Source organism: Lissotriton vulgaris, chromosome 1_1 (genome assembly GCF_964263255.1).
Source record: "Lissotriton vulgaris chromosome 1_1, aLisVul1.2, whole genome shotgun sequence".
NCBI classification, from domain to species: domain Eukaryota; kingdom Metazoa; phylum Chordata; class Amphibia; order Caudata; family Salamandridae; genus Lissotriton; species Lissotriton vulgaris.
The window spans coordinates 410,906,708-410,978,796 of record NC_141685.1 but is presented as its reverse complement, the minus strand read 5'-3'; positions in this window follow the sequence as shown (position 1 = coordinate 410,978,796).

Genomic DNA, 72,089 nt, shown 5'->3' with positions numbered 1-72,089 from the left:
TATTTTCACAATAGAGCAAAACGCACAGTCATGTCAGCCAACCCATATTTTAGATGTCCAGTTTGTGACAGATGACCCAGCCAGGCCCAGAACTCCCATCAGATATTGATGAAACCCCAATAAAACCGGGCACCTCCTAGTCGTAAAACTGGCCATAAAACAAGGAACATGGACAGGTGTATGTGTGTAGAAAACATGGTCTGTATGTAGTGAATGGTTTATGGCATGTTGTGCATTGATGCTATCTTATTCGGCCACTGGGCGAGGAGCTGCCCAAACAGGTTTGGCTGAAGACAGTGGAGTCAGTTTGGCCAGGTCACGGGGAAGTCAGCTAAGGTGGACGTGTCCTTTCAGATCAAGCTCGGCCTTAATCGATTGACTTATATGAGGGCAAGCCATAAGATGGACGCCGTCCACAAAATGGAGTCCGAGGGTTCGGAACGGAAACCATGATTTAAGGGTGTTAGCATTGCTCAATCATGACGCAAATGCATAGGGATATTGTCCTAACCATTACCGGTCTGCCGATACCAAATTCGTCATGGCACGACGAAATTTTGTGACACGAAGGTTGGGCCTCGGGACCATATTACAGCAGGTTCCAGAATTTCAGAACCACAACTAAACCCTGATGAACTTGCCAACTATCAGCCCATCAAGCAACTACAATTTGTAAGCAAGTACATTGAAAAAGTAGTCTCTGTCCAACTCCAAGATCCAATCAGTGGTAATCATCTCATGTACAACTGTCAGTCTGGCTTCAGACAATCATGGTGATCTCTAATTTACACATCATAGACAATGCCCTCTTGACCACAGATGAAGATAACCCTGCCTCCTAGTCTTTCTGGTCCTCTCAGTTGCCTTCCACACAGGCAACCATCCCACTTTCATACTCTCCCTTGTGTCTCAAATGGGATTTACTGGCAATGTCCTTCACTGATTCTCTTCCTACCATTCCAACCAACACCAGTTTGTTCACATTGGCACCTTCGGCTCAGAAAAGATCCCTCTCACCTGTGGAGTCCCCCCAGGGCTTTATACGTTCTCCTGTCATCTTTAGCTTTTACATAGAGCATTTGGTGCTCTACTTATAATTAACAGCATCTAATTCACCAATATGGAGATGGTACACAACTCTACATCTCAGAGCACCATGATTCCTCTTCAGATTCAAATTTTATTTTATTAATCTGTTCACAATCACAAAACTCCATGATTAGCTATAACATTTAGGTATGAACATTTCAAAAATTGCTGAATAGATTTGCTCCAAACCGAATAGAACTTCCTGTTCCACCAAGCGATGCCTTCATGTCTAATTTGGTGTCGTTTATTCAACTTGTGTTTGCTCGACAAAAAACTGACCCTCAGTCCTCCCCCATCCCAGCCAATCAACCACCACTTAAAATTTCTAGTAGCAGGAGAGCTCAAGGGCCTGAACATTTGCTGTTGGCAAATGTATATTTCTGGAGGCCTTGAGTCATCCAGACATCCAGGGCATCAAACACTGCTTGCATATCAACCAAACCTGGATGGCCAGTGGCTACCTGTAGCTGATCGCAACCGAGACAGACTTCCTGTTATTTTACCAATAAACAAGATACAATACAAACCTGGCCCAATTACATGAACCTTGAAGGCATTGAACCCCAACTTTCACTGAATGGCAACTCACTTAGATTCATTCTGGAGACCATCCTCGCCCTCACAGAACAAACTGCCAAAAAAACAAAGATGGCCTGGTACCAGCTCTCGTTTCTCAAAAAAGCTAAACCATTTCTTCCAGAAAGTGACTTCAGATCTGCTGTTCATGCCCTTGTGCTATCGCATGTGGATGGTGGTAATGCCCTAATTCATGGCCACTCACAATTCATCCTACATGATGCAGGGTTGAAGAAATATGATCACATCACCCTGATACTCATGGAACTCCATTGGCTCTCTTTGCATTCACCGAACATCTTAAAAACCAGCTGCGCTATTTACAAAGCCATCACTGCCAGCTCCCAGCTTAGCTTACAGAAAAATTCACGATCTCTGGTGGATCTTGGCACCATCTGACTGGAGACTCAGAGGTCGAAAAAAGAAAAAAACAAGGCAGCAGGCTTTTTCCAGTTATGCACTCATGATCTGGAACAACACCTCCATTTTCATCACGACTACCCCAAAGCTGCTACAGATTAGGAAATAGTTGATGACTCACCTCTTTACAGAATACTATATCACAATGCATTAACTGTCCACAACCCTGCTTCCACTCCTCTTAGCCATTAATTGTAAGCTTGTCTTTGAAGCTGTACTGCACTCCTCTGATTGTTGGCTAGGTTAATGCTATGGAGATACCTTATTTCCCTTCTGCCAGTTTCAAGGATGAGTTTGAATAGGGGGCTCTGTTCATGGGCAGCTACTGGGTTTAAAGTCCTTTTCATACTGTACAGGTGTTTTTAGTGTTTTAGAAAGTTTTATGGATAATTGTCCTAATAAACTTTGTTTACTACTACTTCTCCCAGTAATGGTAAAGGGTGGCCACTCCAGTTTATTATTAAAGGAGAAGCAAGGCCTGCATTATATTTCAGAGCAGACACTTTATGGATGCACAGCGTACATTGGCTACTGTAGATTGCATTTCAGGTAAAACCACATTTCAGTTCAATGAAAGTTTGAAAGGTTTCAAATGTAAATGTATTTTCTATTAAGAAAAAGAATATCTGCACCGCCTATTGGTGCTTTCTTTAATTGCCATTTGTCCTGGCATTCAAACATTATCTCAATTATATTGATCAGCTTGGGTCAAACCTGCACACCTTCATTAATAAATAAGGCCATTTCATTAGCTAAGGTACTGTCATGGGAAGCTGCATATAGTCATACATTTGTGAGTACTGTGAAAATGAACTGGATCACTTAAGCCCAATATGTGCTCAGTCATCGTGTGAATATGCAAGATTTGATGCTCCTATCTTGCCACCATTCACTTAGCCACACATACTTTTAGATATGTTTCAACTTGTGTCTTTCAAGCCCTTGGGCTACTTAGCAGTGTCCATAGAACCTATCAAATACTGTTCACTGATATAAGGGTGTCTGGGAGCCTTGTGCTGCCCTTCCAAGAGGCACACATAGGCCCCCATTACGATGTCAAGCGGACCGACACCGACAGGCCATTGGCGGCAGTCCGACCGACATCTAGGGCACCGGTTCAACCGCTGGATTACAATACCAACAGCCGGAGCGCAGAGGGCGGGCAAAGACCTCCACCTTCGACAGGCTCAAGGAGCCCATCAGGTGGCGGTCGGACAGTAATCCCTAACAATGAAGGCGGTGCCTGCTCAGGCACTGCCGTAGGGATTACAATGTCCATTTCCGACAGATTTTTCATGGCGGTCTCCCCACGATGGAAAAGCTGCTGGAAAGGAACTTTGGGGGACCCTAACAGGGCCCTGTTCCCCTTGGGCCACTGTTATGTGACCTGGAAGGCACATGTGGTGCCCCCCAAACATCCATGTACCGGAAGGTGTTTCCATGATTGGCATATTTTCTTTACTGGTAAGTTCAGGCACCACATGGTGCTTGGCACACGGTGCATGGATGTTTAAAAACATACAATTTTCTACTGCAGCTTGTGCTATGGCCCTATTCAGGGCTACAGCACAAGCCGCAATAGAAAAAGGCATGTTTCCGACCGCCTACATGACTAATGTATCATAATATGGCGGTTGGTGGTCCCAACTACTTGTCTGGCGGTCCCAATCCTGCTGCGAAAGCGGTTGAATGCTCGTCTGACCACCATCGTAATAAGGCCCATAGTGTCATAATACGTCTTTTTAAATAGGTCCCAATGGCCATGATTTTTTTTTTTTACTTTTAACTTACACTTCCAAGACTCTGGATGTCCACCTTGTGTAAATACTTTTTTATGAATAGAAGTGTATTTTTGGGCATTGCAGCTAACCGGCCCGCCAATATTAAAATTGAAAAAAGGGGCAAAAGGATGGGACAATGTTAGACTTAGCTTCCTTGGCGTGGTTTCCCCTGACTTTTTGCCTCTACCTCCTGCATTTTGTTTGTATGCTGTATTTCGTTGTTGCTGGCTTTTGTGCCTTGGGCACTTTTCCACTGCTGATCACTGTCAAAATGCAAGTGTTTCCTTTGTAAATTGTAAATATGGTTGATTATCCATAATTGGCATATTTGATTAACTGTTAAGTCATCATCATCAAATTCTTCGTTCAGCTCTACCAAGCCATAAATGTCAGAACAAAGAAAAATAAATACAGTATTAAACTTCAAAATGAATGAAACATTTGTTAAAAAACACTAAAAACAGATATTAAAAGGCATCAATGTGATGGGAAAAGCATTCAATTAGAAGATCTTACCTTTACAGAACTTAATATGTAATTTAGAACAGCATGAATATCGATTTCATTTCCTAGGTAGCGCAGATAAGCAAAGGCTGCGACATAAGATCTGGTTCCCAGTGCTCGTAATATAGAGCAAAGAAATCACATTTTTTGTGCTGTGTTAAATGCACAAAAAAGCAAAAAAGTGCATAGTGCTTTTTTCTGCTTGGACCTCACAATGAGAACAAGGGTGTGTTGAAAACCATGCATCTTTTACCGGGAAAGCTAACAGAAAATCCAATCCTGGTTCCACCTTAATCATCCTCTTCTCCCCCAAAAACACCTCTCACCCCATTCAAACTTGGATCTCTGACCTCAATGCCCTCAACTGCTCTCTCTCCTTGTCAAACTCAGTAACATCTCTTGTTATCTCTATCGATAACAGTCTAAACCTCAATGTCCACAACAAACATTTGGCTAAAGGAGCCCTCTTCACTCTCCGCCATATCAAGAAAATCAAACCCTTTCTCCCAACTGAAGATTTTAAATTAGTGGTTCAATCCCTGATCCTTTCCTGAATCAATGGCAAATCCATCCTCACCGGAATCCCCATGGTCCACCTAGCTCCACTCAAATCTGTACTCAACTTTGCAGCCAGGCTCATCACAGACTGCAAATGGTTCAACCACATTTGCCCAGCTCTCAAAACTCTAAAATGGCTCCCCATCGAAGGCTGATCCGCCTACAAAAACTCATGCATCACACACAAAGTCCTCCATCAAAATGCACCACCTTACCTTGTCAATAAACTCTGCAAAGTGGGCAGCACACAACCCCTAAGAAGCACTAACGCTCTCCTCCTTGTCCCACCCGTGCTAAAAAAAAATCCACTCAATCCCGCTCCTTCTCCGGATATGCCCCCTACATCTGGAATGCCCTCCCCAAAGACCTACGATACAACCCTTCCTACACCAGCTTGGTATTTCAACTCTTTTCTCCAAGTATCAGTTTACATGATATCTATAACCTCAAGCCTTTTGTTATTCTCTGTCTTACCTGCTGTTTGTCCTATAATGATGTAAATGTTGTAATTTTGTTTTTCCATATGTATCTCAGTCTTGTAAAGTGCTCTGATGTTTTTGTTATTCTTAGATGCTGTAACTTGTCTCTTACTGATACTAGCTCTAAAACGCTCTGATACCTCTGGGTCCAGTCAACGCTATATAAACCTTTTAAAATAAATTAATTAATATGGTTTAGAGATGAATCGTGTCAGAAGAAACTTGTGTCTCTCATTTACAATAACCTGTAAATAACGTGCAGAGCATGCAGGCAAAACCCTGAAGGTGTTTTCTAACCTTTCAACTCTAGTCTCTGCCCGTGATCTTTGTGCTTTTTGATTAAAAAGTACTGTAGTCTGAGTTAAGGAAATGATCAACAAGCTGTCCGGGTTAAGATAAAATGTTGGGGCCACAAGCCTTTCAAAGCTTGTTTTAATGTACTTAAGCCATGGATTTTTTTAATTGGAAAGCAGGGGACCCCTATATTGTAACTAGACTAGCTATACATAGGGAAAGAAAATGGTAGGGAAAGGTCTATAGCTTAGTCAAAGGCTGTGACAATCTAATAGAACCCAAACATATATATTTCACAAAGAAAGCTATGGCCTAAGAATTATCTTATTACAAGTCATGATTTCAATCATTTTTTTAGATTTCTTATTTTTAATTATATATATCAAAAAGAGAGAATTAATGATTTTTACAATATAAAATCAAACATGTATTAATATTTCGACATGAAAAGCCAATTTTCTGATTTTATAGTACAAAATGATGATGGCAAGGCGGTAGTGGAGAGTGGAGACTGTCTCCACTACCGCCTTGCCATCATCATTTGTGTCTAATGTTTTATTCTGTACTGTGCTTTTGTATTATAAAATGAGAAAATTGGCTTATCATGTTGAAATATTAATACATGTTTGATTTTATATTCTAAAAATCATTAATTCTCTCTTTTTTATATATATAATTAAAAATAATAAATCTAAAAAATGATTGAAATTATGACTTGTTGTAATAAGATAATTTTTAGGCCATAGCTTTCTTTGTGAAATATATATGTTTGGGTTCTATTAGATTGTCACAGCCTTTGACTAAGCTATAGACCTTTCCCTACCACTTAAGCCATGGAATGTCTTGACAATCCTACAAGATTGTTCTACATAGTTGGGCTTCAGGGTTTTTCCAGATTCTGTGCCATAACCAAAGTGGTTGTAGCTTGATGTGATCTTCTATATAGTAGAGCCCAACCTCTTCAAGGCAGAAGGCCACCGGAGTAGAGTGTGGAGATGCCAAGAGTCGTCTTATAAACGTATTCTCAGCAATTTGCAGAGATATGTCACTAATGTACCCCAATAAGCCTGTGCCAAATTTGGCAACATACACGCATTTACTTTTAAAAATACAAAGCATTTCTCTAGGTGGTTTGTGTCCCAGGCTTTTGGAAAATCTAAAAACTGCATCAATTGTTCTCTGTAATTGCATGGCTCATACATTCAGGAGAAATTTTCAGTTAAAACCTACATCGATCGGAATTCCCAAATTCGGAAAATGTGGGGTTTTCATTAAAAAAAATTCCCCACCAAGTAAAAACATTTTGGTCTTAGCTAATTTGGGACTACACTTCATCACAAAGAACTTGCTTTGATTTGTGTTTAGTCCTAACTTTTAAAAGCATCTACGAAAATCTGGAGACCATGAGCAGTTTTGAATGAGAATGGTATTGGCTACATAAAGCAGCAAGGGAATTTCTCACTCATTAATCTTGGCAGGTCTTTCCCAGCCATAATCAGGTGCACACCATGAGAGCTAATATAAATTAAAAAGAGAAAAGGTGCCAGGACAAAGCCCTGTCTAAAACCAGTGATTGATGGAAAGTCCTCAGATAAATCTCTGTTCCTACTATACTGTGCTCTGGTTGTAGTACGTTTATGTAGCCTGCTAAGCAGGGAGATATTGCACTGGCAATGCCTAATTGGAGCATTATGGACCATAACTTTTTACCATATCAAAAGTACGTGTTTAGTCCATAAATGCGGTGCGACATCCTCTTTTGGTCTTAGTATACTTTTGAACAATCAAGGAAAGATTTAAAGATTGTTTAACGGTACCCAGGCCTGGTCGAAAGCCAATGTGACTCTGTGGCCCAGCTTTCTAGTTTGGCCAAAAGTACCCTCCCTAGCATCTTAACTGTGCTGTCTAGGAGGGATATCGAGTGACAATAGCGAAGCTGACTCTTATCTCTTTTAAAAAAAATAAGGAGAATGATAGCCTCCTGCCAGGTCTTAACCAGAGGACCAATGATTGCTATTTTTATATCACTTGTTATTAAGGGTGTCCAGAACTGTGGGAGAGAATCAAAGAGTTCTGGGGAAATTCTGTCAGGGCCCTGGGCTTTCCCAGGTTGATTGCTATTGAGGGCTAAGGTTACATCAGGCACTTTTATTGAGCTGCTTAATTCCAGGGTGGCAAATGGATCATGGTTAACTATCGTATTAGGGCCTACATTGCGATTGTGCTCTTTCGGGGCCATAACCTTAGAACAGCAAGTCACCCAATCTTTGCTTGGGATAACACATTCCACTGTTGAAGGGTCCTCACCCAAGGGGTTCAAGGAGTTTACTGTCAGCCAAAAAGCACGGCAATCTTTCATCTTATTTGCAATCCTAAAATCCTCCAAAGCTTTTTCCTTTATCTCTTTCTTTCATTCTTGAGTTGCTTCTTTGTAAATTTTCCTAGCCTGATGTTACTCCTGGCTGATCTCGTGGGCATTTACTCAGCTCAAGCTTTAAACATCTATGGGCTTTGGAGCAGGTAGCACCAAACCACCTTAGGTTGTGACTGGATTTTGCTGCACCCTTGGTTAATCTGTCTGCCATATAATTAATCAATCTGGTACATATGCAGTTATTCTATTGGCTTTGCTTCTTTATGGAGGACCTTGCTATTTCTACGTGGTTGTCCCTAAGAAGATCTCTATGGAATGCTTGCTTATCAGTTTTCTCCCATTCAATAGACAATCCTTTATTCCTACTATATTCTATCTGGGGTGAGGGATTTTCCATGTGACCTTATTTAAGGGTATCTTAAGCTCCAGTATAAGTGGGTTGTGATCGCTTATACATGAGGCCACAAAGTTAAATGTCCTAAGCACTGATGTCAGCTCCTTGGAAATTAGTACATGACCAATTGTGGAATTTGATCTAGGACCCATATATGTCGGGAGCTCTGGCGCTCTTTGCATGCACTATTCTGATGCAAATAGTACATTGTTTGTGAGAATGACTCTGTTTAGTGAGTCACCATAGTGGTTATATTTAAAGTGTGTAAGGGGTTGATTGAATTCATCACTGACTTCGCATATTAGTAATACTCCAAAGGTACACATTTCGATGTTTATATCTCCTACATAAATAATTGATAACTTCTTTATGTGAGCACTTAAAATCTTATGCAGGGAATCCTCTATATTATCTGTAACTTTAGTTTCTGCATGATTAAATATATTATTATAAAAATGTACAAGTACCAAATCAAATGGCTTCGGCAAAATAATCAAAAAAGTTTGGTATAAGGGTGTGATAGCCTTCTCAAAAACTGTGCAGTCAACTAAAGAAATAGATAGGCCCCCTTTAGCTCAACCTGACTTTGAGGGGATGGCTGCGACATGGTAAGGGACAAACCCATTTATATATGGCAAGTCTGATAACCATGTTACTTGGCAACTAAATTATTTGGTGATAGTCCACTACATTCAGCCAATCTGGAGCCTCCTGTTTGGTGTCCAGCCACATTCCATTAAATTAAACTCAGAGACTCTGACCCCACAGGATAGTCATTAATGCCCTGTTGGTTAGATACTGCTGATCTTAGGCAGTCAGGCATGGCCACGATTGTCAGGTAGTCAGTCCAGTTGCTCTCGGGGGAACATAACATCAAACCTTTTGAATAAAACTAAAGGAGAGTTAAAGGGATGGGATGCCAATTTGCTCCTTGCAATATCTGGTCTAGGATTTGTATAGGTTTTGACTGGGAGCCTTTTAGCCTCGGGTGTGTGAAAGAAGCCCAGCTGAAGGGCTCTGTTACCCTCATGGGAGGAGGCAGTGTGGCAGAGAGAATGTAATAAAGCTCGGACTACACTTGGTTTTCTACAATTGATTATAACACAGTCGCCTGGTGATGATTTGGGTAATGACCCGACCCAGGAGACCCGTCTCGATGTGATAATGTCATTTAATACCTCGTAGGACCATCTGGAATGTTTCCGCATCCAGTATGTCACCTTATTTGTTAATGAAGCATGTGATTTGGGCTGTGAATGCTCAATTTCGGGAACATTTTCCAGCACAAAAATGTAAGGAGTGCACTCCGGTGGGATGTGCGGACGGATATTGTTTGGTTAATTTCTGCAATCCTCGGTTAGGGCCTTATCTACCTACCATGTGTGCCTCTTAGAAAAGTAGGGAGCCCTCTTTATTTTGGTGCCCCGGGCATCAAAAAAGTAGAGCTGTTATTACTATCAGGATTCATGCACACACTATTGGTATCGGGGTCTCCCACTGTTTGGTGTGATCTTACATGACTTCGCATGGTGGTATTGGTTCAAATGGGAGAAGGCTCATCTTGGGAGCAGGACATTGGTGCAGGTGAGGACCAATGATAGCCGGGGAGCAGTGTTATTATCCTGTCTCGCTAGCTTCCTGAGCACCAGCTCGATGGCAGTGAGACAGTCCAAGATATGTTTCAGCTTTATGTCCAAATCGGCTGTGACTGTTTCATGAAGATAGTCCGGTGTGAAGCCCGACTTTTCCATTCCCCTCCTGAGGGAGTCCTTTTTTTTGGGCAACCGGCTAACTGTGACCCTAGGGTATTTAGATTTGGACGCAGCTTTCCGTCTCTTTCTTTTTCCAGCTGCACCTTATGTGACAGGAGCGACTATTGTAATTTCAGGCTTCAGGGGGATGACCTGCAGGTGGCGCCAGGGGGTATCAGGGATTCCTAAGATTGGCTGCCTCGGTTCGCAGTTCTCCCAACCTTCGTCAATTGAAAGGAGGCTCCCGTTCTTTTAACCGATTTTTAGGGGCTAAGTAAGTGCCCTTCTGAAGATTTTATTTGTTGTGAATTCTAGGAAGAAAGGGGGAGGCACAGTTCTACCAACTCGACATCTTTACAAATTCTTTACTAATAATGTCCACTGTACGTGTCAGAAACATGTCCATAGTTGTAGTTGTAGAAATGGCTATGGCTGTGGGGGCATGTGTTTGTATTTTATATTTTTCCATTCTCACCCAAAATTTAGACACCTTTGCCTTTTCCTGATGCACAAGGAGCCCAGCGTACTGGCGTTTTCAGAATCCTGAAAAGTCTCACTCAGCAGCTATAGTTGGTAAACCGGTAGTGATAGGGTTGATGTAAAAACTGGTGTTGCAACCGATCCTGTGTGGTGCAGAAACAGTAGCAATATCAGTAGGAATACCAGTAACCAGTAACAGCAGCCATTACAGTAGGAACAACGATACGCAGTGGTCACAGGGTCATAGAGAATCCACTTACCTCCTCCCCGCTGGATTTCACACATCCAGAGCACAGGCTACCAAGGCAATACCCAATGTTGTGCGGTAGTATTGCTGGTAACACACTGCTGAGACCCCACATGGAGTTTTGGGGGTTCTTAGACTCTAAGGTTTTAAGGTTCAGAGTATGGACGTCTCAAATCTCAGGTCTCGGGTCTCAAGTTTGGGAGTTAGGGTTAAGGTTGAGGCTCAAATTAGGACTGTCCATTGTTAATCCAGGGCCAATGGCGATTTATGGCCTGGCAAACACACTGCCCCTACACCCGGCAGCCTTGAAGGAGGAAAGCCACAGCCGTACTCCACATTGCCACAGCAGCCACAGGTGCACCACCACTCACCTCCAGACCCGCCCTGCTGCGCACCCATGTCTAACCACCTCCGCGAGTCGGTTGGGCGCAATGATAGCAGCAGGAGCAGTAATGCTGCAAAAGTACAGGCTGCGTCAGTGTTGTATCCTCGTGCGTCACCTCGCGCTTGCCGCATGCACTGGAACTTGGAATCCTTCCTACTCGGATTCCATGTATGCCTGTGCAGCGGTTGGCATGGGCTCTTGTTCTCTCTATCTCAACGAAAGAAATAAACTAACCTAATTCACCCAACGCTGTGTTGCCTGCATCTTCCTTACCCCATTGCTTCACTGGCGACGAGGGAGAAGCGAACTCACGCGATTTGGGAGCCCACAGCCCCGGGACCTCCGGATCAAGATTACCGTTGCTGAAGTCGAGAGCTGAATCTTCACCTTCTACTTCGCCAAAGCTTCATTATCATCTTATTAATATGTTCCTGAAAATCCCGCTCTTTCCGGTTAAGCGGTGAGACTTTGATCCTTTTTTCTTCATTTTTGCCATATCGCTGTTACTTTCTCTTGTGCGTGTTAGCGCATGCGCACTGTCACGCGTTAAGAACACTATCTCTCGCGCGAATGAGTGCATGCGCATAAGCTCGTTCTCCACATTCCATTTTGCATCACAAAGGGAGCGTCAGCACAAGCAAACTCTATTCTACCAGAATAACAAACATCACTCGCTTTTGTGACATCACAAAGCTTTTCTCCTGGAAAACTTTTTACCCTACTCAATAAAGAACTGCAGTTACCTCACAATAATCTTCTTCTTATTAAAGGAATTGATTCCAAACTACACTTTTTTTTTCAGGATTGTTTATGACATCACTCTTATTTCTGAAAGCAATTCTTTGTTAATTGTAATGGAGAGTTTCAATGCTCCTCCTCCATTTCTGGCAAGTCCAGGTGAACCTCCATTGGAGTGGAAACAATGGCGTGAAGGTTTTGAGGCTTATCTAGAAGCCATTGGTGAGGAGAATTACACTGATAAACGCAAACTCGCTATTCTTAAACATTCACTGGGTGCTGAAGGAAGACAAGTTCTTTCTCATCTACCTCCTCTAACTTTGGACAATTCATCTGAAGAAGAAACTGATGTTTATGAAAATGCCATCATGCAACTCGATAAACAGTTTATCAAGAAAGTTAACGAAGTTGTGGCACGTCATAAATTTCTGAGTAGACAACAACTTCCCATTGAACCCATTGATTCTTTTGTGAAAGATTTAAGAATTCTGGCTGCCAAATGTAACTACCAACAGTTTCATGATCAAATGGTGAGAGACCAGCTTGTACATAACGTCTCTGATGTAAAACTTCAAGAAAAATTACTCGATGCAAACGATTTATCTCTTTCAAAAGCCCTTGATATTGCACACCGTTTTGAGGACATGAAGTTAGGTATTAAAGAGTTGTCCGATAAAAAGCCAAAAGAATCTTCTTTGGAAAAACCCAACATTTCCGTAGTTCAAACCATCAAGAAAAATCAAACTGAATCTGTTTCCAACAAACCGACGTTTCCTTCTTCATCGTATCAAGGCTTTAGAAAAGAAGTAGTTTGTTTCAAATGGGGTTTTCCCGGCCACGTTGCAACTGATAAAAGATGTCCTGCAATCGGACAATTCTGCAACTATTGTAGATCTAGAGGTCATTTTGCTAGGATGTGCAAAAGTCGCAACAAGTCAAAAAACTTTTCCTCAGATTCTAGACGCTCCAGATATTCCGATGTTCAAGCCGTGGACATTGATGATGATGTTTAGGATGATATATGCACCGTATATGAAGTAGGAGAGGAAAAAAGGATTCACCTTTCTGTATGCTACAGATTGGTTCCAAATCTATAAAAGTCATGGCAGGCTCTGGTGCGAAATACACTTTGATTGGTGACGATGTTTTATTGAAAGAATTTCCTGATGTTTTATCCTTGTTTCCTTCTGACATTAGACTACTGGGTTATGGTAAAAAACCTATTGAGGTGTTTGGGTATTTTTGCTCCACTTTATCGTTCAAGGGCAAATCTATTCCAGCTAAAGTGTATGTTGCCAAAGATGGGTCATGTTTGTTGGGTTGGCCACAACAAAGAGAGTTAATGATGAAACTTGATCCCAACCATCCTGATCAAGTTCTGGGGTATTCTGATTTTATCAATTCTATTGATGTGCCTTCTGACAACAAATGGAAAACACTTTTTCCTCAGGTTTTTTCCTCCAAGTTGGGTTTACTAAAAAAATGTAAACATAAAATCATTCTTAAACATAATGCTATTCCCAAGGTACATATGGTACGCAATATTCCCTTGGCTTTAAGAGAATCTGTTAAAAAAGAACTTCAGAGATTATGTAACCTGGATGTAATTGAGGAAATTGAATCCTCTGAGTGGCTTTCTCCTGTAGTTGTTGCCCACAAACCTAATGGGAAAATTCGTCTTTGTGTTGATATGCGCGATTTAAATTCCAATGTATGGGTTGATAGACATCCTCTACCTAATATTGGGGAGATGTTCTCCAAACTTAAGGATGCATCTATTTTAACCACGTTGGATTTATCTAACGCATATCATCAGATAGCCCTCCACGAGGATAGTAAACATCTTACATCTTTTATAACCAATGAAGGCGCTTACAGGTATAAGAGGATGCCTTTTGGCTTAGTATCCGCGTCCTCAGTGTTTCAGCGGGTCATACACAATATGTTCAAAAATGTTTCTAATGTATTGTATTTTCAGGACGATATATTGGTTTTCGGCAAAGATGAGTGTGAACATTCTGAAATTTTATTTAAGGTTTTGTCGATCTTACAAGACAATGGTCTTACTCTTACCAAGGAAAAGTGTAAATTTGGCAAAGATTCTGTAGATTAACTAGGCCATTCCATCAGCAAAGAGGGTATTTCTCCCAAGATGAGTTTAGTTAAGGCTATTGAAAATGCTCCCGAACCAGTCAACAAGGATCAGCTCAGATCCTTTCTTGGTTTAGCCGAATATTATGCAAAATTCATCCCTTCCTTTTCTGACAAAACATCTCACTTAAGGAAGTTGATGAAAAACCAACAACAATTCATTTGGGATGCCAATTGCAAAGATCAATTTAATTTTGGAAAGAAATGCATTATTTCTGCTCCTGCTTTATCCCCTTTTGACACAAATTGTAAATCGTTTATTGTCACTGATGCAAGTAATGTTGGCGTTGGTGCGGTGTTGATGCAGAAGCAAAGAAGTGGCTTTGTTACCATTGCTTTTGCATCAAGACCGTTACGTGGCGCTGAAACAAAATATTCTACTTTAGAAAAAGAAACTTTGGCTTGTTGGTGGGGAATTGAATATTTCCGCAGATATGTATATGGTACAGATTTTGTTGTGCGCTCTGATCATCGTCCCCTTGTGGATCTTTTCACGACTAAAGGTTGTGGTAAAGCCACTTCCAGAATTGCAAGATGGCAGTATAAATTACAAGATTTTCATTTCTCAGTTGAATACATTCCAGGAGCGAAAAATGTTCTAGCTGACTTCCTCTCCAGGTTACCTGTAGAAGATGATAACCATGTTGCTCCTGATGATGATCCTGATAAAGTTGTGTCAATTTGTGAGGTGTCCAATGGTTGCATCCGTGAAGATGATTGGGCACTTGCTTGTGGTGATGATCGTGATTACTTGGATGTTTTGTCTTTTGTTAAAAATGTTTGGCCTTCCAAAACCAATTTGTCACCCAGTATTTTGCCTTACTTCCATATAGCTCAAGAGTTATCCATCCAAGATGAAACTTTGTTGAGGGGTCTGCTTTTGGTTGTGCCACATGGCTTAAGAGACACCGTTTTAGACATGGCTCATGAGGGTCACCCGGGCATGTCCAGTATGAAAAGGAGAATAAGGAGCGAATTTTGGTGGCCAGGTGTCGACAGGTTTATTGAAAAAAAGGTAAGATCTTGTGTTGAGTGTTGTGTGAGTGATAAATCGCAGAAACCTATAAAATACCAACATGATTCTGTCTCTAGACCTTCTAGGCCCTGGGAATGCGTTTCTATAGACATTGCTGGTCCAATGAGTTTAGGTCGTAGTCCTGTCTATGCCATTGTCTTGATAGACCAGTTCTCCAGTTGGCCTGAGGTAAACATTGTTCCCCATGTGTCTTCTAGAATCATTATCGACTTTCTAAATTCAATTTTTGAGAAAGAAGGTTTCCCCACTTCCATCCTATCTGATAATGGCACACAGTTCACCTCTAAAGAAATGAAGTCCTTTTGTTGCAACCATGGTATTTTGCACAAACGTTCTTCAGTATATTATCCTCAAGGTAACGACATGGTAGAAAGGTGGATCAGGGTGCTTAAGGAAGGTTTACAACTTGCTGTGTGCAACGGTGAGAATTGCTACGATGCTGTTAGGAAACTTTTGTGGAGTTACAGGAACACTCCTAAGTCTGACGGTGATTTGTCCCCTTTTGAAAAAATGCGGGGGAGAAAGGGTGTGTGTAATATGAGCCAACTCTGGATGAGGGATCTTGTTGATGGTAAATACAGGAAACGTGATTCTTCTTTGGTTTGTCCTAATACCAACAATCCGTGCAAGGTTGGAGATTGGGTACGTGTGAGAAAGTCTGGTTTTCTTAGATCCGGTATGTCGCACTTTTCCGATCCTTTGCTAGTTGTTAGAGTGGGTAGACAGGTCGTGGAATTGTCGGACGGAAATGTTTGGAGCCTCTCCAAGGTGGTCAAAGTTCCGTCTCTGTGTATGAGGCCGTCACCCTCTAATGGTGCTGCTTCCCATAGGTAGACAGTCAAAATATCGAGTTGTTAATGTCGATGTGACATAATATCGAGTCCAAAATATCGATGGTAAGAAATTTCGAAAACAAAAATATCGTCGTTGAAAATATCGATTTATGTGTGTGTCAAAAATATCGAAGACATGAATTTCGAAATCAGTAATATCGATGCTGAAAATATCGATTGTCTAAAATATCGATATGTAAAAGTGATGTTTTAAAGTATGTTAAGTAATTATTTATTTAAATGTTGTTTATATATAAGATAATTTTTATATTAAATTTTATTATTTTTAGTTAGAAGTCTAGGAGCGGGATGTAGAGTTTATAGGGGATAAGGGTGGGTAGTGTATTAAAAAAGTATAGTGCAAATATGGAATAATAAATTTCGCATTTGAAGTAAATGTATAAATTAGCGAAATTATAATCCAAAAATTTATAAATGCGAAATTTTATATAAAATTATTGATTATTGTTAAATGATTAGTTCTTTGATTTTGGATAATTATTATTAAATTGTGTCAATATATCAAAATAATAATATTTTAAATAAATTATTGTATATTAATGTTAGGAGCGGGATGTAGAGTTTATAGGGGATAAGGGTGGGTAGTGTTTTAAAAAAGTATATTGAAATTCTAAAATTTTAAATTTCGCATTTCCTTCAGATTTCAAAATTTCGAAATTTAAAATTTTTTTTAGGGAGTAGTCGAAATTAGATTGAAATTTAGGGAGTACATTAAACATTAAGATTACATTTTTTGTATGTACAAAAAAATATTATAAATATTAAAATATTAAATTACATTTTTATAATATTTGTACTATAAATTTAGGAGCGGGATGTAGAGTTTATAGGGGATAAGGGTGGGTAGTGTTTCAAAATTTTATAGGGTAATTATAAAAATTAAATTTTCGCAATTTAATAAAAATTTGCGAATTTTATAAAATTAAAATTAATATTTCGATTTTAGCGAAATTATATCGATTTATTCGAATATAGTACTTATTTTTTAAGTTTGCAGTTGTTAATGTACTAAAATATATTTGTAATTATACTATTTTCATATCATTTCAAAACATCTTTGACTATTTATGATATGAGTGGGATGTATATTTTCAAGGGGATAAGGGTGGGTAGTGTATAAACAAAGTATACTCTAATCATACAAGTACAAATTTCGCCTTTTATTTCATTTTATTTTTTAACCCAAATATTTGATAAATATTATTAAAATACCAAATTATGAACAATATTAGGTTGTTGTTATACATTGAGGTATTTTGTGTATGTAGTAAAATGATTCACAAATATATAATGTAGTAGATATTAAATAAAATAATGTATCATATTTTTAGGAGTGGGATGTAGAGTTTATAGTAGATCAGGGTGGGTAGTTTTATCAAAGGTACATTTTGTGCGTTCAGGGTCAGTTTTTCGTTTGTGGGTAAAGGTGTTTTGTGATTTTTTAGAGTCAGTTTTCAGTTTGTGGGTAAAGGGGTATTTGTAGGTTTCTGGGTCAGTTTTTAGTTTGTGGGTAAAGGAGTTTTGTGAGGTTTCAGAGTCAGTTTTCAGTTTGAGAGTAAAGGGGTATTTTTAGGTTTCTGGGTCAGTTTTTAGTTTGTTGGTGAAGGGGTTTTGTCAGGTTTCAGGGTCAGTTTTTATTTTGTGGGTAAAGGGGTATTTTTAGGTTTCAGGGTCAGTTTTTAGTTTGTGGGTAAAGGTGTTTTGTTAGGTTTCAGGGTCAGTTTTTAGTTTGTCGGTAAAGGGGTATTTTTAGGTTTCAGGGTCAGTTTTTAGTTTGTGGGTAAAGGTGTTTTGTAAGGTTTCAGGGTCAGTTTTTAGTTTGGGGTAAAGGGGTATTTTTAGGTTTCTGGGTCAGTTTTTAGTTTGTTGGTGAAGGGGTTTTGTCAGGTTTCAGGGTCAGTTTTTAGTTTGTGGGTAAAGGAGTTTTGTGAGGTTTCAGAGTCAGTTTTCAGTTTGTGGGTAAAGGGGTATTTGTAGGTTCCTGGGTCAGTTTTTAGTTTGTGGGTAAAGGAGTTTTGTGAGGTTTCAGAGTCAGTTTTCAGTTTGTGAGTAAAGGGGTATTTTTAGGTTTCTGGGTCAGTTTTTAGTTTGTTGGTGAAGGGGTTTTGTCAGGTTTCAGGGTCAGTTTTTAGTTTGTTGGTGAAGGGGTTTTGTCAGGTTTCAGGGTCAGTTTTTAGTTTGTCGGTAAAGGTGTTTTGTTAGGTTTCAGGGTCAGTTTTTAGTTTGTCGGTAAAGGGGTATTTTTAGGTTTCAGGGTCAGTTTTTAGTTTGTCGGTAAAGGTGTTTTGTTAGGTTTCAGGGTCAGTTTTTAGTTTGTCGGTAAAGGGGTATTTTTAGGTTTCAGGGTCAGTTTTTAGTTTGTGGGTAAAGGTGTTTTGTAAGGTTTCAGGGTCAGTTTTTAGTTTGTGGGTAAAGGGGTATTTTTAGGTTTCTGGGTCAGTTTTTAGTTTGTTGGTGAAGGGGTTTTGTCAGGTTTCAGGGTCAGTTTTTAGTTTGTGGGTAAAGGAGTTTTGTGAGGTTTCAGAGTCAGTTTTCAGTTTGTGGGTTAAGGGGTATTTTTAGGTTTCAGGGTTAGTTTTTTATTATAGGGGTACAGGGAAAACATAAATTAAGATTCTATTTACATTACAATTATTATAATAAATTAAATTTAATGATATTACATTATTCATTTTTTGACATTTGATTTTTTATAGTAATTTATTATTATTTTATGTCCTGCAGTTATTTAAATTAATTGTTAATTGGAGTTGGAAGAGTAAATTTAATATGTTCTGTGTACTGCACTTACTCTAATTAAATGGTGATTGCATTTCGAATTGTAAATTAATCACGGTTTTTGAGAAGCAATTACCTAAAGTAAATGGTTATTGGCGTCGGAATATTTAAAAAATTCATTATGTGTTTTTCAAATATTGATATGATATGTATATGGGTGTATGAATAATAATTTTTATCACTTCAGTCTATAGTATGTTATTTATTTACATGTGGTATATAGAAATAGATAGAACATTACAGTTATAATACACTTGCAAAAATACATTAACATGATTTTGTTATAGGTAATACAAAATAATCACACCAGTTTTATTTCATGTTAATTTTTTTATTCAACACTTGAAATATACAAACAGATATACATTTTATTACGCTATCTTTGGTATACATATAAACACAAATGGAGGATAATGTCCTTTTTATAATCACATTTTACAAGAAATTTCGTGACAAGTACTTTTAATTTGTAGAGAAAAAATGGTTAGTTCACATAATGCAATGTATGATATTATACATACATTATACTATTATTGTTTCTTAATAAAACATCAAAATGTGTAATGAAAAACATAATTCACAAATTTTTAATACATATAGTGATATACTGATGATGATATTAACATATGAACACTTTTAAAATTATAATATAATATAAATATCCTAATTAGAACATGTACATCATCATCAATGATTCTTTTAACATTACAATATTGTTATGTATGATGATTATTATTAATAAATATGTTTTAATAATAACAATTTTCACATATTAGTCATATTGTAAACAATTAAATCTGATAAACAAATACAATATTACACATTTTGTTATATAATAATTTTAATAAATATTACATTAAATATTTTTATATTTTCATACTTAATGTAATAAATATTAAAAGTATGTAATATATAATTAATATACAGGCAAAAACAATTTCTATTCACAATATAATATACAATTTTTGTAACATTACACATAATTTCGAGCCATATATATAACAATAATCGACATTTATAGTAGTACTTTTCACAGTTACATATAATTTGGATCGTTAATTTTGTAACCACTCTTTGTCTTTTTGCGTTATTTTGGTAAAGGGAAAGTCGCGGTTGGAAGCAGATTCACTTTTGAGTAGGTACCAATCTACTTTTATATTGTTAAAGTATTGTAAATTATAATTAAAGGTTATATTTTGTTATTTTGGGGTTGGAAATTAAAGTATGACTATTTACATATAATGGAGTAGAATTAATACGTATTTTCGGTCACGATTTTTTGAGCCATTTATAATCATTGGAGTTAATGAGTATGTGATATAATGTAATTAAATTATAAATAAATAGGAATGTTATGTTTATATATTCTGGAATACTCGTTAGTGTTATGTCGGTGGGATTGTTTAGCTGTTTTTTTTTCTCGTATTTTGAAACAGCTATTTCCGTTTCCGATATTTTTTTTTTAAGGGAAAGGAAGTGTGTTTCAGTTGTTAGAACGGAGATGATTTACATTCTTCCTTTAAATTTTGAGTTCTGTGAAATATTTATCACACTTTAAGATAACAGTCGTTATTTTAAATGGCATTTACATAGTCGTTTACTTTGGATGATGGATAGTGTTTGCAGAGTTAAAGAAAACATAATTAATGATTTGTTGGATTAAGTCTTTGATATTTACACATTGTATTGTCGGTAAAGGATTATTTTTATGATGTTCTATTTAAAGGTAAGTTAGAATTTTTTTTATTTTATTTGGATGGAAGCAGTTTTTAAAAACAAATATTGTGATATAATAATATATTTATTTAGTCTTTTTAGAATAGTGTTAAAAAATAAATTAGACTAAATAAATATTTTTTTATTATATTAAAATATGTGTTTTTTTACATTAAGGATATTGTTTGATCTCTATCAATTAATTTAGTTATAGCAATTAGTTCAATGTTTTGGCTATCATTTTTAAATATTCCAGTCCTCTTGTTGTAGGATATAGTTGGACTTGCTGTTGAAGATATATATACATTTGAGCAGTTTGTCTAGAGAGTTTTGGTTTCAGTTGTATGACTGATTGCTGCATACGTAGTTCCTGAAAGCTTTGCTCTTTTTGTATAGCTGAGACTAGCTTGTGTAATGTGGGTGTTGTACGTCCAGTAGAAGAGAGGAAGGCATTGTGCCAACCTTCAACAGCATTGTTCGTTTTTGCTTCTTGGTTGAGTGTTGGTAGATAGACATTCCACCAGGGAATTGCAAATTTTGGCTGGCGTCTGTGGCCTGACCTATGTAGTCTTCCTACCCAGTTGTCCTCAAAGTAATCTAAAAGTGGGGCGAGTCTTTGCTCATTTTGGGTGTAGAAAGGACTTTCAATTAACAAATTGTAATGTTCGGCCACATCAGTTACTGGTACATATGCCAGAGCAATGAGATGTTTTATTTGGTATGCAAAAGTTATATTTGTTGCATACTCAACACTAAGGGCAGATTTTTGTAAATGTCTCCAGAGACATTGATTGAAATGAAAATAACATCCTTGAATGGATGTGTGTGGGTAAGTTTTCAAAATAGAATTAATCATAGCTTGCTCGAAGTCTATGATGATTTTCATTGGGAAGTAGTCAGAACTTTGTTCCTTTATTTTTTGTAAGATTTCTGAGTAAGTAGTGGCTTGTTTGTTTGGTAATAAACAATATATGAAGGGGATACAGGTATTATGATATTGCCCATGAATTGTGTATAACTGGTAGAAAGGTTTTGGGCATATAGAAAAAGTACCATCCATCATCCAAGTAGTACTTTCTGTTAATTTTTTAATATTGTTATTAGTTGCAAACATTATTATTCTTTTGTCCTTGCTATGATTATCATAAAATATAAATGGCTCGTCATTATGAGTAATTACAAGCTCTGGCGGTATTATGACTTCTTCAAAAGTTTTAGGCGTTGGTATATTGGGTCTACTTGCTTTTTTTGTTCTTGCTATTGTTCTTTTAATGGTAGCAATAGATGGTAGCTGACCTCTTGCTTCTTTGGGAACTTTAGGTAGTAATTCTTTCAGAATTACGTTGGTAGGTAGTTCTGATCTGGTACTTAATTCCTTGATATTTTCAAGAGTGGATCTCACTTCTATTTCCGAGATGTTTGGTGGGTGATTATGTTCAGTGGTATTTATAACACTAGTTTCCCTTGTTGTAGCACGGCCATAGCATTTATTGGAGTAATATTTTGTACACTTCCAATTCACTTTAAGGTCTTTTTGTTTCTCCTGAGTATAAATGTAGCCCATATAGCATAACAAAAATTTGCCTTTCTGAGATGTAATAAATCTTGCATTATCAGTCATTCTTGATTTCTGGTATCTAGAAAAGTTAATATACAAATATTAATATAATCTGACATGTATAAAAGATTTTAAATAAAGCTAGTATTCTTCTAGTAATTTACTTACCACCACTAATGTTCTATTTATCGAAAGTAGATGCTTGTTCAGTTAGATGTTGTTCTTCTATTGCCACGGTCTGTTGAGAAATAATTAAGTATGTTATAGGAAAAGTTACAATTTTTTTCTTGGTAACTTTTGTTTTACGTTATAACGTCTCTAAAAATTGTTTTGTTTATTTGAATTTAAAAAGAGACATTTCCAATATTATACTAACAGATGCATAAAAAGAGTCATTTTCATTTCTAGTACATTCTATAGAGTTTATAAAGACTAGTTATGTTTTATTTATGATCTTACCAAGAGTATTATAGTAGTAGCATAATGTGTGTTCTTTGATGTGAATTATCTGTTTTCTGTACCTTTGAGTTCTGTGTAGAGAGAAAGTTGATGAAAATTACTAATGCGTTTATATGTAATGTAAATAATACACATTTGTTATAAAGCATTGTTACTTAATTGCTAAAAAGAACCGGGGATGATACATGTATTATGAGTAAAAGCACTAAAAAACATATTTAAGAACAGGAAGATTATAGTAACAGATGCATAACAAGAGGCATTTTATTTTTATTACTTTTCATAGAGGTTATAAAGGCTAGTTATGTTTTATTTATGATCTTACCAAGAGAATTATAGTAGTAGCAGAATGTTTGTTCTTTGATGTGAATTATGTCTTTTCTGTACCTTTGAGTTCTGTTTAGAGAGAAAGTTGATGAAAATTACTAATGCGTTTATATGTTATATAAAAAAATACATTTCTTATACAGCATTGTTACTTAATTGCTAAAAAGAACCGAGGATGACACATGTATTATGAGTAAAAGCACATTAAAACATATTTAAGAACAGGAAGAATATATTTTTTACACAGCATTGTAACGTTTATTCCTTAAAAAAATTTAGGCTTCACACTATGTATTAAGATTTACAGGCTAAGAAAGAAAGTATAGAGTTTTAAATTAGGCCAATAATTGGCAAAGAACGTTAAGTAAATGTTAAACATATGTAGATACCTTTTTTAAATTTAAAGTGTCCTGTATCTTGAAGTTGAAGTATAACTTGATTTGTTTGTAGAGTCTGTTTAAAGGTAAAGTACATAAAGAAACAACAAATTAGGTTACAAATCTTCGTCTATAATTAATAGACAAAAAAATTAGAGTTTATTAACAGGGCTATATGATTACTTACTTGTAGTTTTAGGACGAATTTTCTTGAAGAGAAGAATATAGATGGTGCTCCCAAAATTGGCAGTATGTGGTCACGAAGAATATTTCCTGCAACTTGTATGGCTGTTTGTGATTGGTTTATATAGTCTATGTGTAATTAAGTTTGCCATCTGATTGGTCAGATATGTAAAGACGAGTTACAATTGGTTAGTTTGAATTTTTTTTAAGTAAAACATTGAAGATATATCTTCTTAAATAGTTTATGTTGAGGAATTGAAATGATATATTTATGTAAAATAAAAGTCTTGTAATAAATAAAGATTATGTAAAATGAGTACTAAGTATTAAATAAGTATGTTTACAAAGAGTTTATATACAAATTTCGTTAGTTTGCGAAAACACAATATTGTACACTAAATGTGACTTAATAATTTCTAAAAACATTAGTGAAGTAATTAGAAATGTGTGTATTACTTAGACAATAGATTTATTGGTGTTATATATAAAAAAAAGAGTATAATTTAGCTATCGATATTTTGATATTGACGAAAATAGTGCTATCGAAATTTTTGTATTCGATATTATTGTAGTGTGGTATATGTAGTATTGAGTGTCGATATTATGGTATTCGAAAATAATGCTAACGATATTTCTGTAGACGATATTTTTGTGCATCGATATAGATTGCTCGATATTATTGTAGTTTTCATGTTAAGTATAGGGTGTCGATATTAGTGCTATCGATATTAGAGACTCGATGTTATAGTAGGTCGATTTTTTAGAAATCGATAATCTGTCAGTGATTCCTTCCCATAACCAGTTAGGAACCTCTCTTTTTTCCAATTCTAGTCATCCTCCTACAACTGCTCATCCGCACTTGTCTGTTCCCATTCCTTCTCGCAAGATGTGTTGTCCCCGTCTAAGAAAGCCCCCTACTTGGCTCAAAGACTACAATGTTGGAAAATGATTCTACCATATCATACTGTTATGTTTAATTTTATTCATTGTATTTCATGTATGCATTTTTGAGTTATTATGTTTTCTTTTCTTTTCTAGAAAGGAGGATGTGTTGTATCCTCGTGCATCACCTCGCGCTTGCCGCATGCACTGGAACTTGGAATCCTTCCTACTCGGATTCCATGTATGCCTGTGCAGCGGTTGGCGTGGGCTCTTGTTCTCTCTATCTCAACGAAAGAAATAAACTAACCTAATTCACCCAACGCTGTGTTGCGTGCATCTTCCTTACCCCATTGCTTCAGTCAGCTGTGATGGCCAGTGGTCACACAGACTAGAAAACTTGCCGGAGGCCGTAGAGGGACTGGGGCACAGCCAGTTTGGGGTCACCTGCAACAGGGCAGGAGCAGGAAAACCAGAAGCCAAAAAAATATCCCCCTCCTCCGCTGCGATCCTTTGTTGGCACCTTCTTCACCTGTTTCCTTCCAGCAAAGGTTTGGTGGGCAGGAGCATGATGTCAACTGGGGAGGCCTGGTAAGTCCCTAGTAAAGTGAACTGAGGGTGCCAGAACCTGTAACTCAAATGCTACTAGTAGGCCTGCAGCACTGGTTGTGCCACCCAAACAAGTAGCCTTTTTCAAAGGTGACTCAGACCTGCCGCTGCAGAGTCTACGCGCAGTTTTAACTACCATGTCGACCTGGCAAGTGCCCCCACTTGCCAGGCCTAACCCTTCCCTTTTGAATAGTCACCCCTAAGGTAGGCCCAACGTACCCCCTTGGGCAGAGTGCAGTGTATGCAAACGTTGTTGATTGGTGGCATAAGTGCGACCAGCAGACGTTCCTCCACTATACAATCTATCCCTTTGGATTTCAAGATTTGCCGTTACCACCTAACTCCAACTCAGGATCTAAGTGAGTCCTATCTCATCGACAGAAGTGGAGGTGCCTATTTACACCTCACAAATATAGTGATTTACCGAAGCCTGGATTCGAACGCATTTGTTGCTTTAAGAAATATGTCCCAATATCCATCTTAGTCAAGGGGTAAAGCTTTCAGTAGTGCTGCAGGTATAGGGACACCGGAAAACAGATGAGTAAGGGCCCAACTGTACTCCAATTATAGCAGTTCTTTAACTACCAAACCAGGGAATAGAGCCATATTAGGCTGGTTACATTCGGGGACATGGTGTCCCCATTACCCTACTGCTTGCTGCCCTGCGCCTTGGCACGCGAGGAGCAGGTGCTGTGGGAGAGAGCACTGGAAATGGCCCAACCCACCTCTAAAGAGGTAATTTGGTGAAAGATGTAACAGTACTTCCCAAAACACAAGCAGGCATCATCAAACAAAGCAACATTCTTAGATGCTCATTTTTGGCCATTGCTAGTGATGCAAGTAACTTTTTTCTCTTAGCTAGATGGTCCCTTCAACTCCCACAAAATAAAAAAAAATACATGTCTCCATTTTTATCAAAAATACTTTTTGCTATTTTTTGTTTTTGTTTTTTGCTTCGGAGTTTAAATGTCACCGTTTTAGTGCATGGTCTATTGAATTAGTGAAAGGTTTTGTTATGTGTCACATTCTGGGACTAACAAGCTCTGGACAATGTAAAATGTGATGTTGCATGGAACACTGAGCCTTTTGTACTTCATAAGTTTGATTCCATAAATTTATGAGTTTTCCTCTCACTCAGCTTTTATAATGCGCCTTCTTTTTCCGAACCTTTGTTCTTAGGAAAAAAGCAATTTTCCAGCCTTGTTGGATATAAAGCTGCCACGTGCCAAGTTTCCAGCCCTTCACCAGTACCTACAAGAATTATGCATCCAATCTGAAATTCGCAATTTCGTGCGATACAATCACAATAAATTATTTTAAAGATAATGGACTCATGACTTTCAAAGTTAACAGAACCAACTTGGTATGCATTAATGGGACATTTGCAAGGCTTTAATGAGCAACTGAGTCCTTTCTCACTTTCTTCTATTTTAGGCAAAAGAAATACAGATGCTACAGAAGCATCGTTAAACAGTAATGTCTAGGAACATGTTCAGAGGGCAGCGGCAGCTGGGCACCCACGTTTACAGCTTTATCAGGAGCAACCAGCCACAAGAAGAAGAGAACAATATTGCTTTGTCTGGGAGAGTTCATGTGCACATAACCACATCCTACCCGTAATGCCGTGGCCTCTGGGCAAGGAACCTTTTCAAAGTACAACGAGCGCCGTATCCCTTAAATCCGGGGATTATTATCTCATTTAAAAAGCCCCACGTAGCATGGCAAGAAGAAGAATAACACAGCATCGCTTTACACGGCTTTCCAAAGCCTCATTTCACTTTCCGGAAACAAATTCGTCTTGAGGTCCTTGAAAAACAATGACATGGATCTTGAACTGCTAGGGGTCTTTCTGGGAGTTAATCAGAGGCCCTGGCCTAAGGCAGCTTTTATTTGATCCTGCGGCTTTCCGCAGTAATATTTACGGAACAATAACTTGACATCCACCTCCTGCCCCTGTTTTGATCTACAGTTGTATAGTAAACGTGCTACATCACTGCACTCGAAATATGTTCTTTGTTGGAACTTGGGCAAAGGTACACAATATTGAATTGTGTTATTTGTAGAAATTGATTCTGAAGATTTTGTAAGAAGATCTTTCCAACATCTCAGAGTTGGTAATTGGCCTACGTTTCTGTTATATTAAACAATATGCTGGTAAGCGTTAATGTAGGGTAATTTATAGTCACCTTCAAACAGCAGAAACAGGAGACTCCATCTCACAGCATCCGACTTTCCAACCTTTTAGAACTGAAGTATAGTGCGCTCAAACGTGCCACTCGCTGCGCCCCATTGCATCAATCCCAAGGAAAATAGAGAGAGTCTTTACTATGGTTTAACCAAGGGCGTAGCCTTTTAATCACATAGACACAACGCATTGTGGAATGATAAGTGACAACCTTCGTCATAGTAAGGCATACATTGTTATGAGCACACCGTTCACAAGATCAGCCAGATCATACATAATTGTTTAAAAAGCCAGATATAGGGCAGATGAACAGTTCATCGATTGTGTAAGCAACACATCAGTATCTCGACCTTCCTCTACCAAGGAACATTTCCAAGGTTAATGGCAAGTGCCAGCAGGCCCCTTCACCTTATCCATCGCCCTCACCTTCAACAAAGGGTATACATTTATTAATAACTTCCAGGGCACCGCATCGTGGTCCAACCCTGCCAGGGGGTACCTACCACTAGGCAAACTCCCCCAAAAGGTTCAACTTTCGGGCATCCCGGGGTAGGGCAGAAAGGTGCGGGACCGCCAGCAGGCCAGTCCCCCCTCCTGCCTGCCCAGTGCTCATATTAATAAAAACCCCCTTCCAAGGGGAAAGTCCAGTAAATCAGTCCACATTTTTGGGGTAGCCCCCATTTCTGCTGCCAGAAATTCCGCCACAGAGCGAGTTGGCTACTGTCGAAATCGCCCTCCCCCCGCTACCCCTAAAGGGCCTCATTAATACCCCTATGATTGTGCTGTTGCCCACAAAAAGAGTTGCTGGCTTTCTCCAAACTAGGGGCAATAAGACTCTACACCTGTTGAGTCCCTGGTAGACATACTCTTCTGCGTCCTCTTGCCATCCTCATATCTTACCTACGATTTAGAATCCTACAGATGTGCGTCCCTGCCACTGGTTGATATGCTCAGCTTACCTGACCCTAGAGTCCTTCCTTTGCCTGCTGGGAACCTAGCTGCCAACCCAGTCGGGCCGTGTAGTTATGAGTAGGGTGCAGGCTGCGGCATACTGAATACTTATTGAGTGGCCTCGCACTCGGGTCCGGAGTCCCATGGACAACAGATCCAGGTGCTGCCACTGACTCAGCAAGGGTTGATTCACCACATTTCTTTAGTGCGTCAGCAGCACCTTTCACCTCCACCCGAGTCAATTGCTTCCCCCTAAGTCCCTAGCGATTCACCCCCCGGGCAAATAAATGACCTAGGACCCCAGCGGAGCTCTGCAACAGGAAGCCGAATTCTACTGCAACCCTAGTGTCCTACAGCTAGTCCTGACTCTCCTGTATAGCAGGCTTGTGGGCCCGACTACTTAGTGCTCAGTGAAGAACCCTCCTTCTCCCTATTCCACTCAAGGCTCCTCTGACTTCGTATCTAGATGTCCGCAAACTGTAGACTGTAGGACCAGCAAGGGGTCCCTATTACTATTTCATTGCACCCAATTCGTGAGTCTTGAGGGCCCCAGCCCCGCACCAGCACCGTGCGCTGTTGAGGGCCACCTGGCTGTTCCCCATGCCGTTATGCGTTTCAAGGTGGTATAATTCCTGTTTCCTACCTGGACTAAACGCTCTTATGAAATACCTGTTTTCTTACATGCAAGGTTAACACCTCAGTCCCCACGACTGGGCTTGGACCTGTCCTTGGGCTAACTGGGGGGGGGGGGCGCTCTTTTCCCTGAAGTGATCGCCTGCATCCCAGTGCTGTAGTGCGCAGACTATACGTACATCATGCCCCTACAAGGCTCCAATGCCCCTGATTAATATAGCTAAACGTGGGGGCGGGGGCGTACGAGACCCACCAATACTGCAGCCATCTATACTACCCTTTCCCTGTATCTTTAAAGGTCCCTTGCCTATCGATGCTTACCCAGCTTACATTAATCCTGGCCTGCTGGAGGCTGCTGTTTACATGAGCCTGCTCTTGACCCCTGCTTATTTGTAGGATTGCTAATCAGCGAACATATGCGGGCCTCTGCCAGGCGTGGCAACAATACTTCGATGCTGTATCCCCTTTTTAGCCTATTGAAATCTCCTGAGCTGCTAAGCCTTGTGTCTCTGTCTCACACTGGCACTGCTTATGGCGTACTATATTGGCCGCTGCCCTGGCGCATCAAGCGACAACCGTCTGCAGTAGCACCACCCTTACGCCTATACTATTGAATGGCACATATCCCATTCCACACAGTGCTAGCGACTGCGTCCTGTGAAGTGAAAACATGGATGTTGTCTAGTGTAACCCTTGACCGGTGTTGCCGTAGCACTAGAACACCTCACTCCTCATTCCTTAGGCACCGTGGCCAACCTGCCAAAACCTTACTTTGCCCCCATGTCCCTTAATGTTCAGGGGGTTACCATTTCGCTCCCAATGCCACTTGCTTTGGGCCCGCTTAAACCTTTCGCCCTTAAGACTCTCTGGTTTACTTGCCGCAACGCACATACCTGCGCGCCCCAATTCTTGAACAAACCTGGTAACAACGACCCATGCCCGCTGTACCGGCGACATCTTAAATATCCATGGCATCTCTGTGCCTGGCCGCCGGCATAGTTGATGGCAGTCTTAATTCCCATCTTCTTGGCCGCCGCAAGTGTAGTTGATGCTTGCCTAGCTCCCCCATCACTCGAGGAAACTCCGAGACACATGTGAAAACGACAAGAAAGCAACTGGTTAGAGTTTAACAGAGACCGACCAGCATTAATACAGCTTAATTGTTGCCAATTGGTTCATACTCTAGATTTCTAGGCTTCAAATTATAAATCCTCTTGTCTTTCCAAGTGAACCTCCTTGATTACATCAACAGGCTCCTGATATTACAGGGCCACTGGCTATATTCCGTCCATCAATATACAAGCCATGCCGCAAATAAGAAAATGCCCCGTGTTAAGTTTACTGAACACAGAGTTCCCCAACCCCTTGGCAGCCCCTTCCCGCAGCCCGTCACCCATACCCTCTCATGATGGCCTGCTCACGGAGGTCAGCAGGTGGGGCTGCCTATATCGCCTATGACTGACCTGCTTTCCTAAAAGGATGTTGTATTGCACATGCACTTTACGTAATTTACATAATATCAGACTTGCTCTCTGACCCCCCCAGGCAGATGGGGAGGGGTACACTGGAGCTCTGTATGTATTATTTATACTAACCGCTGTTTTTACCTTGGAATAACCCTTCCTTTCATCATATGGATTGTACCGTATTTTATCTGGTCTTTTGGGGCCACCCAGGCCGAAATAAAGAACCTGGTTGACTGTAATAATTCCAAATGTTATCATTGTGACTTTTAATCCACAGAAGCAGCCATGGCTGGCAAGGGGTGCTTTAAATGTTAAAGAGTTTATCATTCTCCCAGTGTAAGCAGGAGCAGAGGGAATGCCAAGAAAAGAGAAACGGGGAGGACACATCTGATGTCGATTCTGGAGTCATCACGGTCCTTACAACTGAAGAAAGTACCGGACACATTGGAAAAAGTTTGGAGACATCAAATGAATCTAGGCAAGCCCCTAATTCCTGGTTCTGCACGCCTCGCCTCGTGTGTGTTTACCCTCACGATGTGGACAACAGTTGCGTGACATTTTTAGAAACGTATATGTAAATTGTTAGAGAAAGTACCCCATTGTAGCGCTTGATTCTCTCTGAGTAGAGAAGCAGAGGAGTCCAAGGCCTCCCCAGGGAAAGTGGTGTGGGCTGGTAATAACCATTCGCTGACACATAATAATAACACTCAATAAATGATTGACCAGTGAGTGCTTTTTCTTTAAAAAAGGAAAATTACATTTATTACCCACACTCCACTAAATACTGTGCATTAATTTACAATATATACATAAGACAGATAGAAAGATGGCAGTTATTGGAAATTAGATTTCTGGTTGGCTAGGGCATGCTCCTAAGCCAGGCAGAAACCACCAATCTAGGCAAGGGAGTTACACGCTGAAGATAACCCCTGCTCACCCCCTTGGTAGCTTGGCATGAGCAGTCAGGCTTATCCCAGAGGCAATGTATAACGCACTTGCTCAACACACACACCCAACAGCAATACACGAGGCACACTACAAAAGAAACTCCACACAAGGTTATATAAAAAAGTGGATGTATGACGATACAACGCGATCACTTGGATCAAAGTACATTACATTGCTGTTTTTACAACGCAAGTCGTTACAATGACTTCCGCTGGAGGAGGCTGGACTTAGGAAAAGTGTGGTTTACTATTCAAACTCCAGTCTACGTAAAGTAGAGAAGGTGTTGGAATAGTAAATCACACTATTCCTTAGTCTAGAGCGCCCTCCAGTGCAAGCCATTGTAACAACTTGCATTGTAAAAACTGCAATGTAAATGTATTGCAGTGTTTTGACCTCATTGTAAAGGTCATTTTCCCCCAAAATTTGTCTTTATATTATCCAAAACACATTAGATCATAACCACACATATACACTGTGCCAATTGGAACTAGGCAATATTTACAGGGAATTATATACACATGACAGGGCCAATCGGGCCACTGTCAGAACCTTTAGAAAGCACTAGTAATAAATGTAAAACACAACCAGTAACTACTGGCAAAATATTGTACTCAGCCTTATTTCACCTTAGTATGAGGCATCATCCTAAAACATCATAGTAAAAACACCTTAGGCATCTCAGAAGGCATAATCACATTATGCAGTAGGCATAACATTAGGCATAAACCGTGCATCACAGTAACATTGCAAAAGTGCACACAGCACCTTAGCCTACACACTGAAATGACCCCAGACCTGACTGGCCTTTCACTTGGGCTCCAATGCCCTGGGTCCAGAAAGTCAGGGCATAGCTGCCAATGCAGCAAAATCACAGTGCGCAATGTGCTGGGGGCGTGGGGTGTATCTCACCCCTTCTTGGCTTTAAAAATAAAATACCCCCATCTGTGCAGCTGCCTGCGCTCTTGTGGTGCAACTGTTGTAGAAAGAGCACTGGCACCACTGTGCCTCCTGAGTCCCACTGGGACTCTAAAAACAATATTGCCCCAACGTCGCAGCTGCTCGCAAAGGTAGTGCAGCTGTGACAAGCAATCCTGCACAGGTACTAAACCTGCCTGAGGAGCACTAAACACAGCTCCGCTCTCAACCTTTTCATGGGGTCACAGCCCCAATATTTATACACCATTTGGCTTGTCTGCCCTGGCACAGGGCTTGGGGAAATCCAGCTTCAGCTGGTTCTGTTTTTTTTTTGGAGCACTCTGTTGACAGGGCTCCTCTTCCCTATTGTCAGGTGGAGGCTCGTTCATCAGACACATCACAGGGGGATCAGAGGCAGCATTCACCCAGGCAGGCTCAGACCTATTCAGGGTAAGGGGACTACTCCTCCCACTAATCCAACTGCAGATCTCCCATTCAGCCTGGCGCTGACTTACCCTGCCCTCCCTGGAGTCATACACACCTCACCCCCGTCACTCCAAAGCAAGACATGCAATCCACATCAGGCAGGCAGACAAATAGCACACAGAAATGCCAACTTCTAAAAGTGGCACTTCTAAAATAGGTATAATAAATCTACACACACCATTGCGTAGCATTTATTATTACCATTCCAAATATACCAAACTTGACCACGCTGCTCCTCTCATATGAGGAGTTACCACTGAAACACTCATTAGGGAATCCCCAATGTATTCCTGTGAGAGGGCAGCCTCACAGCATTGAGAAACCAAAATGGCTGTTTGTCACTACCAGGACATGTCACGCACTTAAGGTACATGTAGTAAAAGGGGGGTCACAGGCATGGTACACACTTTAGGTGCCACGTCACAGCGGCAGTAACACTTTGGGCACATGCCCTGCAATAGCAGAGGGCTGAGACAGGTTTAAAAAGCCACTTTGGTAGGTGGCGGAATCAGCACTGCAAGCCCACCAGTACCATTTGATTTTACAGCCCCAGGTGTAGACCAATCTTTACCGTATTTACCACAGAGAGCACACAATTTACACTGACTGCAGTGCTAAAGTGCCCAGAGTCTAGAACCACCAACACCATGCCAGAATAAAGGCTAGGAGAAAGGCAAAAAGTTCAGGGATGACCCTGCAAAAAGGGCCAAGTCCAACAGCAGTGTAATCACATTTGACTCTTAAAGGTTTGTGACTCCCAAGATCAAGTAAACTTCCCTCCCCAAGCTATATCAGATAGCAAATCACGTTAGATAAAACAGGGCTATTAGCTTTATTAAGCCACATAACATGCATTTATGAAACTAGCCCCTAAAGAGTGCTGCATCCATGAGTGTATATCATATTTATACACTTTTAAGCCACAAGAAAAGCTATATCAGAACCAACCGCTAGAAAGCATTATACTCTTTTTTATTGGTTTATTTTCCTCTTGTCAGGGCATTGTTTCTGGTTCAGATACATCAATCCTCACCTTCCACAACACCCTATTCATTTGTCAGTTGTTGGTAACAAACTTGGCAACAAGTGCGCAAGCTATCTCATTGACCTTTTACCTGTGAAGGGAAAAGGTGACATTAGTCGAATACATACAGTAAATAACCACATTTACTCCACCTATCTTCATCAGTCTTCTCCTCTCCCCTGTCGCCAACTGGTTCCTGGGACAAAGAAAAATAAGGACAAAACAGGTTAGTGGCCCCTCCAGTGCCCCCGTGTAAGGGTGCAAGGGGACCCCTTTAGGACTTCAGTCGTCATCTTCCTCTGATCCGTCCAGTGCAGCGTAGTCAGGCAGGAGGCTGTGGATCATCTTACGGCACACCAGGATCAATATCCCCTTTTCTCCTACTACCAGGTGGTTTCTGAAAAATAAAAGAACATCTTTGAAACAGCACGGAAGCATCCAGCAGCCCTGGAGGTCACCTAGTGCATGTGTCCCTGGGAACAAACCATACATCACAGAATCCGCGGTGATGCATGAAGTAGGTATCCAGACCCTAAGCTATGAGACTAGGGCCTTCAGCAAGTCCTGTGAGTATGTGCACTTGCAGAAGTGATGGTATGTCTTCTTGTCCACAGTGCACCCTCTCGTGCAGGACTTGGATCGGTTGAGTCCTCTTGCATGCATGAAGGCTCTCACTGGAAGTCCCCCTTGGATGGCCATCCAGGCGATGTATTTGTGCTGGTTCATCAGGCGCTTGGATGCAACGTTTCCCTACACGTGGTCCACTGTGGTTGAGGGGAGGGTCCCGATCTGTTCGCTGATGTCCCTTGCACGTATCTGGTGTTGCACAAGCTTCAGGGTCCATGTGGTGGGGCGGCAGCCTCCGGCTAAACTCCTTCACAAACTTCTCCACCTCCTTGTAGAACCACGGGGTCTCCAAGTTGTACGGGACAGTGCTCACCCACTCGGCCCATCCGAGACGCCTCCACATTGGCAGCAGGAAGAGCGTGCCATCAGAAAGCCAACATGGCTCTCATCTACGATCCTCATGGTGTTCTTTACACAGTGGCACACGAAGATCCCCCTCAGGATGGTGGCAATGTCTGGCACACCCTTGTCTCCCTTGTTGTGGGTCTTAAACATCACCGCCCTCTTCACGTCCATCTTGGAGCTCCAGATGAAGTAGAAGATCATTCTCGTGATGGCCTTGACTGTTCGGACCTGTACAGGCCACACTTGAGCGACTTACTGAAGTACTGGCAGGGTCTTGCTCCGCAGGACCTTAGACTTCTCTTCGATCGTCAGCTTCCAGAGGATCCAGAGTCCCAGCGTTTGCCTCGTCTTCGCCATTCTGTCTTGCCATGTCTTCTCTGCTGCACCTTCTCCGCCGAACCAGACTCCAAGGATCTTCAGGAAGTCCTGCTAGATGGGGAATGGCAGTGGGTCTCGGGTGGGGGTCAGTGTCCGAAGAGTAGGGTTTCTGACTTGGCACTGTTGATCTTTGCTACTGACGCTTTCCCAAACTCAATAAAATTCCTCTCCAGCTCTTTCACAGATGGTCTATCCGTGCAGAAGACTGACTTCAAGTAGAAGGAGCATTTCACTTTGCTTTGTCCCTTGCTTCCTGGTGCCTTCACTCCTCTGATGTTCTTGTTCTGCCGGATGCGTTGGGCGAGGAGCTCAATCATACAGATTAACAGGAGGACGAGAGCCAGCAGTCCTACCTGAACCCTTACAGGATTGGGAAGTGGTAGTTTCTCCAGCCACTTACCAACGCTGTGCTCGAGATGTCTCTATACATTGTGGTCACCACGTCACAGAAGAAGTCTTCCAATCCCAGTGCCCTGAGTGTCCGGTCCATGCACTCATGAGAAACGCAGTTGAACTCCTTTTCCTGATCCAGGCTGACCAAGGCCGCCTGGACCTTGCTGCCCTTGACGTACTCGATCGTGTCCCGGACTGGGGCCAGACTGTCCGAGATTTGCTGACCCGGTATCCCACAGGACTGGTCAGGGTAAACTATCTTTGCTATCACTTTCTTTAGGCGGTTGGCCATCACCTTCGTGAGAATCTTGTAGTAAGCACTATACTCTTAGCTGTAGAGCTAAATCTCCAGCCAAGGGTGTGTTTTCTAAAGTTATGTGGACATCCCAGTGGGTTTTGGATTCCTTCTCCCAGCAAATGTAAGGTCAGTTTTGCAAGGTTTACTTCAGCGGGCTGCTGTCACCCCTACAGCCCCACAACACTTTATAATTTTATTGTTGGTGCTCCTATCATCCTGGGGTGACCGGAAGGCATAACAAACATTCAAATTAACAAGTCCATCAGGGAATTATCGGCGCTGCAGCTAAGCGCAGTTAATATTTTATTAGTGGCTCTCTCGCATCCCTGATCTGTTTTTGCCAGCAGGAAAGCCCACTCCCTCATGGTCGAGCTGGTAGTTTTCCTTTTCATGTCTGCTCTGTGCGGGGGGAATGTAGAGTCCAGTGGTGGCTGCCCTGCTCCCCCCAGGAACGGGGAGCAAGGGCAAACCCACCATCATTGGGGTCTTGTGACGGTGCTCCCCGATTCTGTTTAGTGTGCGGGCCGGAGTTGGAATTCCAGGCCCTTTGCTCGCATTTGCCCTGGGAGATGGGGGCCCTCTGGGCCAATCCATCAACAGGGGAGGGGGCCTCACATAAGCTCTCTCCCCCAAAGTCAATAAATTAAGTAGCTTACACTATTCCCCCTAACCTGGCCCGCCCTGGGGGTAATCTTCAACAATTGTGGCGGAGCCCTGCACACTTGCTCTTCACTGCAGGGTCAAAGTCCTTCAGTATTAAAAAAAAACCATAACTTTAATCCTGTTGGTCCATGTAGAGGGTCTTGGGCTCTTTTTAATTCTGGTGGAGAACTATAGCCCCCAGAACAGTTTTAGCAGATCTCCAATTTGGTGTACTTTGCAGGGAGTTGGTTCCACTGCCTCTCATTCTGGTCTATGTTCTTTGGTGCAGAAGTGCAGATCTTTCACCCAACTGGTCCTTAGAGGTGTAAGGGAGCCAGCCAAACTGGCCCTTGGAGAAGCCCACTGATCCTCCGGTCAACTGAGCAGAGTCCTTGGTCCTTTTTGGGCTTTCAGGTGATTTCTCCTTCTAGCTGTCCATGGCTATCGTAGTCTCAGGGTCCAGCAGCAAGAAGAACTAAAACAACAATAGCACGTTCTCTCCCTTGTGCAAGTGTTTTTACAAAGGGGTGGAAGGTTCTAGAAGCAAGGCACCCCATGCCAATCCTAGGATGCCACATCACCTCTCTACCCCTGCCCCAACCCTCCAGCTGGGACAGTTCAAGATGATGTCATTCAGGAGTCACTGGTCACATCTGCTCTTGGGGTCTCAGCTCCGCGATTCGCTGACATCATTGCCAGGTAATTCTCCAACAAAACATCAAAGAGGAGCCATCCAGTGTTGTATCTAGTTGTCTGAGCTTTCTCCTTTGGTGGGCCTGGGTTGTTCCCAACCCTGATACAGTGTTATGGTTAATTAACAGATGCAGATTTTATACCACCCTTTCAATCAATCAATCAATCAATCATGTCATTTGTATAGCGCACTACTCACCCGGGAGTGTCTCAAGGCGCTGGGGGAGGGGAAAGTTACTGCTCGAACAGCCAGGTCTTGAGCTGCTTCCTGAAGGCGAGATGGTCTTGGGTTCGCCGAAGGTGGGTGGGGAGGGAGTTCCAAGTCTTGGCTGCCAGGTAGGAGAAGGATCTTCCTCCGGCGGTGGTTCTGCGGATGAGTGGTACGGTGGCGAGTGCGTGGCCGGTCGATCGTAGCTGGCGGGTAGGCGTGTAGAAGGTCATGCGGTCATTGAGGTACTTAGGGCCCAGGTCGTGGAGAGCCTTGTGTGCGTGGGTGAGGAGTCTGAACGTGATTCTCTTGCTGACGGGGAGCAAGTGCAGGTCTCTCACGTCACCTCATCACACAAAATAACGGCCGCAAACCACTGGAAACAGAGGACTCAAACCAGGATGGGGAAATTAACCAAAACGACCATAAAGGCCTAACCAAGCGGCAAAAAAAGCGGGCAAGAAAAAACAGAAATCAGACGTCAAACCACCCGCTTATAAACACCCAGACGCTGGTCACTTTTCCTATCTTCAATCAGGTAAAAATCAAAACTAAACAGGAACTTACTGTCAAAGAGGGGACTAATCACTCATCAGTCGGGACACGCAAAGAGCAAAAAAACGGGAAAAATCAAGAAGAAGGACAAATACCACTAAGCAAAAGCCCGAATGACCTCACTCAATCGAGGACAACAAAAAAACCAACGAACAAAGAGGAGATAACCTCTTTTAACTCCAGTCACATTGATCTTTCGAGCCCAACACCTGCCGCAAGTGACACTGATCCGAGCCAGAATCAAGGGATCAGCAACAACACACAACTAAATAAAATCCTAGATAGTCGGCCAGTTGACCTACAAAAAACGGACTCCACCACTCGTCAAAAAGGTCGTACCACCAATGAAGATAAAAAGCATTCTATAAATGAGATCGATCAACACAATAAAAATGAACCAAACAGTCAAAGGCCCCATTGGGTGGTAGTTAAATCTGAGGACAAAAATCAAAAACCTCCCTCCATTCGCATCACTGTACCGAGTAATAACTCAGCGGTAGGGAAAAGCATCACAATACCAAGTGAAAATTCAACACTAGGGAAAAGCGATCAGAAAACTAATAGACAAGTAAGAACAAAGGCGGACAGAAATACGCACAATCAAATACAACTTACGATATTCACAGGCAACAACAGCACACAACAAATCGCAGAACCCACAAAGGTAGAATGGACAGGACCATGCCTCGGAACTGACACCAAAGTAAGTGGGCGCTACTCAGAACAGGTCAGCCCAAAACGAACAGGCCGAGAAGTAAAGGCCGTAGTAAACATGCCACTCACGCAAACCCAAAGCAATGGGTACAATCAAATAGCCCAATATATCCATCTCACCGCAAAGGATCATGATGATCACATGCCTAAAAAATCCTCTTCAGAGGGAAAAGCTCAGATTAGCAATGACCGACCATTGGAAAAGCAAACAGCTACAGCAGGAAAGATACTTTTTATCCCTAACTACGAGCCTCAAGGCACACAAGATCTATTAAATCGAGGGAACATTCTCCACCTTACATCCTCCATCCCAAGCTTAAGCCACCTAACATCTGCCGATTTACTATCAATCGAATTCATCCCATTAGGGGACAATGTGGCCAAGGAAGGCACGCTTGCCACCTGGAGGAATAATGAAATAGTAAAAAACTTACTCACAGAAACACGCAAATTTGAAGAGTGGGGAATCACGTTGAAAGAAGAAATAAAAAAGGGTTATCCGTCACCGCTACTAAGAAGATGTAGGAAAAGAGATGACTACAAAACCCGAATTACTCACTCAGTACTGCAAGGTGCCAGGGGGGCCGATACTCCGACTAATAATCACTGGAGACAGACATTGAGCACTAGTGACAATTGAACCCACTGGGAAGCGGAAGAGAGCAAAGGAACACTAATAAAGCTGCTCTCCTGGAACATCGCAGGAGCTAAAAACATCTTAAACAATAGTAGAAAAACAGTAACCTGGGACCAATATGACATCATAGCACTGCAAGAAACGTGGACAACAGAGCCAATCGATGTACCGGGAAGAGTATGCTTCCATGAAAGCGCGACACGTCTCCAGTGCTACGGACGCGCAAGGGGGGGTCTTTCAATATATATATCCACAGCACTGAAGATCAGAGCCTCACAAATGGCCACATCAGCATCAGATATACAAATTATTAAACTGGAAAGCACATCAAAAAACAATGCCAGAACAATCATCTTGATCAATTTATACGCCCACCCAAAAAAATCAGCTAAAACGGACCTCTTCGACCGTGTAGTCAATGTAGTAGCCAACATCCGCCTTGAACATCCAAGTTGGGAGATTATTATCACGGGCGATTTTAACATCAACCTTCTACATCCACCAGAAGATGAGGTCAACATCTCTGTAGCAAACGAACTGTGGGAAGTTGAACCCCAGGAGATTATACCTGTTAAGAAGATAGACAAAGTGGGTAGGCAACTGATGTGGGACTTTGAACGCCTTGGCCTACGGGTATTAAACGGAAGAACCTTTCATGACAAACCCCCTGCCGTTACTTATATAGGCCACAATGCAAGCTCCACCTTGGATTATACATTAGTTACACTACCCCTGCTAAGTCTAATTAAAAAATTCCAAATACTCTGCTCATTAGACAGCGATCACTCAATGCAACACATCGAGATGAAACTGAGTCCTTCCAGGCACATAAAGGCACCAACTATCCCAGGCATAACCTCAACAATCAACCTGAAGCGGTTAAGGTGGTCAAGTATCACCCTACCACAAATAGCGTCAGACGCTAAGAAACTGTTCAAAAAAACAACTGCAGAAAAGGACTTATGTTCAGAAACCTGGTCTGACTTCCTGGAAAGGCTACCAAGGTCCAATAGCAACGCAAAAAAGAAGACCTATCGGAAGACTGATATAAAACTCACAAAAGCAGCACTGTCTATGAGGAAACAACTTCAGAAGCTCACAAGACGGGCACAAGGATTAAGGACAAACCCAAGTATCTGGCAAGAAGTCCGATCGACAAGGAGGCAATACAAGAAGCTGGTTTGGATGGAAAAAAGGAACAAAGCTAACGAATTCTGGGTCAAATTGCTGCACAACATAAAAAAATCAGACTCCAGGGCGTTCTGGATACAAGTCAACTCCATTAACAGAGCAGCTCAACCCGTAAATATGACATGCATCACCGAAAGCGATTGGGCCAAACACATAGTTGATACATTCTCAATAAACCTAACGGCGAACCAGATCACAACATCAACAACTGAACCTGAAATGCCAAGAGCTATGAACCAGGAAAGAACGACTATTACCAGCACTAATGGCTCGATCATCGGCCAGGAAGACATGGATCAATCAATATGGACAGACGACGATTGCCGAATACTAAAAATAATCAAGAAAGGCAAACAAGAGAGTGCGCCGGGGCCGAATGGCATTCCGCAGGCAATCTACAAAGAAGACCCCAAGTTCTGGGCATGTAAATTCAACATTCTGTTTCGGTCAATTAGCAACTCAGGTCGGGTCCCGGAAAGCTGGAGGGGTGCCATTATCAACCCCATCTACAAAGGCGGAGACCGCAAAAATCCAACTAACTACCGCTTAATAGCCCTGATCGATGCGGAAGCCAAATACTACGCATCTCTGGTGCTAGCAGATCTAGCTCAATGGTCGGATATGCACAGCAAAATCCCGTTAAACCAGACAGGGTTTCGTCGAGGAACAGGCACCATGGCAAACGCAATGGCGTTATGCTTAATTGGTGAAAAAAGCCTACAAAACCACCAGGAACTTTATACCTGCTTCGTTGACTTCAAGGCGGCCTTCGACCGTGTCAACAGGAAATTACTATGGGCCAAATTGAAGCAGCAGGGCCTGCCAGACTCAATCCTAACGCCGATCATTGACCTGTATAGTAACACCTGGATGCAGGTAAAGATCGACAATGGACAGAGGCTAACCCGGAAGATCAATACCTTCGATGGCTTAAAGCAAGGTTGTGTACTGGCCCCTCACCTTTTCAATTTATTCATGGCGGACTTAACAGCAAGCCTTGATCAAATCAATGCTCACCCACCGCGGCTAGGTAATCTCTGTATAACACACCTATCCTATGCCGACGATGTGGTCCTACTAAGCCAGACAAGAATAGGCCTGCAACGTCTATTACAGGAATTGACCCGCTACACCAAACAGAATTTGCTAGCAATAAACAGTACAAAAACCAAGATTATGGTCATAACCCGACGCCATAAAGTGCAACCAACCTTCACTATAGACAATGTCAAACTGGAAGCGGTTGAAAGTTATAAATATCTCGGGATACTACTGGACAAGCGTCTTAACTTTGCTACGCACCTAAACAGCATGGAAAAGAGGAGCATGGTCCTATTGCACGCTTTCAGTAGCTTGGCGTCCGAACTCAGAGGCCCCCTGGTCTCTCCCCTGCTAACAATAATGAAAGCCAAGCTACTTCCAACAATAGCTTATGGGAGCATATTACTTCATGGCAAGAGTGCACAACTCTTGGACAAACTCCAAATGAAAATCTACAAGCGTGTATTTATGTTACCAACGAATGCATCACCCGCACAAGTCAGACTCGAATTCGGTTTGCAATCTCAAGTCCTGCTAAAAAAGTACGAGACCATAAAATTCTGGTACGATGTGTGGATGAATCAAGAAATTGCGCTGTACCGTGCCATGTGGGAAACAATCAGCAAAAGCCCCAACTCGTACTATGCCAAGTACCTTAAATCATCACTTGAATCAACTAACCTGGCTGCACTTTGGGAATCCAAGCTTCCAGTGCTTTCCTTTAAACAGTTGACAAAAAAGGCTGCCAATAGGCATTCGTTGCTAAATGACAAAATAACTTTTAGTCATCGGTCCCATGCCTGGATGACAATTCAATCTTATAAAAAACTAGCACCCGCAACCTACCTAGACCTTGCTTTCTCGACATTCATCAAACGGAAATACCTCAATTTAAGACTGGGCAGCTTACCAACAAATGCCGAGTTACCAAAATGGAAGCCCCTAGAACGTGATGGATGCTGTTTATGTGGCGCAGGAAGACAAGACTTCATCCACCTGATCTGTATTTGCCCGGCCCTGAACCAGGAACGTCGGAGTTGGTTGAAGACCAAGTTTAAGGAATATGGAACACGCACCTGCCGGTCTGCGATCATGCTAATCCTGTGCTCAGTAGATCCGCAACTCATTTGCAGGGCAATCAAATTCATTGACAATTTCGAGAAAAAGCAAAAAAACTGGCGAAGTCTTGAGCCCTGAACACATTTACTTTATTAACCCGAAAGACGCTCTCATTTTTATAACATTTTTTACTCACTCAGTAGTGTAAATTTTCGTGTGTTTTAATGTTGCTGCATTCACATTTTGTAATGGTTTTTACTAACTATACAATAAATATTACTGTTTACTGAGGTCTCTCAGGTGTCCAGTGATGTGGCTGTGTCGGGGGATGTCGAGGATGAGTCGGGCGGAGGCGTTCTGGATGCGTTGGAGTCTTTTTTGAAGTTTTGCTGTGGTTCCGGCGTAGAGGGTGTTCCCGTAGTCCAGCCGGCTGGTGACGAGTGCCTGGGTGACGGTCTTCCTGGTTTCCGTGGGGATCCATCTGAAGATCTTGAGGAGCATGCGCTGGGTGTTGTAGCACGAGGATGAGACGGCGTTGATTTGTCTGGTCATTGACAGGGAGGAGTCCAGGATGAAGCCCAGGTTGCGTGCGTGGTCCGTCGGTTTGGGAGCGGTGCCCAGGGCCGGGGGCCACCAGGAGTCGTCCCAGGCGTAGGGTGATGATCCCAGGATGTGGACTTCCGTCTTGTCCGAGTTCAGTTTAAGGCGGCTCTTCCTCATCCAGTCGGCGACGTTTTTCATCCCTTCGTGTAGGTTGGCTCTGGGGGTGGTGGGGTCGCTGGTGAGGGAGAGGATGAGCTGGGTGTCGTCGGTGTAGGAGATGATGTTGAGGTTGTGCTGGCGTGCAATGGCTGCGAGGGGGCTCATGTAGACGTTGAAGAGGGTTGGGCTGAGTGAAGATCCTTGTGGTACGCCGCAGATGACTTCGGTGGCCTCGGATCTGAACGGAGGGAGGCGGACTCTCTGGGTTCTTCCGGTGAGGAACGAGATGATCCATTCCAGCACTTTTTCTCGAATTCCGATGTTGCTGAGGCGCTTCACTAGAGTTTGGTGGCAGACGGTGTCGATTGCCGCAGAGAGGTCCAGGAGGATGAGGGCCGCTGTTTCCCCGTTGTCGATCAGGGTTCTGATGTCGTCGGTGGCTGCGATCAGGTCGGTCTCAGTGCTGTGGTTGGCCCGAAACCCGGACTGCGAGGGGTCGAGGGATCCGTTCGTCTTGAGGAAGGCGGCCAGCTGTTTGTTGACGGTCTTCTCGATGACTTTGGCCGGAAAAGGAAGGAGCGAGATGGGACGGTAGTTCTTGAGGTCGGTGGGGTCCGCCGTTGGTTTCTTCAGGAGGGCGGTCAGCTCGGCGTGTTTCCAGCTCTCCGGGAAGGTGGCTGTGTGGAAGGAGGAGTTGATGGTGTCTCGGAGATGGGGTGCGATGGTGGCGTCGGCTTTGTTAAAGACGTGGTGTGGGCACGGGTCGGTTGGTGATCCGGAGTGGATGGAGTTCATCGTGCGGGTGGTGTCTTCGGTGCTGATCAGGGTCCAGTTGCAGAGGGTGGTGGTGGCGGGCGTTGGTTCGGTGGTAGGGTGTGTGGTCTGTGCGTCGAAGCTGTTGTGTATGTCGGCGATCTTGCGGTGGAAGAACGAGGCGCGTGAGTTGCAGAGGTCTTGCGAGGGAGTGATGTCATTGTTTCCAGCGCTGGGGTTGGAGAACTCTTTGACGATGCTGAAGAGTTCCTTGCTGTCGTGGGTGTTGTTGTCCAGTCGTTCTTTGAGTGCCGTCTTCTTGGTGGCGCGGATCAGCTGATGGTGTTTGCGGATGGCGTGCTTGAGGGCGGTCCTGTTGTCTGTGGTGTGGTCGAGCCGCCAGGCTTTCTCGAGGGTGCGGCAGTTCTTGGATACCTTGAGTCCGTCGGTGAACCAGGGGGTTTTCTTGCTGCCGTGTCTGCTGGGAGGGTTCTTTAGTGGTGCGAGGTCATCGGCGCAGGCGGTCAGCCACTTGGTGAGGTTGCTGGCTGCTTCGTTGGGGTCCGTTGTGCTGGTGGGAGTGTTCTGGCTGAGGGAGGCGGTGAGCTGCTCGGCAGTGATCTTGCTCCAGCATCGGCGGGGGACCTGTTGCGGGTGGTGGTGGGTCGTAGTTTTTTTGAAGCTGAAGTGGACGCAGCTGTGGTCGGTCCAGTGGAGTCCTGTGGCGTGGCTGAAGGAGATGTGCTTGCTGGATGAGAAGACTGGGTCAAGCGTGTGGCCGGCGTAGTGGGTGGGGGTGTTCACTAGTTGCTTGAGTCCGAGGTTGGCAAGGTTGTCCAGCAGGGCGATGGTGTTCCTGTCGTTGTTGTTCTCCAGGTGAAAGTTGAGGTCTCCTAGGAGGATGTAGTTGGCGGCGGGAAGGGCGTGCGGGCTGATGAAGTCTGCGATGTCTTCGCTGAATTGTGTGCATGGTCCCGGTGGTCTGTAGATGAGGGTGCCGCGGAGGGTGGTCTTGGGGTCAGTGTATAACTGGAAGTGCAGGTGTTCAGCGGCGGTGAAGGTTTTGTCGGAGTTAGTTGAGATGCGGATGGTGTTCTTGTGTACGATGGCGATGCCTCCTCCCGTCTGGTTGACGCAGTCCTTCCGGGTGATCTTGTATCCATCCGGGATGGCTATGGCGATGTCGGGCGCTGAGGAGGCATTCATCCAGGTTTCGGTGAGGAAGGCGACGTCCGGTGCTGTCGTGTCGAGCAGGTCGTAGAGTTCCACGGTGTGCCTGTGGATGGAGCGGGTGTTGAGCAGGATGCACTTCAGGTGGTTGCTGCTGGTGCAGGGCTTGGCGGGGGCCGTGCAGGTCCGGTAGCAGGAGAAACGGCAGGCTTGGCAGGCGAAGGGTCCGTGGGTGCGTCTCGGGGTGGCTCGGTAGCAGGCAGGGTTCCGGCCAGTGTTAAGTGCATTGAGTGTTGCGGCATCGTAGATCCGTCGGGTCGTCTTGCTTTGGCGGGGGCCAGGGGTCCTGGCACTGGGCGCGGTCCAGGCGCGGACGGGTGCAGACGGGCTTACCTTTGGCGCACCTTTGGCGCTCAATCGGTGCTCCCGCTGCGCTCGTCCGCTGCACGGTCGCTCAGGGGGCGTCATAAGTAAGGAGCCGGGAGGGAGGAGCAGCTGGGTGGCGGGAGTGGGGCGGGGAATGGAGTCGCAGGGGGCGGGGCCGCAGGGAGGCAGCGGCGGGAAATCCAAGGGTCTGCGGGCAGCGAGGATCCCAGGAGCTGCGGGAGGCGCTCGAGGGAAACTGCAGGCAGGAGGCGGCAAGGCAAGGCAGGCAGGAGCGGCAGCAGAGGGTGGAGCGACCAAGCCCTGAGGAGAGCTGAGCGGTCACCTCAGGAGCTGAGGCAAGCACTGTTAATTACTCATTTATGTGGAGAGGACTTTGTTCCTGCTGTTGGCGAGCAAAGTAATTAATTTTGGCCCAGGAGGGTGATAAAAGACCTGGGCTCTAATCCAAAGCTGAGCCAGAGAAGTATGAGAATTCTGGATGACCCATAAAATGTACAGATACCTTCTTGGAACTTTCAGGTTTGATTTTGGCTCACATGTTCCATCCCATTTTGATATGTCACTGGACTTTGTAGGCCAAAGGGAAGTGAAACTGCACTCAACTGCAGTTTTCTCCAATCTGTATAATTAAGTGTCACTGCAGACAAAAGCATAAAACACACTGACTTTCCCTATGAGTGTATACTAACAGTATAAGGTCTACCCCAGTTCAGTATATAGTCCTGTGGAATCCTCTCTGCAACATTGACCGGGCTGTGCATGACGGTAGTCTCACATGTGCAGCCTGCACATGTGTTCATACACATATCTGTTCACGTGTAACCACCAAGTGCCTCTTACCCTAGCTGCGTCGCAGGGGGCTTCTCTTAAAAAGCAGGCAATGGCAGTAATCACATGCAATCTATTTGCCATGTGCTTACCCTGGGTGTGACACATGTAGTGAGTCTCACCCACAGTAAAAAGTCCAAAACAGGGTGATCCAAAAAGCAAAACATCTGTGTGGAAGCCAATTGCAATAACGAGCATCCTGCAGAGTCAGTAAAATGCAGAACATAAAAAAGCGAGTATATGTTAAAATCAGGGCAGCAGAGCAACCAAAATTCAAAATGAACTAACCTTAAACCAGCTACTGCCCCCACCTTACCAGGTCACTTTGAACTGCTTAACTCTATCCGAAGGCTTCATAATTTTATCATCACAAATGAATGATGGACTCATGATGCCTGATTAAAGGCAAAGCTAGCTGGTAATTTATCCAGGGCTCTCATCCATCCAGCCTGTTTAATGCATCTCATCACAAAATGCACTTAAGCTTAGACAAAAAAGTTTGCAACTCTTCACAAATAACCCAAATTAAACTAAATGAAAATAAACACAAGTATTAAAACAAGATATAGACTCAATTAGAATAAATGTTCACCACTGGTTACTGAGTGCCACCAAACACCCAGTTTCGACACGAGGAAGGCTGCAGTAGATAAGCTGTATTCTCAAGGTACTCCGGAGCCTTACGAGCATGGGGGTTTACTTTGGGCATCTCCTGGAGACTTAAGTATCACAGAAGGGACTGCAGATGCTTATTTAGCCCCTTCTATAACACAGCTCGCTACATGTGCACTGGTGCAATCTCAAGGGGGTGTTCCCTTATTTGAATGGGTGTGGGACCCCGTGCAAATGATAAGAGAATCTATTGCCTCTGCACCTGCATCCTATTATAAAGGTGGGCGCAGAGGCATAAAGGCCTTCAGGAGGCACAAACTCAGTGTCCTGCCCCCTCCCACAGAGAGTGCCTCTGAAAGGAGGAAAGGTGGCCCATGGATCCCTTAGACAACTCTCTGTAGGTCAATGCAGTCACTGACTGCATTCAGCTGTAGGTGGATCTCTGCCCCTATTCTAAATGCAGGCAGGATTGCCGCCTACAGAATAAAAGACAGGCCAGCAGCTTCAAACAGCTGGACAGTCTTTCACTAAAGTATCGTTCCCATTCCAGGCAAAGGTCTTGTTCTGTACTGGAAACAGCCCATTCATTGTGAAAAGGGGCACTGCCGTGAACTACACCTTGCTCACCATGTTAAAGGTGTGCCTCGGCACAGCCCAGAACAGTGCATCCAATCTTTAATATGGAACCAGCTGTGCAACTAAAGTGCCACTTGAGCCCAAATACATTCTGATCATACTGCAGTTGAATGGATGTACGTAAGTTGAGAGATTTGTGTGTTCTGATGTTTCCTGGCACAGGACCCTGGAATTACTTTTCCGCCTGCATATGCCTTTCTATCAGCTGGCTTACAGGGACAGAGGGGCATATTATCAAGCCTGTGCGCTAAAATTATCGCCGCTTTATCGGCCGAAAACGGCTGATAAAGTGGCGATAATGGGCTTGATAATATGCTCTATGGAATTCCAATTGAAGCCCATGTTAGATGTGAAGACCTGTGCGCTAAAATTATCGCCGCTTTATCGGCCGAAAACGGCTGATAAAGTGGCGATAATGGGCTTGATAATATGCTCTATGGAATTCCAATCGAAGCCCATGTTAGATGTGAAGACATCTAACATGGGCTTCGATTGGAATTCCACAGAGCATATTATCAAGCCCATTATCGCCGCTTTATCGGCCGTTTTCGGCCGATAAAGCGGCGATAATTTTAGCGCACAGGCTTGATAATATGCCCCAGAGTTATTTTGCAGTACAACTCAGCTACTATGTGGGGGTGATATATGTGCATGCCACAGTTTTTTCTCTGTCCATTCTCATTGGCTCGCCAGTCTTTCTATTCCCCCAGTGCCTGTTTCTCTTGCAACACATTGTCTTATCTGCTATTTGAAAACCATATGGTAAGCCAGCCCAATAAAAAGATTGGGGATGAGAGCACACACTATCCTGCCACTCCTAGGGGCATATTAGCAATACCGCCGCTTTAGCTGGACTTTTTCCTGCTAAAGCGGCGATATTTTTATCGCCCTATTAGCAAGCTGTTGCTAACAGCAGTTAGCGACTGCTTTTAGGCGACAGCTACTGGTTTGGGGCCCGCTTTTTTGCTAATGACATGCAAAGTTGGCGTACCCAACGTGTTAGCGACTGAAAACAGTCGCTAACACAGCTATCGCCTATTAGCAAGGGAGGCAAAGCGATAAAACAAAATCGCTATAATCTAACACCTGCTAAAAAGTTGACTTACCTGTATAGTCAATGGGGGGTGGATCTTCAGGTTAAGTCCTCATTGGCATTAATGCGAGAATATCGCTGGATTTCCAGCGATATTCTCGCATTTCGCCGCTATCGCTGGATATTTTAGCACAATGGAGAAAAGCGTTGCTAATAGCATGTTTTCTCTGTTAAAATATCCAGCGATAGGCAGCGATAAAAAAAAGTCGCTCTGGGCATTTAGCGATAAATATCGCTATTTCTTGCTAATAGGCTCCCTAGTTCTATACAGCGCAAATACTACAGCAGTGCTTGAAAGATACATTGCTCCAACAGCTTGCTCACTGGACAGTAACTCTCATTAGAACATTGGAATGTTGGGATCCCCATTGAAGAAAATGGAGCGCTCCCTGCTTACGGGGCAATAAACACCCACAGAGCAACATTCCAATGTTTTACAAAGGCCTCCCGGAGCTCGAGTGGATTTAAATCCGCTCGAGCATCGAGAAGCCTTTGTTTTATTAGTTAGAACATTCTGCCCTCTAGTGGCAGAATGTTCTAATAGCCTTATAGCCCTTTATAGCAGGGCTATATTAAAGTCCCGTCAGTTGTTAAAGTTCCTCGCCATCAGCTCGGGTCTTTAACGCGGGAGTGGGCCTTTAATATCCGGTAAAGCCCGCTAAGGAGGGATATAAGGCTATTTTGAATCACAGGTGCTGATGTGGCACCTCTCACAGAACATTTTAGGCGAGCTTCTCTGAGCGTGCACCTTAGCCTTGCTACTGTCTTCAAGCTGAGTTAGGTGCTGCTTAAGTTACTGCACACCACCCATCTACTGACTAAGGTGTTAACTTTGAACCTGTCTCCATTGTAGCTTGCTTCTACTGCATGCCAAAAGCTATTTTTTTTTACATTGCCTCTTAGCGATCAGCCCCAGTCAACAGAGATGAACAAAGTGTGAACAGCATGAAGGGGAAGTAGACTCTGAGCTTTGAAGGGTGTTAAAATAGAGCTCCAAGGCTATGATTATGAGTATAATAGCAATATCATGGGGTAGGTTATTTTTGTGTGTGATACATTATACCTATTATGAGTTTGTGTGGAATTAAATGGGAATTCTGGTGTTTAACACATTGAAAAATCCATGATACCATAAATGCCATACCATTTCCCCTGTTAAATTTCAGCAGGTTTGACCTGCTGAAATTTAACAAAAGTTGAGTTATTTAAAGTATCTGATAATTATTAGATATGTTAAATAACACTCAACCCAAAATTCCGATCCCTGTGCAAAGAGGGGTTTATATACACAAAATTCAGAAATTAATGACCCACTCATAATCCACTCATACACTAAGTGGTGAACTGATCATTTGAAATAGATGCCTCCTTCAGCTGCAACAACTGGAACATTTATTTCAAAAATCACCCTTCTGGCAGTTTGTAGTACTTCTTCACAATGTACAACTAGTGAAGCGGTTGAGGATTACGGATGAGGTGTTATGACATAGCATTGTGTTGACCTTGAAATTGATAATGTGCTGCTGACCATGAATGATGGACTTCTGCAGAACAGGTTATTTTAGACGTCTGAGTGTATCTAAACCCATACATGAGTACCAGCTCTGGTTCAGGGGTATTTTTCTTTGCATTATGGTATATGTTTCCTCTTTATCCTGTTATAAATTCAAAATGCAAAGAGAAAAACCTAAAAAAGGATGAGCAACTCAAGCATGATATCAGAAAATCTATACGTTCTGGGCCTCTAATACATAATGGGTGCACTGCCCTGTTTCTATCATGACACTCCTTTAAACAGGTGTACCAGACGCAAACAGGGACACTGTCCCCAATTACAAGTAATGTGCGGCCCCAGGGCATTACTAAAATATGGAGCAGCTGTTTGAATCAGCCACCTGCCTTTCTCTGTGTAGGCAGCAGCTGTCTCCATTAACAGGGGACAAGGATTCCTCTTGCAGGCAGGTGCAGTGAGTGACTTCATCCAGTGTGGGTGCAGAGGTTGTTTCCCTCATTAGCATCGGGCCACACCTTCATACTAATGAGGCAACGCCCGCTGAAGATAGCACTGACATTCTATATGCACCAGCACTATCTGTTTTACAGAAGAGATCTGTGCCTTGTGCTGTAATTATACTGTGTCCCAGGAACACAGAAAAAAGGCATGCACGCCTGCTGTGCAACCAGGGCACTGTTTGTAATATGGCCCCTGGTGTGTAATTTTGCTTCTGAGACACTAGCAAAAGAAATGTGAGCTATTGTTATTGTTAATTAGCATTTGCACAGCATACACTCTTCCATTACTGTGCATCTTTCAGGAGTAAGACTCAGCTGTGTGTAGCTGCATGGTCAGTAGGAAAGTAGGGCACTTTTAATGAGTTGTAATATTTTTGGTTTGTGAGACCAGAAGGCTGTCCCACATTGATTAAAGATTCCCTCATCTGGTACAGGTGTTTATAGTGTACATGGTGGTGCAACCCCCCCTTTCCTGGGGAAAACACACATTTAAAAAAAAATGGTTCAAATAGAAGGAAAGGTGGCATTTGATTCCTGTGGATTTCACTCAAACATTGCCTGCAGTTAGCACAGCTGTATGCATGCATGCAGTTTTCCATACTGTGACAAACACATATACAGCGTGTCTTTCCACCTTATACAGTGTGTCTTTTCAGGTGTCTTTTCCAAATGAAAAACTGTTCCAGTTTATAAATGTGGGCTACATTTTAGTTCTGGTATTACCCAAGAGCTTTTGATTTTACGGAAATATTTGTAGCTATTTTACTGATAGAGGTCTGTAGACAGCCCTCTTCATCCATTTGTCTGCTGTGTTGCAAGGACTCCCATTTACCTTGGTTTGATACTTTCCTATCACAGACACTAGGCCCATCCACACAAGTGCGGTAGCATTTTAATTCGGACAAGTTGGGTAATGCTGGGTGGTAGGCATTTTGTGGGTTTGTGCTGATTCTGGTCATTTCCATCACAGAAATGTAGGGGAAAGGTGTGATTTTAGGCAAGGTTTGAGGTTTGAAGGGCACTGTGAGTGAGAAAACATTGAGGGATCTATGCAGGGCGCGCCAGCCTGGAATCCCCTGGGTGTCTAGTCTTCAAAATATTTTGTGGTTGGTAGGTTTCGGTGGGTAGTGGCCGAGCATGGTCCCAAATACAGCAGCCACCTCTATCGCCGATCTCTCCACATAGTATTTTAGAGCTTTTTTTTTCATGGTCTCTCTGGCCAGACCCACACAAGTGGTTAACCACTGTTTTACCGAGATGTGTGGGAACTCTGATTGGTAGGAAATTTGTGGATCACAACTGATTCTGTACCTTTACCACATAGAAATATAAGGAAAACATATGTTTTTAGCCAATGTTTGAGGTTTACAAGGGCTTCTGGGTAAGAAAACCTGGCGAGACCCATGCAAGTCATGCACCTCTTGAGTCTGCTCAATTGTTAGAAATGTGCAGGTTTGGTAGGTTTCCCTAGGTACCGGTTAAGCTAGGGCGAAAATCCACCGCTAACCAAAGTGCTAAAAAGGGATGTTCTTCAGTGGAAAATGTTGATGTGTTCATGTTGCAGTTTGGGCCGTTTCCTGGCACAGGGCTAGGCCCACCCATGTACTTGATGTGCCATTTTTCTGGGAGACTTGGAGAACCACGGGGTTGTTTGAGGTTTGCAAGGGCTTCTGGGTAACATAACCTAGTGAGAGCCACACGTCATGCCACCCTGGACTCTCCCAGGTGTCAGAAATGTGCAGGTATAGTAGGTTTCTCTAGGTGCTGGTTGAGTTAGGACCCAACATCCACTGCTAACCAAATTGGAAAAAAAGGATTAATGCTGGTACAACTAAATACATTATTGTTAACCTTAAACAATATGTTATACAAAATATTCTTTATTTTAAATGTTATACCAGTATCATTTGTGCTAACACTATGTAAAGTCAACTAACTCCACTTTTCCTAAACTATGTAAGCTCTGATTATTCAGCTCCTGTGTCTGACATTTTCTGTTACTTTACAGAACTGTGCGTGAAATGATTTTCTTAGTGGCATGTCCATTTTATGAAAGGTTAACTTAAATTATCTGTTCATGAGTTTTTTTTCTGACAGCACACATAAGTGCACAATGTTAAGAACGAATCAATCTATCATTAAGAAATCATCAACTAAGTTACTTTTTTAAATGCAAAAGAGAAATACACCTAACAATGTTGCATCATGTGGTAAGTCCTTTGATAAAAGCTGCTGAAAGGGAGAACCTCTACTTTGGAAAGTGTGTGATGCTTTATGGCCTGGTACTCCCCCAAGTCCCCTCTTTATACTTGTTTACCTACGTCCATCCCTTGCCCGGATGAAGTCTCCCTCCCTCTTTCAAGTCAAGTATTGAGACCACACCGATTTGGGAATTTTTGGAGTAGGGGGGAGTAACCCCCCCGGCCATATTTATTACAAAATTAAAAAACATTATTTATTAACATTGTTTACAATTACGCAGAAAGGCCAGATACATTGTTAGGCCGATGATGTCACATGGCTAACCTCAACTCTAATACACATGACACTCCTACTGTAAATCTAACAATGCTTATATACACTTTCTGCGTGTCCCCTCTAGAGCCTACGGCAAGGTCAATGACTGGCAGCCTCCGTATCCCTGCAAACTACGAGAAATTACTATGCCTGAGTCGGCTTGCGCAGGGGGTACAGCTTATCGGACAGATCATTTTTCACCGGGCCCCCCCTACGCCCGGTGCCTTAAACTCCATAACGGGGGCTGCAGAAACTCTGCATGGCTTGCGCAGGGGGTACAGCTTATCGGACAGATATTTTCCACTGGGCCCCCCCTGTGCCCAGTGCCTTAAAATCCATAACGGGGGCTGCAGAAACTCTGCATACTTGCGCCCTGATGCGCATGCGCGTGCGGTGGTGGCCCCAGGCCCACTGGGAAGAAAGACTCCCCCGGCCCCCGGCCCCCGGCCCCCGCACCCCGACAGCCTACCTACCGGCTGTCACTGCCCCTGGAGTTACATGTTTGACCGCTAGGGACCGAAGACTATGCTTACCAATCATGACCTTACCGCCTGACCGGAGACACAAAACTAAATACGACATTTGTTAACTGATATCAAATAACATGTACTGCCTTTTATTCAACATTACATACATCAATTGGATAACTTTGTCCTAAAAGATTCTGTTCTTGGACATGTCCACTCATATTGACACTTGTATTAGAAATACACCAAAACATCACATTGATATTGAATGACTCCTGGGATACCTGTAAAGAAGTAAAAGAACAAAGTAAACATATCACATTTATATTACTTCCGTCGCCCGGGTGCTGCATCTGTGGGGAGCGTAGGAACAAGAGAACGTTCCACTCCCCACACCCCCTTTTAACAGGGGGGCACTGGCCAGTTTCAATGGTCTGTACCTGTTGTTGTGCGCCCGTGTGAACCTGAAGCACTAAAGTGCTTCCGGTTCACCCCGCTGTAGCCGCCCACTGTAGGCAAATGGGGGAGGGGGGTTACTCCCCCCCTCCTCCCATCTCCCTGGGATGGGCTCGACCGCCATAAGGGCGGCGCGCACTATTCTAGTGCTTTGCCTGTTCAGTGCACGTGTCTGTAGCTAAGGAACATGTTTAGAAGCAATAATTTGGGGATTTGCAAACATTTTAATTGCCCTCTGAGAAAGAGGGGAATTCTTTAGGAGTGATCCTGATGTGAAAAAATGGATGCGAAAAGTAGCTGGAAATCCATTAAATGTGGTTACATAGCTATTTACAAAATACACTGCTTATGTTTTCTCGTGCAGTAAGGTGCTATTTAAAAAAAAAAAAATTAATACAGTTTTGTGGTAGTCGGAAAGTGCAAATATAAGTATTAAAAAATGGGGAATGCCTCTTCTGGTCTTTTTGTTTAACTATAGCATTGAAATCATTTTAGTTATCTGATTTCTAAACATTAACATAGCCCTGATCTTGAGAGATAAATAATTTGCTTAAAATGTCAGTGTGTTTGTTACAGATAGCATGAACTGAATCCAGTGGTTAATAGGTAAATAAATAAGTGGCGGGGCTCTCCTCAGGAGGCAGCTTGCACCATTCCATTTCTCCTGTTAGCGCAGCTTAAAACAGAACCAACAGAACCAACTGCTCACCATGTAAGTTGGGAGAGGGTGTGGCACAATGGCCAGACCTGCAGACTTCAGAGCTGGGGAACCAATTTCGAGTCTCAGCATCTGCTCAATATCCTGTGATCACTTAATTGCCTCATAAATTAATGTATCCTTAGCTGGTGCTCATGAAAAGCGCTTGTGTTGATGATTAAGTACCGCTCAAATGAAGTACTGACTGAATCTCAAATATATATTGAGAGAGGCGTGTATAAACCACTGTGGCACCTCAGTGCTGTTCTACATTCTGCCACTAGCACGGACTCTAGCTAAAATGTGCATTGATTCGAAGACAGCAACCGAACACTCTTTGTGGTGTCAGCCTGGTGCTTCAGGCATTACATGCGTTGCCATTACACTTCTTTTTAATGTTCCGTTACCTTGTACTAATTTGTGTGTTGTGCAGGCAGATTAGACGCCAGTTAATCTTTAGAAATATACCTTCATGCAGATAAAAGGTGTAACTACAGCAATTTAATTTGACGTGACAATACTTTGAATTAACCATCGGGACAGTAAACAATGAAAAAGGACAATAGTGAGAAGGAAAGATAGCGTTGGCAAGTGTGCTCAAACCCCGACCAAGCCGCCACCAACCTCACCCTATGGTTATCCAACAGCGCCGACATCCTAGCACCACTGAAAAAACGACAAATCAAACTTGGCAGCAAGAAAGCCTCCTGGTTCAACGATGATCTTAAGAAATCCAAGAAACTCTGCCGCTCCCTTGAGAAGGCCTGGAAAAAAGACCCAACCACCAGCACCAAGGAAGCCTTCAAAAACGCCACTCGCACACACCACCAACTGATCCGAAAAGCCAAGAAAACCGCCTTCAAAGACCGACTAGATAGCAACGCCCACAACAGCAAGGAACTTTTCAACATCGTCAAGGAATTCACCAATCCCTCGGCCAACTCCAACGACATCACCCCCTCTCAAGCCCTCTGCGACTCCCTAGCCTCATTCTTCCACAACAAAATTGCAGACATCCACAACAGCTTCGACAACCAACCCACCCAACCATCTGCAGGACCTTCACCACCCTCGAACTTCCTTAATGACTGGAACCCAATCTCCACTGAGGACACTATCCGCCTGATGAACTCCATCCACTCAGGATCCCCCACAGACCCATGCCCTCACCACATCTTCAACAAGGCAGACTCCATCATAGCACCGCACCTCCGAGACGTCATCAACTGCTCCCTCAACTCCGCCACCTTCCCGGAGAGCTGGAAACACGCTGAACTCAGCGCCCTTCTGAAAAAACCCACAGCGGACCCCACCGAACTAAAAAACTACCGTCCCATTTCGCTCCTTCCATTCCCGGCCAAAGTCATCGAGAAAGCTGTCAACAACCAGCTCGCCGCCTTCCTCGAAGCCAACAACTCCCTCGACTCCTCACAGTCCGGCTTCCGAGCCAAACACAGCACTGAAACCGCCCTCATCGCAGCGACAGACGACATTCGAACTCTACTGGACAATGGAGACACAGTCGCCCTCATCCTCCTTGACCTCTCCGCAGCCTTCGACACAGTCTGCCATAGCACCCTTCTACAGCGCCTCAGAAACATTGGAATCCAAGGAAAAGCACTAGAATGGATCACCTCGTTCCTCACCGGAAGAACCCAGAGAGTCCGCCTTCCACCATTCAAGTCAGAGGCCACTGAAGTCATCTGCGGCGTGCCACAAGGATCTTCACTCAGCCCCACCCTTTTCAACGTATACATGAGCCCCCTCGCGACCATCGCACGCCAACACAACCTCAACATCATCTCCTACGCGGATGACACTCAACTGATCCTATCACTCACCAATGACCCTAGCACCGCCAAAACTAACCTACACGAAGGAATGAAAGAAGTAGCCGAATGGATGAAACATAGTCGTCTGAAACTGAACTCAGATAAAACAGAAGTCCTTATCTTAGGTACCTCCCCCTCTGCATGGGACGATTCTTGGTGGCCAGAAGCCCTTGGAAAAGCACCCATCCCGACAGACCATGCACGGAACCTGGGCGTCATCCTGGATTCCTCACTTTCGATGAACAAACAAGTCAACGCCGTCTCTTCATCCTGCTTCAACATTCTTCGCATGCTCAAAAAAACATTTCGTTGGATCCCCACCAAAACTAGGAAAACGGTCACCCACGCCCTGGTCACGAGCCGACTGGACTATGGAAACACCCTCTATGCCGGTACTACCGCTAAACTCCAGAAAAAACTCCAACGAATCCAAAACGCCTCAGCCAGGCTCATATTAGACTTCCCGCGTAAAGAACATATCTCTGGTCACCTGAAAAACCTCCACTGGCTTCCCGTCAATAAGAGGATCACTTTCCGGCTCCTAACCCACGCACACAAAGCACTCTACGAAATCGGACCAGAATGCATCAACACACGACTGTCCTTCTACTCCCCCTCCCGCCAGCTACGATCATCCAACCAAGCCCTTGCCACTGTACCTCGCATCAACAAAACCACCATGGGATCCTTCTCCTACCTGGCAGCTAAAACCTGGAACTTCCTTCCCACTTACCTTCGCCTCACTCAGAATCACCTAGCATTCAGAAAGCAACTTAAAACGTGGATATTTGACAAGTAATTCCCCACCCCTCCTCAAGCGCCTTGAGACCCTCTGGGTATGTAGTGCGCTATATAAATTCTTTGACTTGACTTGACTTGACTTTACCCTATGAGCTCCCTGGGGCGTGGGTAGAGCATGCGAACTCTATGTAGCAGCTTCTAAGGGCAAAACATAAGAGGGGCATATCATATATGTTTCTTAACTGTACGATTAATTAAAATCATTACAATAAAAAGCAAGACAATTGTTTCAAACAAACTCCCCCCCCCGCCCCCCTCCCCTCCCCTACCCTTCAATGTCTTTAGCCTTTGACCCTTACACTCGTTTGTGCAAGTTCTTGGGGTTGCTTATGATTACTTGTTCGATAAAAACGACTCAGTTCTAGAGCTTTAAGATCCTGTTTAGTGAGTTAAGATTTGAATAAAAAAGGATGGCCCCCTATAGCCTTCAACTTGTTGTAAAATGCAGTATAACAAAAAAAAAGATGAAAGGTTGTTCGCCTGTCACATGAGTGCCATCACCTCATTTGTGGCGATCCTGATTGAGTGCGTACATTTCGCCAGTCTTGCTAGGTTTTTTGTCATTGATTCGGTGAAGCACAAGGCCGGAGCCTCCATACAGGACTTTACCCCTTTGCAATGAGTATCAAACAAAGAAGGCGCTGGCGTTCGTTATCCAATTTGAGGCAGCAACACAGGAGGGGTAGCCAGGATGCTTTAATGATGGAACAAAGACTGCAGGGCATATTATCAAGGGGGTTTATCTCCGCTTTTTTGGCTTTAAAAGCCAAGAAAGCAGAGATAAAATTATCTCCCTATTACCTAGCTGTCTCTAACACCAGTTAGCGACAGCTAGTAGGAGATAGCGACCATCTTGGGCCCCACTTTGCATGTCAGTGATATTTATCACTAATGACATGCAAAGTGGGCGTGCCAAGATGTTAGCGACTGAAAACAGTTGCTAACATTGCTATTTCCTATTACCAACTTTTGGAGATATTCGCGCTAAGCACGAATATCTCCAAAAGCTAACACCTGCCCTGAGCAGTTCTTAGCCATGTTATCCAATGGGAGGTGGATAACATGGCTAAGAGCATTAGCTCGGTAATGCATGAATATCGCTGACTTTTCAGTGATATTCATGTATTGCGGTGATTTTTATCGCATTTGCGATAAACCTTGGTAATACCAAGGTTTATTTGTGGTAAAAATCGCCGCAGCTCAGCGGTAAATTTTTGTCTCTAACCAAGCAATAGCGATAACTATCGCTATAGCTTGGTAATATGCCCCTGCATTCTTTGTTTTCCCCCTCGCATGCCCAAACAGGGTTGAAGTCTGTGATTCATAGCGTGATGAGTCTCATGTAGTGTATTTTCCTTCGGACTTGTGTTGTCAATGCCTCACATAAATAGGGTTGAGCCTTTCCCGGAATGTATGATTTGTCCAATGGCTCTGTAATAGAGCTAGGCGAAGGGCTTTGATGTCTCGTGCGAACGATGTCTCCAAAACCTGCTTGTTCATCGCTTTCTTCCAAGCGGCTAGAGGAACTTCAGGTAGTTGTAATCTTGCAGTCTCTATCCTCAGGATAGCTAAGGCTTGGCCAAGGATGGCTTGTCATGCGAAACCTGTCTCCTCGAAAACAGACCTCAGTTAGTATCTGAGTCTGCTGGTCACTACTCCCTTCCATACAGTTTCCCCTAAGGTGGGCCGATGGTCCGGTGAAATGCCTTGGCGTATGGCTTAGCAGGAGTATGCAGGAGACTTGGAATATGAACTATGGCCGGACTGTAACATGGTTGGAGGTAAAGATCACAGCATGAGCTGGGCTCCCATTGTCCTTGGCTGGGAGAATCGACTAAGCTAAAATGGTGGCATTGCCAAAACTGTTTTATTTATTTGAAAATATCCAGATTTCCCTCACGCAAGCCTTTTTTGGATCCCTTAGTTGTTTACTCATTTCATTGGTCTTGGCAGGCCGGCAAGCTTGGCTCTTATGGGAGACACTAATCCTTCGACTAGGAAAGGGAGGGCTGGGCGCTCCGGACAGTGTAAGTGCACAGGCTCAGTTTTTGCACTTTTGGGTACACCACACCCCCTTCCAGCCACACACAGCAGTTGAAATGGACGTAGCAGCTCCTGTCCCCCTTCAGACCGCCATAAACCAGGACAATAAATGACCCCGCATGGACAATAGGCAAGGTTGAGACCTTGAGGTGGACATGGGACAAGCTCAGAGAAAGAGCAAAACTCAAAATCTTATATGCATCATCCATTCCTTTGGCACATAACCCCATGCTCCCTACAATGGGGGAGAGTGCTAGCAGGGCATTGGCATAGAAGATGGGCCTACATACCTTTGCAGATTTATACCCTGAGGAGACATTCAGATCACCCCATGAGCCCACTGAAGAGCGCAATGTTCCCTTTTCAGAGTTGTTCCTGTACTACAAACTCAGGGCCACATGTAGAACTTTGCATGATACATTCCCGTAACCCCTTCCCACATTGTTAGCTCTAGAAAATTTGTCCAAGACGAAGTCTCCCTGCAGGCTCATTCCACGCATCTATAACACAATGCAAGATTCTGCCCCCCTCTCCCTTTTGCAACCAGGAGCCCTCCAAGAGTGGAATGACGAATTACAACCACTCACAGAGGATCAATAGGCATACTGCTGGGCTTAACTCACGGCACAGTCCCACAATTACAAGTTGCGCTTGATTCATTTCAAATATCTACATGGATTCCACAGGACCCCTGCCCAACCTCATCGCATGGGCATTAGGGAAGATATTAGCTGCTGGAGATGTGGCCTATCCCCAGCCACGTTTCTGCACATGACATGGAGTTGTCAGCGACTTTCCCTTTATTGGTCTGACATATTCACCACAATACATGACATGTTAGGCACGGCAGATGACCCGAACTTCTTGCTGGAAATAATGGGATATGTTAAAGACACACCAGTAGCTTTTCGCAAACTACACACTATCTTACTACTCTTTGCTAAGCGCGGGGTGGCTGTGCATTGGGGAAGGAGGAGTGCACCCTCTAAGATGGAGCCGATCCAGGATGTAACGTTTGGACACACGCAATTAACTACATTCTGGGAGCTAATGCCATCAGCATCTCGACCTAGGGACATATGGGGGCCATTCCTGGTGTGGCACGGACAAGCGGTGGTGTGGGAGAAGGTTCCCTGGGGACACCTGGGGATTCGTAGGTATATACCCAGAGGAACCTGCAGGGGGTAGTGGATGGATATGGGAGGGCCAACCTGCACAGGCTATGCATCGCTGTGATTGCGGCTGTGGAGTATTACAGAATGATCACATTAAGGTGTATCTTGTAGGTAACAAGGACCCCCTGATGTGGATAAGACTCCTGGGTCAGGGACAACAATTTCTTGCAAGAGTAAATACCCAGGCAGGCTAGAAAAACAAGAGCTGGCTGACTATAGAAACAATATTAAAATAGCATAATTTATGTAAAAAATGATTTAAGCAATGGACTGAAATGATATCAAAAGGATATACTTTAATGTAAATATATAAGATGGATGTATACATAGAAATAAATAAGTTACACAATAGACATATTATATCATGAAGTTCATTTGTTCGTTCTCAGAAAGACTTCACAGAATATAAAAACAGGAGTTCTTTTTCTTTCACAATATTCTCTGATTGTAGTGAATATGGCTGTGTGTTGCGTCAATGCGTTTCGACAAACTCAGTTGTCTTCGTCAGGACAAAAAACGGTTGTTCAGCCAATTTTTCTAAACAGAAAGATATATACAATGATGATATTTGAATGAAACTAAAATTACAGTGCATTGCTTTTTCATAAAAAGTAAAATTATTATTAAATATAATCAGATTTCTCAGCCAGACTAATGTAAGGATATATAGCACATTTAGAAAAGTAGTTGGAATGGAACATACATACATATTTCATCTTTCACAGTTATTAAAAACAAGACTCTATATTTAGCATTCAAATTGCAGACATGTGCTATAACTTCATAGAAGCTGGTGTGTCATTCATAGAGTCTAATTTTCTCAAACGGTCACCCTAAGCTTTATCAAGAACTATTTTAGTTCCAGATCTAATTTCTTATTCCCTATGTATGTTATCTACCAGATTATTTCGGTTCATCTGTGCATAAGCACAACCTATATGGAATTATGTCTAGTCTATGTTTCTTTAACTAAATTATATACTGACAAGTTTTATACTGACAAGTTTAGGATATAGGTAGTATGAAGTAGGTGATCATTAAGGTGGATGTATCTATTTTTCAAGGGTTAAGAAGAGTGAGAAATCAATGTTTCAACATTATTATTATGCTAATAGCTGACTGAATATCTTTTAAAAAAAATTAGTTTGATATCTAATCGGAGATGAGGCCAAAGCATGCTATTTGCACATTATTATACTATACCATTTTTAATAACTCCTCTTACCTAAAATGATTAAAAACCAGAATGATACAAAGTAGTTGTAGGGAGTAAGGCACCTTTCCTTCGTAAAGTTCGGAATCGGTATGTGATAGCTAAACAAAAGAACATGTTTCAATTACTCTCGTAGTTCACCTTAAATGCATACAACTCACTCTCTTTGAAATTATTTATTATATCAGGTACCAATCTCACCTGTTTAGTCAGTATTCACTGCCTCCATCTTACTACTACCTATCGCTACTCTTCGTTATTTCTTTTTTAAAAAGACATGGGAGGGAAATCTCAAACGTTCAGATCCATTTCAGTCGTTGTCTCGTAATTTGCACAAAAGGGTATTTATAGCTGAAAAAATAAAATCATGATTGTGAGATTAAAGTGCTCTGGGAATAACAATCCACCAGTTAGATTCAATGGTATTTAACCCTTGACTCTTACATGTGTCGTTTGTCAAAACAGGCACGATCCTAGACAGCCACTGATGGTGTTTTAAACGTGACTCAGGAATGAAAGTCGTTGCGTGTTTTTTTACAAACGCTCGTTTTCCTTAAGCAGCGCGCTTCTGTGGTTTGTTTTGGTTGAAGAAGGGCTCCTAAAGGTCGAGAAATGTACCAAAAAAGAAAGTGGAAACCAAAATTAGTAGGTTCCGGACTGATTTATAAACAAATGAGCAGCTAAAAATACACGTTCCGTCAAACCATTCTTAGCCGAAAAACGGAGCGGAGCTTAATAGACAGCTACAATCTATTGAGTTCAGGTTACGGAGTTCAGGTTACAAAGTAACGTTTAAACTAGTCGGGGGTTTTACGCGTGGTGAGCCGAGGTCTTACCCGGGTAAGGTGTATGACTTCCTGTAAAAATATGGTCTAATTGTTATTATGCTTGTCTGTTTTCGTACAGGTGGAAAGGTATAATCGTTTCATTGTATGTAATGATTAATGTAAAAGAGCAAGTTAACAAAGATGGGGGCATGGGCAAGGGTATGGTTGTTCCAAATGTTTGTTATTATTTCTAAAATGCAAATAAACAAAATAAAAATAAAAAAGTGAGTCTGCTGGTGCCCTCAAAACCCTCAGGTATAGCTTTAGCTCCCAATGCCGAGCTCCAGTCTCAGCCTTGAGTTCCTCTCTGACCGTGGAAGGAGCAACACTAATTTATATAGCTTGGCTTGGGTTGTTATTAAAAACTTGTCCAACGCTGCAGGAAATGCCAGATGGCCATACCAAATGGCAGGTAAAAATGTTGCTTTTAAGATGCTCAGTATTGGCTCAGCTGATGAACTTAATAGATGGTGGCTCAGTTGTTTTAATGAGTGAATGGCGTTGTTGGCCTTAGAGTTAAGATGCTTTCGATAAATGTTTGAGTTGGTCACCTTTCTGAGAACCAGACCCCAATGTAGTTATCGGCTGTTACTGTGTCAATTTGCAATTCTCCCAGATGCCAATGGTCTTGCCTTTTATTTTGATGTTTCCCAAACATCATCAGCTTGATCTTCCCCTGAGTAACTGGTAGATAGTTATCCTGGTTGAAGCGATCCAGCTCATGCAAGGCTCTGTTAAGGCCCACTCTGGTGTGGTCCGTTAACAATGTGTCATCTGCATATTGTAGTACAGGAAGCCTCGCTCTGCCCAGCCTTGGGGTTACTAGGCTGGCGCCTTGCAGAGAGGCCCCAGTTCTGCGGTGTAAATGTTAAACAGGAGGGGGCCAGTACGGATCCCTGTTTAAGCCTGTTGTTTGTGGGAATTGTAGGGGCCACTGTATGGGTGCTTGTTTTGACCCAAACCCAGGTATCTTCATATAGCGAAGTTATTGCATTCAATAATGTGGGTGGAATCCCCCACCTGGTTAGTTTCCGCCATAACCTTCTACAGTCCACTTTATCAAAAGCTGTGCTATGGTCGATGAAGCAGCAGAAAAATGGTAGGCTCTTCTTCCTAACGGCCTGTTTTGGAAAGTGAGCTAACGCTATGATGTTGTCCATGGTTGAGGAACCTGAAGCTGATTGGTAGAACCTTTTTCTTGTGCCCATGACTCCTGGTCCTCCAAAAGAAGTAGATCATAGGCCTTTATTTCTAGGTTGAGAAGGGCGACAAGCCTATAGTCTGAAGGCTTAAAGCAGTCGCCTTTCTTGAAGATAGGAAAAAGTATGGAGCCCCTCCACAAGTCCGGCGTCCTTGCTGTTAATAAGGTGTTGTTAAAGAGCGGAGTTGAGACTGCTGCCCAAATGTCTGGAGCAGTTTTTAAAACCAGTGCTGGTAACCCATTCGGCACTGGTGCCTCATCGATCTTCATTTTCGTGATTGTCTTAATAATTGCATCAGCTTTTATTGATGGACCTGGGGACCTACAGTACTCCCCTTCCAAGCTATTTGATTCTGTGAATCCTTTGTCAGGAGAGAGGGTGTTTTGCATTGTTTATCCCTTAATATCCTGCTCCCAGATTGGTTGCTTTAGTGGGACCTTTGTCAATAGAGTCACTCGAGTGTAGTTGTTTTTCAGTGGTTTGACCAATCACGCTCTATCACACCGTTCTCTCTTAGCGCTCCATGATTGCTCAACTGGTTAATGTGCCTCCACGCCAATCACTGTGTAGAGTGCAAGGTATATAACATCATTAGGGCTGCACCTCCAATAGAGCGGAGGAGCATCACCCCACTGCTGGCATCAGAGCAAACATGAAAAATAAAATGTTAATAAACAATTTTATTACCATTTTATTTTTCATCCTGTCAGCTGAGTCTAAGGGCAGGGCAGGGTCATTACTGGTGATGGACAGCAGCAAGGAGGAGGAGTGGTGGGAACTGCAAGTGCATATATTGGCTAGCTGTCTTGCGACGGCCAGCCTGACATGTGCACCTTAAATCTCTCCAACCCGAGCTGTGCTTCACAGCTGGGTGGAGAACAGGCACAGGCTCCCAGTCCCTGAGTGAGCTCAAAGCCAACCTGCTCCAGTCAATCCTGTCATTTCTCTCATGCTGGTTAACAGTATTGCTAGCATGAGAGCAGTATTTGGATTAATTAGGGAATGTCACTAGACTTTGGGATCCTGTGCTGGAGCCATGGACCACCGGGACCAGAGCAAAGCACCCTTATAAAAAAAAATTTCGCACTCCAGATCTCTCAGTGGTGGCCCATTAAAAACACTTTTTGGAATGGCCCACGATTAATGTAATGTAATGTAAGGCACACTTGTATAGCGCAACTGTCACCCCAAGGGTATCCTGGCGCTTAGATTACCAATCAGCCACTGCGTGTATCTAAACTGAGATAGGCAAGGTCTAATCTCTGGGAAACAGTCTGGTTTTTAGTTCCTTCCAGAAATGTGACACAGTGTTCAGTTGTCTGAGCTCCGGAGGTAGAGCATTCCAAAGTCTGGATGCTGTTGAACTAAAGGATATGCCACCCATTTGAGCTTTATTAACATGGGGAACACAAACCAGATTGTCAGATGAAGAATGCAGGTGTTTGACAGGGGAGTACCATACAACTTTCCTTTGCAGCAATTTTGACCCAATTGTATGAATTGCCCTGTAGACGAAGCAGAGTACCTTAAATTGAACTCTTTGAGCAATGAGCAGCCAATGTAGGTCCTTCAAGGCCAGTGAGGCCGAAGCTCTACGATGCCGATTTAGTGCCAACTTGGCCGCCATGATCTGTACTCTTTGTAATTTGTTTATCAAGGCAGCTGGGGCACCTAAGAGGAGTGCGTTGCAGTAACCCATTCTGCTTAAACAATACTCCGCACCACTTGAGATCTAACTAAAGTAGGTAAAAACAGGAGTATCTTCCGAAGAGCTCGGAGCTGAGATAAACAAGTGTTCACCGTTTTGTTCACCTAGGAGTCCAATTGTAAATTATTGTCCAGCCTCACTCCTAAATTGCGCACTGTACTAGCGGGCAATAGGGAGTTATTAGCCGGGCCTGGCCAGAAATCTACTGGGAGGGGTCACTGAATTTTACCTGCGGTACAGCACAGGACCTCAGTTTTTTCCCCATTAAATGGCAGTGAGTTCTCTTTCAGAGATTCTGCTGTTCTGTACATACAATTATGAAATTTTTCTAAAGGCACTGCTTTATTGCCCTCAATAGAAAAGACAAGCTGAGTGTCATCCGCATAGTTTATGACATCAATGCCAAATGATTTCATTAGGACAATGAGAGGGCGAAGATAAAGGTTAAAAAAGATTGGGCTGATAGATGAGCCTTGTGGGACCCCATGTTTAATATCTCTATTCAGAGAAGTGAATGACGACAGGGTCACTGCCTGTTGCCTATTAGAAAGACAGGAACACAGCCAGTCCCGAGCCCTACCCACAAGACCCATCTCCTCTAATCTCTTAATCAGGATGCGGTGATTAACCATATCAAACGCAGCCGACAAGTCAAGCAGCACTAGAAAGGCTGTCTGACCGCTGTCAGCCGCATTTTCAGGTCATCCAAGACTGCCACCAGGGCAGTCTCGGTCCCGTGTGCACGGCAAAACCCAAATTGGATATTGTACAGCAGATCATTATCCTCAGCATATTTTGAAAGAAATTTGCTCACTACCCTCTCCAAGATCTTAATCTAATATGGTAGCAAGGAGATGGGTCTGTAATTAGATGGCCACTGGGGATCCAGATTAGCCTTTTTTAACAATGGGATGACAACTGCCTTTTTCCAAAATTCCGGTACTACACCATTAGTTAGAGATTGACAGCAGATTTGATACAGATGCGGAAAGAGTTCACCCCCAAAGAATTTCCAGAACTTGTGTGGAAGTGGGTCCATAAGGGAACCTGAGGAGATGCCAGCTGCTATTGCATTATATTCCTCTTGCGAGGGAACCTGGAATTGATCCAAAAGTTGATGTTACCTATCAATTATACCACAGTTTATTGAAGTGTCATTACCAATGTGCTGATGCGCATCATCATCCGTGGAGGATTTTAGTCCAGTTAAGATTTTATTGATTTTGTCCTAAAAAAAAACTGCTAAGTCATAGCATAGTTCTTGTGATGCCGGTATTTTAGATTTTGCGCAGTCTGGGTTGGACAGACCTCTTACTAGGCTAAATAAAGTTTGAGATTTATTAGCTGAATGTAAATGGTCTCCTCAATATATTTAGCCCTAGCTTTGCCTATCGACTCTTTGTAGATATAGAGCTGATTTTTTAGGGCTACTTTGTCCGTCTCTAAGTAATTTCTCCTCCATTTTCTTTCTGCTTGTTACAGCTAGTCTTCATCAGTCTAATCTCTTCGTTATACCAAAAGCCGGAAGGCTTTTTACATCTTTTGGCTTTCCTCACGGGGGCTAGCTGATCTAGAGAATTGATAATTTGATGACACATATTCAAGTAGTTCATCTCCACTGACTTACTATCATCAACAAGTCGAGGAAGATCCACTAGTTTTAATATTTCGGACCATTCTTTACTATTTCAAGTATCGGTCATATGATCAGCTTGTTTTTGGCGATTATCTACTTTTAAGGAGAAAAGAACCAAATAGTGGTCTGTCCAGCATAGAGGAAGTATCTCCTTTACAGCTGTGTCTCTTTCACCAGAATAAACAAGGTCAAGCACATGGCCCTTCTGATGAGTAGGATGTGATATCAGCTGTTGAAGGTTAACCTTCTCACAGGCCTGGCAAAGCTCTCTAAAAGCTGTATCAAGGGTACCATTCTCCCAGAGACTAAAATCTCCAAGGATCAATGGCTTAGAATGAGAGTGCGATAGGTTATATATCGCATTAATCAGTTCTTGATAACCATGGGCAGCTCCACCTGGTGGTCTATAACAAAGAAGGCCTGTACATAGAGCACCACTAGTATCCTTAATTGAAAATCCCCGGTGATTCAATCCCCAGAATATCATCTACACAGAGTTGGGTAAAGTTCCAAGTGTTTTTGTAGATTAAGAGCTTTGGTGTTGAGGCCAAGGGCATTGTAGGTTTCTGACAGTGCCTGTTACTGGTTCAAAATATTCTTCCCTGCCCCACCACTTTATTTGACAGCATTTACCTCTGAACATCGCCATGCTGCAGCTATTAAATTAAACAAAACACAGCGGCACAGATGAAATAGATGAAAGTCACTGGTTTTTTTTGGGCTCTAGCATCTTCTTATAGTCTCACAATTACTAATAATAAAGTAAATAAAAACAGGATGGTGGAACAAGAGAAACAGAGAGGACGGACAACAATCAAGCTGTTTGGAGGGCACAAGCACCCTGTTCTGTAGCGTCCTCCACAGCCTGGGTATCCGCCAATGACTACGCCACACATGGAGCTTAGTATTATATGTCTACATTTGTCTACATGTAACTGCAAACTAAACATTCTCAACCAGCCTTCATTCCATTCCGCTCTAACACTTATGTCACAGCTCTACGAAGCCCATCAGAAGCCAAAAGGGTCCCGTCATTGCTAATTCTCAAGACACTACATCTCCTCCTCTGTTAAAGACAAAAATATTTTTTTACTATATATATATATTTGTTGGATAATATATATTTATATATATATATATACATATATAGAGAGAGAGATAATATATATTCACTGAAAAAACCATTGGATGTAATAGTTAGCTGGACATTTCACTCGTACAAAACCATTGAAATTCCTCCTTTACAGTTAGTTCTACTAGCTATAACCCGCGCGCCCGCAATCCACTGCTGATGATGTCACATATTACATCATTCATGACATGGTCAGTGACATCACTGATGACATCACTGACGACATCTCAAATGCCATCACTGATGACATCATCCAGTGAATGTGGTTTGGTTCGATATTTAAATAAGTATTATATATAGATGGCAATCTGCATTAAAGACTGAGTATATGTAAAAGTATCTGGATGGAGGATTTAGTAGCACTGTGATTGACTGTCTAAGTGACTAATTTAAAGTGTCTCACTAAATATATGGGATAGTGATTAAACTTTGTGAATATCTGTATAACTTTATCTCTTGTTGTGTAAACTACTACATAAGTTGGTTACTAGTTATGTGAAAGTCCATATTAGTTATTAATTAGTTAAGTGAGTATTTTTATGGGATAGCGAATGTGTGTGTGGTTGGGAGATGTGTGACTGACCAAAGATCTGTAAATAGTTGATTTAGTAGGTATATTAAGACTGTATGTGGAAACACTTGTTTGAGTGAGTGAATCTCTTTATGGATGTGGTGATGAGTAAATATGTTTCTCAATTATACATGTCCAACAAAGTAGAAATAGAAAAGGCAGTGTATGTGACAGTTGTTGTATATAAATAAGTATATATAAAACTCAGTGATTGTATGAGTGACTGTATCGAAAACTGTATACTTGTAATAGTCATTTTATAATACACTAAGTATGAGTTACTATCTATATGAATAAATAAAGTTGTGTTTGTATAAGTGTGTAGCTTAGTAAAGGTTATGCTACTGTATGATGAGGTGTATCAGATTGTCACATGGAGGATGTCATCAGTGATGTCATTTGGGATGTCATCAGTGATGTCATCAGTGATGTCACTGACCATGTCATGAATGATGTAATATGTGACATCATCAGCAGTAGATTGCAGGCGCGCGAGTTATAGTTAGTACAACTGACTATAACGGAGGAATTTTAATGGTTTTGTACGAGTGAAATGTCCAGCTAACTATAACACCCCTAAAACCAATGGTTTTTTTTGTGAATTTCTAAGGTTTTTTAAATGATAATTCCTAAGTATAACATGTCTGAAACCTATGGTTTTTTCAGTGAATTTCAAAGGTTTTGTAAATTACAATTTTTAAATGTATTATTTGTTATATTTATTTGCTTGATACTGATTTACTAAATTTTTTAAACTATTTATTTTTAGATATTTTATTTTTTAAATTACATTATAATTACATTATACATTACATTACAAAATATTCTTTCTCAGAATTAATTACTTTAGTTTAAATACTTTGCAAATAGGCAATAGACTTTTAAGTATAGTAGTTACAGTTGTTGCAATGGGCAACTCAATTTCAAACACAATGCAATATTGAGCTCAATGTGAATTTCTAGTTAAATGCAAGTAGTTACTTTATGGATTACTTTTCTAACCACAGGACTGGATCCTATTTTCAGTCCTTGGACATCTCCTGTAAACAGTTGAGTAAAAGCGTTTTGGTTACAGCAGTGATTTTTAAGGAATATTATTGTATTTTAAAAGTTGACAGACATTTTTTCACATAGAATCATCAATGTTATCCTATAGGAGGAAATTCACTTAGCAGGTAAGTAGTTTTATCGTTACTTTTTCTTACTCAGTGGTGGATCCTGGATCCAGCACTGATGCATCTCCTGTAAACAGTTGAAAGAAAGCGTTTAAGTCATACAGGCAATTTTTAAGGAATATTTTTAGTTTGTGAAAATAGAACTTTTTCTGGTGAAAACCAGACAATGTCTTCCTATGGAAGGAAATACAAGTTACTGGTTAGAATTACTTTTAGGGTCAGTGCTGGGCTAAAAGATGCAGCACTGGGTTCTCTCCTGATAACAGGTGAGTAAATCGGAATTCGTTGTTCAGATGATTTTAGGTGAATATTTTAAAGTTCTAAAACACAACACTTTGAAAAAATTCCAAGTGAAATCAGTCTATGTTAGGCTATGGAAGGAAATTCAAGTTACTGGTAAGTGTGGTTAGAATTACTTTTCAGGATCAGTACTGGGGTCAAAGATGCAGCACTGAGGTCTCTCCTAATAACAGGTGAGTAAATCGGAATTCGTAGTACATCCAGTAAGCGCCACAGAGCTGCGTAGCAGAGAGATGTAAAAAGGGGCACGGCCTGCACCACCTCTCTGCAACGCAGCTCAGTGGGGTTTCCTGGAAGCACCTGGTGTGCTACTCAGACCCCATGGTCCCCAAGGTTTGAAGTGGAAGTTTTTCTCCAACTTAAAGCTCGCCACAGGTCGTGTTTGCACACATCACGTCAGGCCCCGTCCCCTCCCTTCACCAGTGTGTAAACACTCCCTGTCACAGTTCACATTTGAGATATTAAGTCCCCTTCAAACCTAAGGGTCCCTAGGGTCAAACTAGCCCACTAGGTCCCTCCAGTAAGTGCCACAGAGCTGCATTGCAGAGAGGAGTAAAAAGGGGCGTGGTCTCTGAACACCTGTCTGCAACGCAGCTCCCTGGCGCATACTGGAGATACCTGTTGGGCCATTTGTCCCTCAGGGTTCCTCAGTATTAAAAGAGAATTAATTCCCCAACTTAAAATGCTCCACAGGGCGCGTTTTCACAGTGGTGAAGGAAGGGGCAGTAGCCTGAGATGATATGTCTGCAAAAACACCCTGTGGCATGTTTTAAGTTAGAGAATTAATTCCTCCTCAATCCTATGGGCCCCTGGGGGCCAACTAGCCCACCAGGTACCTCCAGTATGCGCCAGGAGGCTGCGTTGCAGAGAGGTGTGCAGAGGCCATGCCCCAGGGTGGGAGCCATGAGGCTTCCGCCCTGTCATTGCAAATGGCAGTGTCCTGGGGTGGGCACCCCGGGACACTGCAGGAGCCGGTCCTGGGGGGTGGCAGTCCCCTCCCACATATGTAGGAATCCCCGGGGTGGTGGTCCCTGGGGCTGGGGGGGGGGCTCAGAGCCCCCCCACACCTAATTTGTTGTAGCCCCAGGAGGAGGAGGTCGCCGGGGCTGGGGGTGCCTCAGAACCGCCCCACACCTACTTTGCAGTAGCCCCAGGGGGTGGAGGCCTGGGAGCCCCCCACCCAATTCTATTAAGCTCCGGAGGGTTGCGGTCCCCGGGGCTGGGGAGGCCTGAGAGCCCCCCTACATAATTTTGAAAAGCCCCGGGGTGGCGGTCCCCGGGGCTGGGCAGCCACTCTGGGCCCCCCTTTACATATAGTCCATTGCCCCAGGGATTTGCCCCCCCCCTGGGGGCTAAAAACCAAGGATTAACTTTTTTTAAAGTGTGGCTGAAATTCGCGCTGGGTGCGCGAATCTCTACTATTATTTTAAAAATAAAAAGGGTTTTTTGGGCCCTGGGCGGTCCTTGTGGGATCCCCTGAGCATGCCTAGGGGGTCAGGGTGTTTCTACACTGCCCCCTTTTCGCGTTTTGCAATGTTTTCATTGCATTAAATTGAGCATCAGTTTTTCTTTTCCTTATTTGGCGTGCTAACACTCAATCTTGTGTCTTAAATACGGTGATCTTCACGCATCATGTTTTGTCCACATAAACTTTCATCTTCTGTTTATGAACCAAGCCCTTCTCACAAGTTGCATTCTCCTCTCGCACTCTATGATTGGCCCATTAAGGCAACTAAGTTGTCATTGCTCTCTCTCAA